This window comes from Glycine soja, chromosome 19, assembly GCF_004193775.1.
Source record: "Glycine soja cultivar W05 chromosome 19, ASM419377v2, whole genome shotgun sequence".
Classification (NCBI taxonomy): Eukaryota; Viridiplantae; Streptophyta; class Magnoliopsida; order Fabales; family Fabaceae; genus Glycine; species Glycine soja.
Genome location: NC_041020.1, coordinates 22,806,738 through 22,878,826, shown reverse-complemented (window position 1 = coordinate 22,878,826; position 72,089 = coordinate 22,806,738).

Below are 72,089 nucleotides of genomic sequence, written 5' to 3'. Positions count from 1 at the left end.
AAAAGGGAGGTATGACAGTGGTCAAGAATGATAGAGATGAGCTAATTCCGACAAGAACAGTCACTGGATGGAGAATGTGTATTGATTACAGGAAGCTCAATGAAGCCACAAGGAAAGACCATTACCCGCTTCCCTTCATGGATCAAATGCTTGAGAGACTTGCAGGGCAATCTTTCTACTATTTCTTGGACGGATACTCGGGCTACAATCAAATTGCATTAGATCCTCAGGACCAAGAAAAGACAGCTTTCACATGCCCCTTCGATGTATTTGCTTATCGCTGCATGCTATTCGGTTTATGTAATGCCCCAGCTACTTTCCAGAGATGTATGATGGCAATTTTTGCAGACATGGTAGAGAAATGTATTGAAGTCTTTATGGATGATTTTTCGGTCTTTGGTGCATCTTTTGGAAATTTTCTAGCAAATTTAGAGAAAGTGTTACAACGTTGTGAAGAATCTAATTTGGTGCTCAACTAGGAGAAATGTCACTTTATGGTTGAAGAAGGTATCGTGCTGGGACACAAGATTTCTAAAAGAGGAATTGAGGTGGATAAAGCAAAACTAGATGTTATTGATAAACTTCCACCTCTAGTTAATGTGAAAGGCATACAGAGTTTTTTAGGTCATGCTGGATTCTATCAACGATTCATTAAAGACTTTTCCAAAATTTCTATCGACAAGTCATTGTTGGCAATCATTTATGCACTTGAGAAATTTCGATCTTATTTGGTGAGATCAAAGATAGTGATTTACACTGACCACACAACAATTAAATATTTGTTGCACAAAGCTGATTCCAAGCCACGATTGATTAGATGGATATTGTTGCTTCAATAATTTGATTTAGTCATCAAGGACAAGAAACGTTCTGAAAATGTGGTAGCAGACCACCTATCCAGATTAGTGAATGAAGAGGTCACTTTAAAGGAGGCTGAAATAAAAGATAAATTTCCTAATGAATCTTTGTTTTTGATTGCAGAGAGACCCTGGTTTGCTGATATGGCAAATTTCAAGGCAGCAGGTGTCATTCCCAAAGACCTCAATTGGCAGCAGAGAAAGAAATTCTTCCATGATGTCCGACATTATATTTGGGATGATCCACACTTGTTCAAAGTAGGTACAGATAATCTTCTTAGAAGATGTGTGACAAATGAGGAGGCCAAGGGCATATTGTGGCGTTGTCACAATTCACCATGTGGCGGGCATTATGGCGGAGACAAAACAACGGTTAAGGTTTTATAGTCAGGATTTTTTTGGCCAGCACTCTTTAAAGACGCCCATCACCATGTCTTAAAGTGTGACCAATGTCAAAGAATGGGAGGAATTTCCCAAAGGAATGAGATGCCTCTGCAAAACATTATGGAAGTTGAAGTTTTTTATTGTTGGGGTATTGATTTCATTGGTCCATTTCCTTCATCTGCAGGAAATAAATACATTTTGGTAGCTATTGATTACGTGTCTAAATGGGTGGAAGCTATGGCCACTTCAAGAAATGATGCTAAGACTATGGTGAAGTTTATCAAGGAGAATATTTTTGCTCGATTTGGGGTACCTCGAATCTTAATCCGTGATGGTGGTTCACATTTTTGTAATACTCAACTTCAAAAGGTGTTAAGTCAATATCATTTGAATCATAGAGTGGCATCCCCCTATCACCCTCAAACTAATGGGAAAGCCGAAGTATCCAACAGAGAATTAAAGAAAATACTAGAGAAAACAGTGGCATCAACTAGAAAAGATTGGTCAGCCAAATTTGTTGAAAGATGCATTATGGGCTTACAAAACTACATACAAAACTCCAATTGGTTTGTCTCCTTTTCAACTGGTTTATGGCAAATCATGTCATTTACCAGTTGAAATGGAACACAAGGCATATTGGGCTTTGAAATTTCTGAATTTTGATGATAAGGCATCCAGGGAGCATAGAAAGATCCAATTGTTGGAACTGGAGGAAATGCGATTAACAACTTATGAATCCTCAAGACTTTACAAAGAAAAAGTCAAGACCTATCATGATAAAAAGCTATTGAAGAAAGACTTCAAACCAGGACAACAGGTACTACCTTTTAATTCAAGATTGAAATTATTTCCCGGTAAGCTGAAATTCAAATGGTCTGGACCCTTTGTTATCAAGAAAGTTCGATCTTATGGTGCAATAGAGCTATACGACCCATAATCTCATAATCCTGATAGAACATGGGTAGTAAATGGTCAGAGGTTGAAACTGTATCATCGTGAAGAATTTATATGGGCACACAGCACTGTACATTTGATCGCCCATTGAGGTAAAAGCATCAAGCTAATGACGTTAAAGAAGCGCTTCCTGGGAGGCAACCCAGTTCTAATTTCTGCTTTTCTTTTCTTTTATGTATGACATAATGTGGAACTTGCTTCATAATCATTACATTGGGGTATATCAGCTTATTTTGAAGGATAGATATAAGGGTTTCCATTTGTTGAGGAAGGGACTGAAAAATAACTCATAAATTTTTTTTCTGAAAAATAGTCCTTTTGCTAAGCGCAAGCCTCGTGCTAAGCGCATCTTTTGTCATGCGCTAAGCGGAGAGTCTCTAGCACTTAGTGCTCAACCCTTGCATGTCAGGCTGATTTGGTCCACTATGTTGGCCAAGGTTGAGCTAAGCCTATTTCAATTCGATTTGAATTCGGTTAAGCGATGGCCTGCTCGCTAAGCGCGTCGTATTCAATGGCTAAGCTCGACACGTCGCCGCTAAGCTCATTTCCTTGCGGCCAGAACTGGGGTTCATTGAGCTAAGCGTTACTCATGCCAGCTAAGCGCAATTCCTTGCGGCCATAGAAGCGCTAAGCGGACTGTAATTCGCTAAGCTCTTATCCCTCTATATTCAAGATGCATTATTTTAGCTAAGCTGGCCCAGAGCCCGACTCAGTGAGAGTTGCAGGTTTTATGACCTGCAGAATTTGCTAAGTGCCCCTTCTGTGCACTAAGCCCAACTTTATAAAAAAAAATCAGATTTTGAATTTCAAACTTGGGCTAAGTGCACAGTTCCGCTAAGCGAACTGCTTTGAGAAACCAAACGTCTCTCTGGCTCGCTTAGTGCTGCAGTTCGCTAAGCGAAAGGGTCGAAAATTGCATTAGTGTAACATCAATTACACTCAGATTTGCCTAAAATTCTCAGAGCATATCCTGCATTTTCTCTCTCGCCCAAATCTGTGCAACCTGCATTCTTGCTTTCTTTTTGCATCTTCTACGCATCTTCAACACACAACAATCCAAGTAAGTTCCTCATTCCTTTTTCTTTCTCTTTTATTTTGTTGAACCTTAGGTTAGAAAACCATAGATTTAGCTTTTAATTTTTAGGGTTTTAATGATATTAGATTAGTTAAAAATTAGGATTTTGTGAATGATTATGTTGTGTAGATAGTTTTGACTGGTTTGCATGTTTGATATGCCTTTTAGAGGCTCAAAAATGGAAGAAAACAAACTGCGTTTTGTGCGTTTTTTCTAGAAAACGCGATGAACTCGCTAAGCGAGCATGCTGCACTAAGCGAGTTCATCAATATTGCTTGAATATATGCATTTTCAGACGAACTCGCTAAGCGCTCTTAACCTACTAAGCGAGTTCATCTTGTGAGGATGAACACTCATCCTCTTGTTGAGATACCAGTGGCTAAGCAAGGCTGATTCGCTAAGCTTAGGTAACTTAGTCAAAAAATTTTTTGGAAAGTTGCACGCTAAGCCGAGCCTATCTGGGCTAAGCTTATTTCTTTGTGGTAGCCATTGGGCTAAGCGAGCCTGGCTCGCTAAGCTCCCATACTTAGTGAATTTTCTTAAATTATTGGTTCGCTAAGCACCACTATGCTGAGCTTAGCGCATATCTTTTGCAACGTTGATTAGGCTAAAGTGCATGCTATTTCGCTAAGCCGATGTGTTATATTTCTGAGGGCGCGCTGAGCAAGTTGTATCCTGCTAAGTGCCCATCGTTAATTTTAGCCTTTATTTTTGCTTTTAAATTTGAATAAATTTGGTCTAAGGAATTTTGAGTTCTTTTTAGTTACAGATGGCCTCGAGAAAAAGGGCCAGAGCATATGACATCCCTTCATCATCCACTCCAACTCCTTCATTAAGAACAATAGGACCGGATGTCCAGAGCTCCTAAACCTTAGTCCCTATGCTACAGAGCCTATTCCAAGGAAAGGTTATTATCATGCACAGCTTGCGAGAATTGGCTCACCAAAGGCCAATTATGACAATGGAGCAGTTCCTTGAGCAAGTAGCATGGCCTGGAGCTCTACCTTCAATGGTGAGACCCAACGAGGCTGCTCCTCCTGAGCCCACACTTGCACGAGTTGAACTAGTGTCAGCTGATACACAATCTCTAGTGGTGATTCCACCTTCTCCTGAGCTTGAAGTAGTTCCCCCATCTCCACCTTTTATTATCATCTCTGATTCCCCATCTGGAGAAGTTGCTGCTCCCCTTAATTCCCCAGGTGGAGAAGCTGCTGATCTTTTTTATTCCTTATCTGGAGAAGTTGTTGCTCTCTTTGAATCCCCAGTTGGAGAAGCTACTGATTTTGCTGATTCCTTATCTGGAGAAGTTGTTGATCTCTCTTATTCCCCTGTTTTTCCATCTGATAGATGAGGAGGAGGCTCAAACTAAGGATACCTAGGATCTATCTCAGGACTTTTAAATTCCTGATGATTTTGCTTTTTGGATAATGATTATAACTATATTAGTTTTAGTACATTGTTTTTAGTGATTTTGATTTACGTTTATAATTATATACTTATATTTTTTTTGGTGGATAGTTGGTATGCTTGTTTTGAAGCATACAGAACAGTTTTACTTGATCATGATGATTATGCAGTGAAACATTTTTATCTTTTTGTGAAAATTGGTGTAATGAATTGATTTTGGATTGAATGCATGATTGTGATGGAGTTTGTGTTTCTTTTCATAAGTTTGAGCAAGTATGTATGTTAGACAAAGAAAGAACAAGAATGTGAACTTCCAATTAGAATTGTTAGTCAGTAGACAGATTGATTGAGAAAGAAAAGCTTGAACCTTAAACGGTGAGAGTGTGATCTTAAACTGTGAATAACGACTAGCTTTGAGTAATAGTCATTGCATCAATCTCTAAAATTTAGAATGAAATGTATGAATAAGGACATGATGAAGGCCATGATTGTATATACAATCCAATTGACCAAAAAGCTTACCTTGAATTATAATTGTATCCTTTGCACCCTTTGTGAGCTAAATGATATTTTCAAAATTGAACCCTGAACTTAAATGACTATCTCCAGATACCTTGCTTAGATTCTGGGAGAGCAGTTGGTTCCAGACAATTTGCCCCAAATTTGGGGGAATTAACCGGGATGTAAAGTAAAAGGTAAAGCACATCAGCACACACAACAAATAAGTTGCGTTAAAAAAAAAAGAGCAATCAAAGAAAATGTGTGTTGTTGTAATAAGGTCAAATGCAAATTAAAATGAAAGGCTAGTGAGTGAGCTAATTGTATTGAAAAAAAATATTTGGATAAGTCTATGAATTGTGCTCTCTTAGAAACTAAGCCTTTGAATCCTAGAAAAACCAATTATTTTTGTAGCCAAACCTCACTACAAGCCTGTGAAAGTCCTTTTGATTCTGTTTATGCATTTCTGACTTTATGGCTTGAGATGAAGTTCAAAGATTGGACCTCTTGCTAGTTGTTATTGATGAATAGCTTAAACATTGTGCTTGAGTGAAATAGTAGCCGTGAGACTGTGGTTTAAGTTACTTTCCTTGATATCTGTCTTATGCCTAACTTCATGTAATTATACATGTTACATTTTATTCTTCTCTTTGAATAACTGCATGCTTTGTGAAAGACAAGTGATGAGGGCATTTTGCTTCATTTTTTATCATGCAATCAATATTTTTTTTTGAAACATACACTTTTGTAAATAGTCACTGCATATTCTTGTCACTTGGGGACCAGTGAGTTATTCTGTATTTGCTTGAGGACAAGCAAAACTGTAAATTTGGGGGAGTTGTTAGTCAATGAATACGACTAACTTTTGTGTAAGAAACCTGTGTAAATTGTATCAAACTCCTCCAATTTATGGTTATTTTGTAGTGTTGTAATTACTTTTTGTTAAAGATAGGTAATAAATAATTAGTACTCCCATTTTGTGTATTTAATAATCATTTCCTGTCAATTTCAGGTTAATTAGGCAATTTTGTGAAGCGTTGATTTTGATCTGCTCGCTAAGCCAATCTGCCGGCTCAACGAGCCATCCGTTGAGCGTAACAGTCCTTTGGCTGAGTGCGACAAAGAATCTGGAAGAAGGACGAGCTGTGCATGTTCGTTGAGCGAGGTGTCATCCCGCTAAGCGTGTCGCTTGAGTCCATCCGCTGAGCGAGAAGATGCGCGCTAAGCCGAAATTCACTAATGCGCGCTAAGCGGTCCAGATTCACGCTAAGCGCACAAGCACCAACAAGGCCACCTATTTATCCTGAAATCAGAAATGGAGAGGGAGTTTGGGCAATTCTCAAAGCTTTTGCATGTTCAGAGATTTCTAGAGAGAGAAAGGTCCAAAGTCCAGAGAGTTTTTAGAGCTTTTGTTGTGCGAAGACTGGCAGAGAACTGAGCATGAAGAGGTAGTCATCCTGAGAGCGTGAGATGAGTCTGTGAGTGATTGTGAGGTTCTAGAGGTGGAGGAGACATCCCCACTACTTGTATTTCTTCAATCCTTTATTTTTTTCTCTTCTCTTTGTTGTAAAGGAAGCTTCCCAGATATGGAGAGCTAAATCCTCTGTTGGTTCTTCCTTGTAGGTACTTGATGTAAATACCTGTATAGGAACTAAGTGGGTATTTAGAAATAAATTAGATGAAAATGGTATAGTAATTAGAAATAAAGCTAGACTAGTTGCAAAACGGTACAACCAAGAAGAAGGTATAGACTATGAAGAAACATTTGCACCTGTAGCTAGATTAGAAGCCATTAGAATGCTTTTAGCTTATTCATCTGTCGCAATGTGCCCTTTTACGGGCGAGCGAGGCGAGGCTCACGGGTGCGCTTTCAAAAGGAGGAAAGATGTGCGGAGTCGCCACCAACGTTTATTTGTGGAAAACGTCGGGAAAATCGAAGGAAACCGGTCAAAATGAAAATTCTAAGTTCGGGAGTTGTATTTACGTTTGAGGAAGGTATTAGCACCTTTCACATTTGTCTCAACGGACAACAGCCTATTTTTTAGAATTGTGGAAATTGTATTACCTTAACTTTTACTTCTTTTTATTTTTTGAGGTCGACAAAAGCGGGGCTTTTGCTCCTACGTACCCTCCTTTGGAAAGGAAATCAGACATATGTAGTTCTTTCTTAAGAGTGAATCAAGCGATTCTTTTTACTTGAATTGTGATCATTTTTAAGGCGTTGGACCTTAAAAATGATCCTTTTTACTTGGTAAGAAACTGAAATGATAAACTTTCAAACCCTATTTTTTGTGGACGAGTTTGACTAGGCGAGTTGATTTTAGCCTTAGTTTCACTTTAGTTATTAGTCAATCCAATTAAGAATGAGAAATCCCAAAGAGAAAACGTCCGATTGATTTTTTTTTCGCTTCATTTTACTAAAAGATATTTTATATTATTATATTATTATTTTACCTCTTTTTTTTATTTCCAACGTGGTTACGGCACGACCAAACGGTCGGAATTCATTTTAACCGAAATTAACGGATGATACAATTCAAATGATCGGTGGAAATTTATTTTATTTTTTGATTAGCCAAGAAATGACTTAAATAAATGACTGAAGCACGTCAACAGGGGGTATAGAAAGCGAATGAAAACGAGAATAAAAATACATGAAACAAAATGTGGACCACCACGGGTACATAGAATGAATTGAAAAGCTCGGTTTGGGGTACTTACCAGTTGAAGACTGAAGAAAACGAAGAACAAACGATGAATGTCGAAGAACTGTTGAAAATCTTCGCCTAATTACTCACAGAAACGTTACGGAAACGTTACGGAAGCGCCTCGGTTTGGATTTTCTTCACGGAAACAATTTTCCTCAACAATTTCGAGAGAATAAGAAGTGCCAAGAAGGCTGACCCCTTCCCTCTTCACTCCTCCCCCTATTTATAGCAAAATAGGGGATGAGCTTGCCAACCAGCTCGCCCAGGCGAGCAAGGTTGCTTCCTCCAGAAGCAACAGCCTTCTGGAGCCCAAGTGGGCCTGATTGCTATTTGTACCCCCCTTTTTACTAAATGCACCCCCTTTACCTTTTTTGGTAATTCTTTTTTCGTAACGTTATGAAACTTTACGAATTTCGTAACGATACTTATTTTCCTTCCGCAAGGTTATGAATCCTTACGGATTATGTATTTACTCTTTTTTTAGCTTTCGAAGAAGTTACGAAAACTCACGGATTGCGAAAAACACCTTTCGATTTTCGTCACATTACAGAATTTTCACGGATTGCGTAAGCCTGCTTCCTTTTGATTTTCGGCACGTCTCGGGACTTCACATATTGTGCAACAAAGGGTGTCAAGTATCTCGAAGCGGCCAATCAAAGGTAGTATATCATCAAATAATAATCCCCAGACGAAATTAGGGTATGACAGTTGCCCCTCTTTACTTACCTCTCATCGGAGATAAGAGGAAAGCAAAGATAAGACACTGATTTCGTCCGTCCTACCCTTTCCGTGATGACGACTCTCGTCTCTACTCCTTTTTTTTCAGCACAACACAAAACAAAATACAAACAACAACAAGAACAACGAATATAATATACATATACACATATACACAAGTTGGGCGAAGGAACCGATCCGGAAAATAACAGAAAAACATATTTCCCAGTCACCAGAGGCTCCGCGCTTGATAACGGAGGACAGATGAACAACGCTAGGCAATGAATTCATGGGTCTCTGAATAAGATTGGAGAATGGAGAATTGGCGAACAGCGCTAGGCAATCAATTCGCGGGGCTCCAGACTCGATGGTGGAGGACACATGAACAGCGCTAGGCAATGAATTCATGGGTCTCCGAATAAAAGTGGAGAATGGAGAATTGGCGAACATCGCTAGGCAATGAATTCGCGGGGCTCCAGACTCGTTGGTGGAGGATGCATGAATAGCGCTAGGCAATAAATTCATGGGGCTCCGAATAAAGTGGAGAATGGAGAATTGATGAACAGTGCTACGCAATAACTTCGCGGGGCTCCAGAATCGAAGGTGGAGGACACATGAACAGCGCTAGGCAATAAATTCATGGGTCTCCGAATAAAGTGGAGAATGGAGAATTGGCGAACAGCGCTACGCTATAACTTCGTGGGGCTCCAGACTCGATGGTGGAGGACACATGAACAGCGCTAGGCAATAAATTCATGGGGCTCCGAAAAAAGTGGAGAATCGAGAATTGGTGGATAGCGCTACGCAATAACTTCGCGGGGCTCCAGACTCGTTGGTGGAGGACACATGAACAGCGCTAGGCAATAAATTCATGGGTCTCCGAATAAAGTGGAGAATGGAGAATTGGCGAACAGCGCTAAGCAATAACTTCGCGGGGCTCCAGACTCGATGGTGGAGGATGCATGAACAATGCTAGGCAATGAATTCATGGGGCTTCGAAAAAAAAGTGGAGAATGGAGAATTGGCGAACAGCGCTACGCAATAACTTCGCAGGGCTCCAGACTTGAAGGTGCAGGACACATGAACAGCGCTAAGCAATAAATTCATGGGTCTCCGAATAAAGTGGAGAGTGGAGAATTGGCAAACAGCGCTTCGCAATAACTTCGCGGGGCTCCAGACTCGATGGTGGAGGACACATGAACAGCGCTAGGCAATCAATTCATGGGGATCCGAAAAAAGTGGAGAATGGAGAATTGGCGAACAGCGCTACGCAATAACTTCGCGGGGCTGCAGACTCGAAGGTGGAGGACACATGAACAGCGCTAGGCAATAAATTCATGGGTCTCCGAATAAAGTGGAGAATGGAGAATTGGCGAACAGCGCTACGCAATAACTTCGCGGGGCTCCAGACTCGATGGTGGAGGATGCATGAACAGTGCTAGGCAATGAATTCATGGGGCTTCAAAAAAAAAGTGGAGAATGGAGAATTGGCGAACAGCGCTACGCAATAACTTCGCAGGGCTCCAGACTCGAAGGTGGAGGACACATGAACAACGCTAGGCAATAAATTCATGGGTCTCCGAATAAAGTGGAGTATGGAGAATTGGCAAACAGCGCTTCACAATAACTTCGCGGGGCTCCAGACTCGATGGTGGAGGACACATGAACAGCGCTAGGCAATAAATTCATGGGCCTCCGAAAAAAGTGGAGAATGGAGAATTGGCAAACAGCGCTACGCAATAACTTCGCGGGGCTGAAGACTCGAAGGTGGAGGACACATGAACAGCGCTAGCCAATAAATTCATGGGTCTCCGAATAAAATGGAGAATGGAGAATTGGCGAACCGCGCTACGCAATAACTTCGCGGGGCTCCAGACTCGATGGTGGAGGATGCATGAACAGCGCTAGGCAATAAATTCATGGGGCTCCGAATAAAGTGGAGAATGGAGAATTGATGAACAGCGCTACGCAATAACTTCGCGGGGCTCCAGAATCGAAGGTGGAGGACACATGAACAGCGCTAGGCAATAAATTCATGGGTCTCCGAATAAAGTGGAGAATGGAGAATTGGCGAACAACGCTACGCTATAACTTCGTGGGGCTCCAGACTCGATGGTGGAGGACACATGAACAGCGCTAGGCAATAAATTCATGGGGCTCCGAAAAAAGTGGAGAATCGAGAATTGGTGGATAGCGCTATGCAATAACTTCGCGGGGCTCCAAACTCGATGGTGGAGGATGCATGAATAGTGCTAGGCAATGAATTCATGGGGCTCCGAAAAAAGTGGAGAATGGAGAATTGGCGAACAGCAAAACGCAATAACTTCCCGGGACTCCAGACTCGTTGGTGGAGGACACATGAACATCGCTAAGCAATAAATTCATGGGTCTCCGAATAAAGTGGATGTCGCAACCTACCCTTCGGCGGGAGGGCGACGCGTGACTCGCGAGATGCGTGTGCCACGAAAGGAATATGCGCGGAGTCGCCACCAACGTTTATTTGAGGAAAACGTCGGAAAAACCGGAAAAGACACGATCTACGAACTTTTAAGCGAAAGGTTCGGGAGTTGTATTTACGCACGGGGAAGGTATTAGCACCCCACACGTCCGTCCCAAGGGACGGCAGCCTTTAATCGAATGTGCAAACATGACTTTGATTTTTTATGTTCCCTTTTTATGTCTTTATATCTTTTATACCCTTTTTATATTTTTTCTCTTTTTGTGGTCGACAAGGGTGTTTCCCTTTGCTCCTACGTATTCCTCAATTGCGATGAGGAAATCAGACCTACGTAGTTCTTTCTTTATCAAGTGATTCTTTTTTACTTAAAAGGTGATTATTTTAAGGCGTTGGACCTTGAAAATGATCCATTTTACTTAGTAAGAAATTGAAATGGCAAACTTCAAAATCCTATTTTTATGGACGAGCTTGACTAGGCGAGTTGATTTTATCCTTAGTTTCACTTTAGTTATTAGTCAATTCGATTAAGAATGAGAAATCCCAAAGAGAAAACGTCCAATTGATTTTTCGCTTTATTTTATTAAAAGGTATTTTTTATTATTATATTATTATTTTACCTCTTTTTGATTTCCAACGTGGTTACGGCACGACCGAACGGTCGGAATTCATTTTAACCGAAGTTAACGGATAATACAATTCAAACGATCGGTGGAAATTTATTTTATTTTTAGTTTAAGCGATAAATGACTTAAATAAAATGGCTTAAGCACGTCGAAAGGGGGTATAAAAAGTGAATGAAACGAGAATAAAAATACACAAAACACAATGTGGACCACCACGGGTGCATAGAATGAATCGAAAAGCTTGGTTCGAGGTACTTACCTGTTGAAGATCGAAGAACGATGAAGAACGAATGAAGAACGTCGAAGAACGGTAGAAAACCTTCGCGAAATTCCTCGCGGAAAACGTTACGGAAACATTTCGGAAGCGCCTCGGCTTAGATTTTCTTCACGGAAACAATTTTTCCAAGCAAATTCGAAAGAGAAAGAAGTGCCTAAGGGGCTCAACCCTTTTCCTTCTCACTTCCTCCCCTATTTATAGCAAAATAGGGGAGATGGTTGCCGCCCAGCTCGCCCAGGCGAGCAGGGTTGCTTCCTCCAGAAGCAACAGCCTTCTGGAGGAATCTTTTGGAGGGCCCAAGTGGGCCTGGTTGCTATTTGCACCCCCATTTTTACTAAGTACACCCCCTGCCTTTTTTTTGGTGATTCTTTTTTCGTAAAGTTACGGAAACTTACGAATTTCGTAACGATACTTGTTTTCTTTCCGTAATGTTACGGAACCTTGTGGATTACATAATCATCCCCTTTTTGACTTACGGAATGTTACGGAACCTCACTTAATTGTGCAACGATGCTTCCATTTGATTTCCAGTGTGTCACGGAACCTTACGGATTGTGCATCAATATTTTCTTTTGTTTTCCGGCATGTCCCGGAATTTCACAAATTGCCTAATGATGGGTGCCAAGCACCTTACAAGGACCAAACAAAAGTCGCATCTCATCAAGCAAAGGTCCCCAGACGAAATTAGGGTATGACAGTTGCCCCTCTTTACTTGTTTTTTATTGGAGATAAAAGGGAAGTAAAGATAAGACACTAATTTCGTTCCTCTCGGTTGACGAGAGTCGCGGGTGACCATGAAATTTCCGCATGCAAATGACTCGTTGTTCCCGGGGGAACAAAAGGTGCAGAAGACGATGTCAGTCTCTGCCTGCTATCAAGCGTTCTGTCTTACAGATAGCAAAAGAATGTTTATACGGATAACCACTCGGGTATTTCCGCCCGTCAGCGTGACTTAAAAGTCAGTATGACAGATCTTGTGAGTGCGGAAGATGATGTAAATCTCCGTGTGTCAATAGGCTTGTCGGCCGCGATTGACGAAGGGTGCAGAATGACCATAATTTGTCTCTGCGTGCCATCGGACACAACTGTGTCTGAATGGCAAAGGGGTGCGGAATGACCAAATTTTGTCTCCGCATGTCATCGGGCCCGCCGCCTCTGGATGACAAAAGGGTGCAGAATGACCAAATTTTGTCTCTGCGTGCCATCGGACACGACTGTGTCTGAATGGCAAAGGGGTGCGGAATGACCAAATTTTGTCTCCGCATGTCACATGACCTCAGGGTCAGTATGACAGATCCTGTGGGGCGGCCGACAAAAGCAAGGCTTTTGCTCCTACGTATCCTCCGATGAGGAACTCAGACCTACGTAGTTCTAGATAACTTGTGAGACTTGAAAAAGTCTCCACTGGAAGATGCTGACATCTCCGGAAAGGGCACAGATGACCACATTGGCCTCTGCTCACCAATCACACTTGGGGTCACTGAATGACAAGGTGTGGATAACTGTAAGGTGTCTCCGTGGGTTACCAGCTCTTGGGTCATGGCAACAAAAGGTGGTGTGGTCGACAAAAGCGAGGCTTTTGCTCCTACGTATCCTCCAATGAGGAACTCAGACCTACGTAGTTCTGGATAACTTGTGAGACTTGAAAAAGTCTCAGTGTTTTCTCCACTAAAATGCAAACATGCTTTAGCAAAGAGACAAATATTCCAACTGATTAGAGCAGCATATGCTTTTTTGAGTGAAAAACAATGCGTCTACCGGGGAAGGAGAGTATGCTGATGAAATTTTCTCATAACCATAAATGAGATTTTGGATGTTTAGCATTTCATTTCTAAATGACCATTTAGAGGAAACACTGGGTTCGACAAAAATAGAAGAAATCCACTCAAAGTGTATCAATCTCGCACAGGTAAGTGTTTCATCTTAATTCCGAACCATAGATATGTCATGACTTGATTTTACAAATCATTTCCTATCAAATCAAAGATTACGTGCGTGATCATGGATCAATAGGACTTCCCTTGGAAACGGGTTCTTTTGGTGGGTTTTTCGGCTTTTGATGATGATTTTTTTTTTGGCTCTTTTCCTTTTCTGTTTTTGTTTAGTGCGGGGCGAAAAGTCGCTAGCACACAAGATTTTGGTTGTCAATTAAAGGGAGAAGACCATTTTAGGTCGTGGTTTCCTTTCCTTCTTTTTTGTTCATTTGGTGACAATCCTGTATTGCTCAGATATTGTCCAATCCAAAGACCTTTCTGCACATTTCTTCTGTTTTCTTTCGATCCTTGATCAGGAGCTTTCTTTCCTTCTTCTTCTTCTTTTTTTTTTCTACTTTCTCCCATTATTTGATTGGGGATTTCCTTTCTTTTCTTTTTGCTTTCTCCCACTCTTTGATTGGGAACTTCCTTTCTTTTCTTTTTGCTTTCTCTTTGATTGGAAATTTTCCTTCTTTCCCCTTTTTTTTTACTTCCGAGGGTAAGGATTGACATTCTCACCCTGGGTCAAGGTTTATGGTGAGTCAGGATTTCGGCTCAAGACTTGTAGAATGGCTAGACATGATACATGTCAGGGTTTGGTTTGGTTCAAGGATAAAAAGGGATGCCCCACATTATTTCCATGACACAAATGCAAAAATGATGATTTGGAAACTTTATGCAAAATTGGTCATGCATGCACCTATGCGGACACTCAAGTGTCAAATTTTTATGGTCATGTGATGCTAGGGCTCAGGATTCATTTCCTCTATTTTAAATCAACCCAACGTTTCCAAAACATGTTCTTTTATCAATTTGTGCATTCATCCTAGTCCATTTTGGGCGTCCGGGGAAATTTTCACAGCATTCACCCTTCGGGTGTACACACATTTTTTTCCAAAAACCAGCTATGATCAGCGAATTTTTCAAAGAAAAGTTGGAAGTCATCTCTTTTCAAAAGCATGTTGGTTTTTCAGCTAGACAACTTATTTTTCTTTTCCTTTTTCCTCTCTTTTTCCTTACTTGCTCTCCTTTTCCCTTACTTGCTCTTTTTTTTTTCTTACTTGCTCTTTTTTCCTTTTTTTGATTTTTATTTTTATCATGATTTTTGTTTGTTTTATTTTATTATTATTTTTTTGGACGATGTTCCTAAACGAAGAACTCTACACGGTTCCAGAATTTCAAACATCATTGATAGTAATGATATATAAACACTAACGCAACAATCCAAACAAAAATGTATGCGCTGTACAAATGACAATCGAAACAACAAAAACAAACATTAGTCCCTCAAGTCAAAACATAACATATAAATGATAAAAGAAGTACGAAAGAAAACATGAATCTGGGGATCTCCCAGTCATGAAGCTCCACTCCCTCCCAAGAAGTCAAGCAAATCGGCCATCTCCTCGTCCTCGTGGGCCTCTTCTCCATCGCCGGGAGCCTCTGGGGGTGCCTCTCCTGCTTGGGCCTCGGGCCAATCCCCGGGCCATGCGACCTCTGCCCTGAACTGGTCTGGAGTAGGGCATGAAAAAGAAGCAAAGCCCTGGCTCTGCATGCTGAGGCTCATCTGGTATAGACAATCATGGGTCTGCACATGTGCCCGGTGGTTGGCTGCCTGCTGGCGAACCAAATGTCGTAAATACTGCTCCATGTCAAATGACCCAGTCGGGCCAGCTTGATGAGGTGGTGGTGGCGCGCCCGCGGCCTGTGGAGCATCCCCCTGAGCCCATCTCTGGGTGCAGTACTTCTCAATAAAAGCCCGGGTGATGGGCGGCCGAATCACCTTGGTAGGTGCAACGGGGACTCCGAACGACTGGCAGAGTCCTGTGATCAGTGCGGGAAATCCGAGGGCCCTGTTGGACTTATCTGGGTCCAAAGGGTGCCTAGTAGGCGCCATACCTGCAAAAATATAGATGGCATCAGCGATTAACTGAGCCACATGGATGCTCATCCGCGTCAGGATGGCGTACACCAGCTAACACTTTGGCAGGGGGAGGTCGGAATTATGATCGCTGGGCAGGATGTTGCTGAGGAGCAACGTCATCCATATCTGGGTCAGGGTGGTCATGTTGGTGCGCATGATTCGCACTCGCCTCCCTGCAGCAGTCCGGGCAAAATCTTGCCCCGGTATACATAGCAGCTGGGCGATGGCCTCCTCATCGAACCCATCAGACCGGTTCCTCCTCTGGCCATACTCGCACTCCTGGCCCTCTTCCAGCACTAACGGATATCCCAGGAGCTGGCCGATAGCATCTGCATCGAACGGGATCCACTGACCCCTTACCCAGGACCTCATGTCACGCACGCCCTCCTCTGTTGGCCAAGCATTGGCATAAAATTCGAGGACTATTTCTGGATCAAACTTGGCCATGGGGGTAACCAGTGATGTCCACCGCCGGCGCCCTATCTCCTCCTGGAAATTCGTATACTCGTCATCCCTGAGCTGGACGTGTCGCTCCCGGAGAAACGACCATCCGTTGATGGCCTCGAAGCGCTGCTGGTGTATAGCGCTCCTAAAGCGGTGACTGTCATACTCAGGAGCAGAACTAGTTCCTTCGGCCGCCTTATCCTTCCTGGACCTCTTTGAGGCAAGCTTCCTCGGGGCCATTTCCTGCGAAGGCAAACATTCAGAAAGTTAGTTTTACCAAGAAATGCTACTCTTAAAACAAAAATGGCATACAACCTCCTCCAATAAACACAAACATCAATGTAAATTTAGAGCAAACTCATGCACATACTTCCTTATGAACATTCACTCGCACAAGATATTCTTCTACCTAAAACAAATGCACCCATGCACAATCAAGGCACCTTCGTTACCTAGATTATTTATATGTACTTCCAAGGTGTATTTGCTACCTACATCACATGCACTTCCTTGGCTAAATTTACATACATGCATACTCAAAGCATTTGGGGTACAAAAAATTGCACACGTGCACATTCTAATATTTCTAATACTTATGCATATACAAACTTTGCGATGAATTTTGACTATCTACACAATAAGGTGCTACATTTCATGCTTTATTCAAGTGTTTTTGCTACCTAAAGCCGCATGCAAATTCAAGTATATTTTCTTTTGCTGACTAAAATTGTATTTAAATTAAAAGGTATTTTTGTAAGGTATTTTCTTTACATAACATGCAACATATTTATATTTTTTTGTGAGACATTTTGACTACCAAAAATTACATGTACATACATCCAAGTATATCGCTACCACACCCAAAGTGTAAGTTGCCAAAGGTATTTTGCTACCTATCCTAAACCTATACATTTGTGATGAGCAAAATTCCTAAACATCTAGGGGTAGGGAAATTATCGTAGCGTGGCTCATAGCTGATTGCTGGCCAAAAAGGGTAACTTTACCTAATATGCACCCACTCTTGTGTTCTTTTGCATAAAACTTTGGTTCCTAGGCCTAGGATATATGTGGGGCAATTACTCTAGCCCTTTCGGACTGAATGCATGTCCCAAAAAATAGAAAATATGTGCAAACCAAAATGCCCCATTGGGTTGTTTCCCTACGAAAACCACGCGCTAATGCCATTGAGGCATTTCACCGAACACTTGGTGGGCGCGCGTTTAGGCATTAATAGCAAGAGAACGGGGACAATGTGGCATGTCCCATTGCTTCAAAATGCATTATAGGCCTAGGGCCATCTCATACAAACCCCCAATTCAACCCAATCAAGCAAGAAAACAAACCAAAATTGCCCCACATATTTGAGCACATTCCCACAATTTAGAGCACCAAAAGGAGATCAAAATACACCAATGAAAAGCTAGAAAGCTTAAGGATGGAACACTTACTTGTTGGTGATGAAAACAAGCGCAAAGCGGAATCGAAGAATGCGAAAAGTAGAGACCCTAGGGGTGCAAACTCGTAAATTCCGTGGCTATGGCTTTTGAAAGTGGGGAAAAGAAGTTTTTGAATGCAAAAACGTCCCCCCTTTCGTCACTTTTATATTTTGGTGCAGGGGTTGCTCGCCCAGGCGAGCTAACCTGCATTTTTTTTTTTTGAGGAACATTAACCATGTCCCCTCCTTCCTTATGGGTTAGCGTTTTTCCTAACTTGAACTTACTTAAGTTAGAATTAGGCGTTGATTACTTATTTTTAAAGCAAACAAATAGCAAAAGAAAACTGCGAATACAAAGGATACGGGGCTGCCTTGCAACGACGTTCTCTGTTTGTTTAGCGCAGAGAAAGGGGCGACGATCAGTCGGTCGTGACCCCATCCCCAATTGCATCCATTCCTAAGTACCTGCATGTAATAAACAACCAGGTATGGCCAATCCTGACCGCGTCGTTGTCTTACCTTGGGTTGGTTTCTGCTGTTCATGTTTTGTACCCACCCCAGAAGGTAGCTCAAGATGATCCTGCCCCTGTTTTACCACAACAATATGCATGCGTATGTGTATGCATGAATGTTTTCAAATGCAACAAAATTGAGCGAAAGTTGGTTTAGGTTCAGTTTTAATTAAGCGCTTGGGGCATCCCATGGACTGAGCGGAAGGGCTCAGGTGATCACAAATTAATGCAAGGTTTGAAACCAACGTGAGGACTAAAGCCTCGAATCTACGTTCATTTCTTTGAAAGATTGTAACGAGAGATACAGTAGACGGGGAATCCCTGGGGGAAATCCAGAAAACACGTAAAGATAAAGAACATGCAGCGACATCCTTAATTACCCCAGATTCTAAGCATGATATCGCTTGACGACATCAGAATTCACAAGCGAAGGTAGCTCTTCGCCATCCATGTTGGTAAGCATCAGGGCTCCTCCGGAAAAAGCCCTTTTCACAACAAAAGGCCCTTCGTAGTTTGGGGCCAATTTTCCTCTATTGTCCTTGACGGCATGGGACATTTTTTTTAGCACAAGGTCTCCCTCATGGAACTTGCGCAAGCGTACCTTCTTGTCGAATGCATTCTTCATTCTTTGCTGGTACAAGCGCCCATGACTCATGGCCGTTAAGTGCTTACCCTCAATGAGGTTGAGCTGGTCATAGCGCGTTTGGGCCCACTCTGATTCCTTTAATTCGGATTCTGCCAAGATCCTTAATGACGGGACTTCCACCTCAAACGGTAACACAGCCTCCATCCCATACACCAATGAGAACGGCGTTGCCCCAGTTGACGTTCGCACTGAAGTTCGGTAACCGTGTAACGCGAATGGGAGCATTTCGTGCCAATCTCTGTATGACACGGTCATCTTTTGGATAATCTTTTTGATATTCTTATTGGCCGCTTCCACGGCTCCATTCATCTTTGGCCGGTAGGGTGTGGAATTGTGATGCTGGATTTTAAACTCCTCGCACATTTCCTCCATCATCTTGTTATTCAGGTTGGTGCCGTTGTCCGTGATAATCTTCCTTGGCAAACCATATCGACAGATGATCTCTTTCTTAATGAACCTGACCACCACACCCCTCGTGACATTGGTATAGGAGGCCGCCTCGACCCACTTGGTAAAATAATCTATCGCCACAAGGATGAAGCGATGACCATTCGAGGCCTTGGGCTCAATGGCCCCGATGACATCTGTTCCCCACATGGAGAAAGGCCAAGGGGCGGACATGACATTCAGAGGATGTGGTGGGGCATTGACATTATCTGCGAACGCTTGACATTTGTGGCATTTCCTCACATGGACACAACAATCACTTTCCATGGTAAGCCAGTAATAACCTGCTCTTAGGATCTTCCTGGCCATAGCATGCCCGTTGGCGTGCGTTCCAAACGAGCCCTCATGGACTTCCTCGATCATGTGATTTGCCTCCCTGGCATCCACACACCGCAGGAGTGTCATGTCGTGATTTCTCTTATACAGTATGCTTCCGCTCATGAAGAAACCGGCCGCCAACCTTCTCAATGTCCTCTTATCATTGTCGGCAATCTCTGGCGGGTATTCTTTGCTTACGACATATCGCTTGATGTCGAAATACCAAGGCTTACCATCCCGTTCCTCTTCTACTTGGCAGCAATGTGCAGGTTTGCCACGACACCAAAATTCAATGTAGGGTAGATCCCCGTGCGGTGTTAGCTGGAACATAGACGCCAAAGTAGCAAGCGCATCCGCCATTTGATTTTCCTCGCGGGGAACATGATGGAAAGAGATCTCATCAAAGGTTTTAGCCAATTCCTTGATATAGGCTTTGTAGGGTATTAGCTTGGGATCTCTAGTTTCCCATTCCCCTCTCAGTTGATGGATTACCGACGCTGAGTCGCCATACACCTTGAGCAGTTTGACGTTGGAGTCAATCGCTGCCTGAACGGCTAGGGCACATGCTTCATATTCGGCCATGTTGTTGGTGCAGTCGAATCCTAGCCTGGCTGTGAAAGGTACACATTGATTGTCCGGAGAGACCAATACTGCCCCAACGCCATGGCCTAGAATGTTTGACGCTCCGTCAAACCATACGGTCCATTTGTCCCGATCTTCGTCCAATTTTTCCTCAAACAAGGCCATGATGTCCTCATCTGGGAATTCGGGATGCATGGGCTGATAGTCGTTAAGAGGCTGTTGAGCCAAATAATCTGCTAAGGCGCTTCCTTTTATCGCCTTTTGGGTGACGTAAACTATATCAAACTCGGATAGCAGGACTTGCCACCGGGCGATTCGTCCCGTGAGAGCTGGCTTCTCAAAGATGTACTTAACTGGGTCCGTCTTGGATATCAACCAGGTAGTATGGCTCAGCATGTACTGCCTTAGGCGATGAGATGTCCATACTAAAGCACAACACGTTCTTTCGAGCAAGGAGTAATTCATTTCACAGGTCGTGAACTTCTTACTTAGGTAATAGACAGCGCGCTCTTTCTTTCCGGATTCGTCATGTTGCCCCAGCATACACCCCATTGACTCGTCCAAGATTGTCATGTACAAAATGAGAGGCCTTCCAGGTACTGGTGGCATAAGCACGGGAGGATTCATAAGGCACTTCTTGATCCTTCCAAAAGCTTCTTGGCAATCCTCATTCCAGCGATCCGTTTGGTTTTTGCGTAAGAGCTTGAACAACGGCTCACAAATGGCGGTGAGCTGCGATATGAATCTGGTAATATAATTCAAGTGTCCCAGGAAACCTCGGACTTGCCTCTCTGTACGGGGTTCCGGCATCTCAAGGATAGCCTTCACCTTTTCGGGGTCTACCTCTATCCCTTTCTGGCTTACAACGAAACCAAGCAATTTCCCTGATTTGACCCCAAAGGTACACTTGGCGGGGTTCAACCTTAATTGATATTTCTTAAGCCTTTCGAACAACTTCTGCAGGTTGATAAGGTGTTCTTCCTCGGATTTAGATTTAGCAATTATGTCGTCCACGTAGACCTCGATCTCTTGATGCATCATATCATGGAACAAAGCTACCATGGCCCGTTGATAAGTTGCCCCGGCATTCTTGAGTCCAAAGGACATCACCTTGTAACAGAACGTCCCCCACAGGGTGACGAAGGTAGTCTTTTCCATATCCTCTGGCGCCATCTTTATCTGATTGTAGCCGGAGAAACCGTCCATGAAGGAAAATAAAGCGAAATTGGCTGTGTTATCTACGAGGATATCGATGTGTGGCAAAGGAAAATTGTCCTTGGGACTGGCCCGATTCAGGTCCCGATAATCCACACACATTCGTACTTTCCCATCTTTCTTAGGGACCGGTACAATGTTGGCAACCCATTCTGGATACCGAGCGACGGCCAGAAAACCAGCGTCAAATTGCTTCTTCACTTCTTCTTTTATCTTCAAGGATGTTTCGGGCTTTATCCTTCTCAGTTTCTGCTTTACCGGGGGACACTCGGGATTTAGAGGTAACCGGTGTTGTACAATGTCAGAACTCAAACCGGGCATATCTTGGTATGACCAAGCAAAGATGTCTTGGTAGTCTTTTAGCAGAATTATTAATTCTTCACGGATAGGCGCGGTAATACCTGTGCCTATCTTTACTTCCCTTTTTCCACTGCCAATTCCTAAGTCTACTAGCTCTGTTTCTTCTTGATGAAGCCCCATTTCTTGGTCCTCATGGGCGACCATTCTTTCTAATTCTGGGGGAAGTCCCATATCCTCGTTTCCTTCATCTTCCGTTTGATTCATTTCTTGCTCGAAGTCGATAGACGGGTCCCAGGTATTAGTACCTTCGGGGGACTCGTCATCGGATCTGCCGTTTCAGAAATAAAGAAGTAAACATGCAAATGGATGAGAATGGGTAGAGACATAGGAACAGATGAAGAAAGATCCTTGTATTATAAATTCAAAAACAAAAGACACAAAGCCTTAACAAAAGAAAAACTCTAAAGCCTAGGCCCAACTATAGAGCTTTTAAAACCGTAAAGGTTTACATTATGCTCGTTGCGTAAATGCCGGGGCGTTCCTCCACTCGCCAATTTCCCAGTTGGAAATCAGGAGGGCATGGTCGTACCAAATCCAATGTACTCAGAACATCATCTCCGTATATCGCGACCACTTGACCTTCGTCTCCCAGACCCGCGCTTATAAAGCTTCTACTTATGTGGCAGGGCGGGCTTCCTTCATTTTCTTGTCTCAACTGCGAGCTTTGACCACTGCTCTTCCTTCCCGCGATGCTTCTCTTCACATCTGCCTGAGTGGGCTTATAGCCTAAACCATACTTCCCACGATTTCCTGTGGCATTTATCAGGCTAGTTATGCCGCCATTGTCTTTGCCTAAACCCATTCCGGGTTCGTAACCGTTCCCCAACATAACTCGGGCCATCATTACTGCTGCATCGGACAGGCAGGGCTGCCCAGAAAATGAATCCATGGAGGAAATGCTTACCACCTCAAAAGACTGGAAAGCGGTTTCTAATGACTCCTCCGCGGCTTCCACATAAGGCATAAAGGATGGGCAGCTCACCAAGATGTCTTCCTCGCCTAATACGATGACCAGATGCCCTTCCACTACGAATTTCAACTTTTGGTGGAGTGTTGAGGGAACAACTCCTACTGAGTGGATCCACGGGCGCCCCAACAGACAGCTGTAGGGGGGGTTAATATCCATTATTTGGAAGGTAACTTGACAGGTGTGAGGGCCTATCTGTACTGGGAGATCGATCTCTCCCCTAACCTCTCGGCGGGTGCCGTCGAAGGCACGAACCACCATTGAACTTGGCTTTAAGTGGGAGGCATTGAATGGTAATTTCTCCAAAGTGCTCTTAGGCATCACGTTTAAACTGGAACCATTATCGATGAGCACTTTGGCTACGATATGGTCCATACACTTGACTGATACGTGCAAAGCCTTATTATGTCCTCTCCCCTCGGCGGGGATTTCTTCTTCGGCGAAGGTGAGATAGTTGTTGGCAGTGATATTATTGACCAGCCCTCCGAAACCTTCTACCGAGATATCTTGGGCCACGTGGGCCTCGTTCAAAACCTTCACTAGCAGAGCCCGATGAGGCTCGGAGCTCATGAGTAACTCCAACAGCGAGACCCTGGCCGGGGTTTTGTTGAGTTGTTCGATAACCTTGAATTTGCTCTGCTGAATAATATGGAGGAACTCGCTGGCTTCCTCTAGCGACACCTCTTTTTTACCATCCTTTTTCTCCGGAAGGCCTTTTGCCGAAATATCTTTATTCGAAGCGTGGGGTGCTTCGCCATCTTGTTCCTCCCCCACTTTTCCTTTTCCCTTGACGTCCGCGGGTTAGACTGGTAGATCCGGAGGCGCGAACACACGACCACTACGGGTCACACCACTCAGTCCCGTGATATTTTTTACTTTAGCCGACAACGAGCTGACGTCGGTGGCTTCTTCTTCCTTCTCCCTCGGAGGCGTATATCTCCATGGTACTGCGTGGCTATTTTGGTATGGGAAAGGAATAGGTCTAGCTACTAAGGGGTGTCCGGGCTTTTGCGAAGCTGTGCCCTTGGTGAAGTATATCACCAAGGGTTTGGGCCTCGCAACACCGCTCCCATCCGCGGACTGCATGTATATATGCTGCTCTTCTCTTCCTTCACTGCCAACTTCCAGTCGACCTTGATCTATCATTTGCTGTAGCAATTCCTCTACTCCCAAACATGTTTCCATGTCATGCAACTCGCCGGAATGCAGTAAAACAGGAATCCTCCTTACGCCCACTATGAGGAATCACACCTCCCTTTTGTAGGGCCTCAAAGATAAACCTCCTAGGGGTTGCCACATCCCTTAAAGGTTTAGACCTGCGCGGCCTATCGGACTCAACCGCGTTAACCGCTCCCCCTCCATGATTGGCGAGCGGGTTGGTTCTCACATTGGGCCGATCCTCTTGGAAAGTCAGCCATCCAGCATCTATTAAATGTTGGACCTTGTATTTAAGGGCCAAGCATTTTTCAACGGAATGCCCCGGGACACCCCCATGGTACTTGCAAGTTGCGTTAGGGTCATACCACTTTGGGAAAGGGGGTTGGAGGACCTTTCTGGGAGTTACCACGGCCAAATGGTTGGCGATGAGGGACGGCAAGAGGTCTTCGTACGTCATTGGGAGTGGGGTGAATTCTTGAAATGGCCTCGGAGGGAAGTTCCTTGTTGCGTTGGAATTACCGGCCGGGCGAGTTGTGTTCGGATTTGGAACTTGGGGAGCTTCCCTCTGGGTGGGTGCCTTAGGCTGCACAGGTGCCGAACTAGAGGCGTTCCCGGTATGAGCCGTGAAGCTCGGGTGATGTTGCGCGTACTGATGGGTACCATGAGGTGTCTGCGGGGGTTTGACCCACGCGGGTGTTGAAGAGTCGGCATGGGCATCTCCTTCCTTCCATTTTTCCCCCGTTGCCCCGATTCTTTTGGCATTCGCACTCGTGGAGGAAACGTAATCAAACTTTCCTCTTTTCAACCCTACCTCGATTCTTTCCCCAGCAAACACTAGGTCCGCGAAGCTGGACGGCATGTAACCTACTAGCTTCTCGTAGTAGAACACTGGCAAAGTGTCTACCATCATGGTGATCATCTCTCTCTCAACCATGGGAGGAGCCACTTATGTCGCCAGGTCTCTCCACCGTTGTGCGTATTCTTTAAAGGTCTCGCCCTCTTTCTTGATCATATTCTGCAGTTGAGTGCGATCGGGAGCCATATCGGAATTGTACTGATATTGCCTTAGGAAGGCAGTAATCAGATCCTTCCAAGTACGGATACGGGAAGCTTCCAAATTAGTGTACCACACTACCGCGGCTCCGGCCAAGCTATCTTGAAAAAAGTGTATTAATAGCTTTTCATCCTTAGAGTGTGCGCCCATCTTGCGACAGTACATCTTGAGATGGTTTTTGGGACAAGTCGTCCCTTTATATTTGTCGAAGTCCGGCACTTTGAACTTCGGGGGAATAACAACATCGGGTACTAAGCAAAGATCCGTCATGTCTGTGAACGAATAGTCCCCAAATCCTTCCACGGCTCTCAATCTTTCCTCAAGGAGATCAAGCTTCCTCTTTTCTTCAGTTGTCGGGGGCGGTCCTTCCGCGGACAAAACTATTGGTTGTGTCGCGATGTTGGGTTGAGGCAACGTGCTGGGTGCCGGCCCTTCCAGGATCGGGGGATAGAACTCGACATCCCTTCGAGCATAGTCTTGAGGGTCTTTGTGGACCTCGTCGGGCTGTTGAGGAGGCTCTCTTTCAAGGACGGGAGAAGCAATATGGCCCGCATCGTCTTGCAAGACGGGTGGTGAGTAGTTGGGCGGCAATCCATAAGGGTAAGCCGCTCGGTTGTATCCCAGGTGAGGGCTGCCATCGTGCCCCAGTGTGTCCCTTCCCCGTCCTACTATGTTTGAGGGAGGATGGTGCGCAGTTGCCAAGAGAGTTGAGTCTGCTTCGGCAGCCGAACTGACAGCGGCAGCAGTGGCCGCGTTCTTCTCCATGAGCTGCCTCATTCCTAACATGGCCTCCATCATGGAGGCCATCTGTTCTTTCAGAGCCGACATGTCGGCTTTCATCTGTTCCTGTGTCTCCTCTTGATCACCCATCGTTCTAGATTTGGATCTGGTGCGACAGGGATGCCTTGTGGCGCGTTTAGTTATGGTGTTTTTTCCTAAAAAACCAAACGTGAGGAGTGGGTAAAGAAAGAAAGAATGCATGGTAGAGATGAAATGCAGGAGTGATTTGACTTGCACAAGCTTTTTGGAGTAGAAACATGGGACCAAGTCATTTTATTTCAAAAAGAAAGTCGTATCTAGTCAAGGTCTGAGAGACCATACAAGTTTCCTAGCGATTTCTAATTATGTGGGCCATTAAGTCTATCATATGCTGACAATAGCCTAGAAGCCCATGAATTTCTTCGGGGGCGGAGTAGGTGTCCGCCATCGCCTTGGCCTTGGCTAACAATCGGGGAAGTTCTTGACTCCCGTTCAAGGTAAGAGCAAACCGATCCATCCACATGGTTGCCTCTTGGTGTAAAGAGTCGATCACCCTTCCTCTAGCCTCTTTTTCCGCGTATACTTGGGCATACTCGTCCGCGACCCTATGCTCGTGGGCCGTGGCTAGACTTAATTCTTCTTGGTACTTGGCGATGATAGCTAGCATGTTGGTCTCCGTCTCGCATAAACGCTGAGACAAGCTCCTTTTGGACCTTGAACAGACAACTAACTCCTCTTTCAAGACCATGCTATGTGCTCGCGACTGGTCCCTCTCTTCCCTTCGCAGCTTGAGTTCATTGTTGCTACCCCACAGAGCTCCGCGAAATTTGTTACGGCCATACTCTTCCTTGCGAGCCCTCTTGGTCTCTTGCTCAAGGGCTCTTGCGGTAGTTGCATTCTCCTCCCGTAATCCGGCACACTCCTTCCGGATGTGTGTAGCGGCCAACTTGAACTTCTCCTTGGCAAGTTTCGCCTTTCCTAACTCGCTTTTGAGAGCTTGGACTTCTTCGTCCTCTTCCGGTGCTTCAAAACTCTCTTCGCTAACGACTTTTAACTTGGCGAGCCAATCTAAACCTCGTATATGAACTTTCAGCCATTCATGGTAACCACCGATGATGCCATTATGAATGCCCCTAAGTTCTTGATATTTTCTTAACGGGGTTTCCCACGCCTTATGGATTCTTTGTATAGCCTTGAAATTTTGCGCGCCGAAATTCCTCACAAGGAAAGGAGACATGCTTTCTTCCGTCGGTGCTCCCCTCATGGGGTACCCTAGTTGTCTTATAGCGAGCGCGGGATTGTAATTAATACAACCCCTCGTTCCTATCAGCGGAATGTTTGGGTACCCTCCCCATGAGAAAAGGACTCCCTCCTTTCCTTCCTTCCATCGGGGGAACCAATTGATTGTTCTACCTCCTACCTCAGCCAAAAGCTGGTCCCAATCTATTCTTCTCTTTTCAGTACACGAGCGATGGCTCTGGAGCGGACATGGATGCCTCGTGTCTTGCTGGAACAGGTGTGAAACCAACCAAACACAGAGAGCGGGTAAGCAACAGATGATCCGTGCGCTACTCTTTTCGCACCTTCGGTCAAATGTGTCAAATAAATCTGCCAAGACAGCTACCACCGGACTTTCCTTGCTGTGGTGGTATGCAAGGAAAGCGTCGATTGCTGCTAGGTCCACCAAACCATCTATGTTTGGAAAGAGGACGACCCCAAAAATTAGTAAAGCTAACACATCCATAAACGGGACCCAATCACCTTGATTGGCCATACCCCTCGCCTTGTCTTCTAGGTACCTCCGTGGTAGGCCTGCTATGCCGTTCCGAGTCTATTTTATGCGGTCCAAACCTCTTGCTGAATCCTTGACCACAATTGCAATTCTGCTCAAAGAGGGGAGACACCCGAAGGAAAGATATGGTTTTCTTCCCCCGAGAGGACATCCTAGAATTTCCTCAAATTCTTCAATGGTTGGTACTAATTGGAAATCTCCGAACGTGAAGCATCTCAAAGGCTGGTCATAGTATTGGGTGAGTGATGCAATGGCTTCTATGGATATCTCTGCTATGGTCAACTCTAAGATCTTTCCGTAAATCTTGCGGAAAGCTTGCATTTGGAGAGGTTCCATCAACCGCCCTAATTCCTTGATGCTAGTGGTATCTAGGCCTTTAACCTTGACTTGGTAAAACCTCTTGCCGGTTTGATTTGTCCCCATGCTTACCAAAGTGAGACAAAAAGCTGGCGCAAATCAAAACTCCGATATCTCATGGGTGGGATGGATGAATGCATGAAGGAATGCATATGACACAGCTGTATTTTAAGAATGCGGGTGCCCAGGACATTGTCTCCTTTTTAGAGACAACGTCTAGGGGTAGCAAAGTGCCCCAACGTATGTATTTAAAACGGTGACCCGGACCCTCCATTGATTTGTCTATAGAGGGGATCAAGACAGAACCCCTATGCATATGCAAAAGGCGCAATGACAATATCCACTGAACATAAGCAAAAGGGTATATGATATTTATGCATGGCAGTGTGAAAAATGGCACGCAGCGTGTTTGCTCCGTGCCCCTATTTAAGGGACCTATAAGGGAGAGAACTAACTAGGCATTTAGTGATAACCCCCAAGGTAGTCATATCTCTTTTGATGGTTTCTAGAGGTATCATTCTCTTCGAAAAACATATTGCAGCAGTAGGGACTACTAGCAACAATAAGTTTTCAAAGAGAAAAGCTCTAGATGAGGGTTCACTGTAATCAAGCAAGTCGGAGACCTAGCATGATCACAGATTCACCTCCACTCCTTATGTTCCCATGAACCCGGGTATAGGGCCCTTTTTCACTCACAGTGTGTGCAAATAGTGTTGGTGTTTGTGTGCATCAACTGAATAAATATTTACTTCATGCATACATTTTAAAACGCACTAAAAGCAACAAAGAGTTTATATACACAATAACATAATGAAGGGAAACCAACAAAGGGGTAAGTCATGGTAAAGCATTTGCACAAGATTAAACGGCCTAACTCTCTAAAAATGTCCCCAGTGGAGTCGCCAACTGTCGCAACCTACCCTTCGGCGGGAGGGCGACGCGTGACTCGCGGGATGCGTGTTCCACGAAAGGAATACGCGCGGAGTCGCCACCAACGTTTATTTGAGGAAAACGTCGGAAAAACTGGAAAAGACGCGATCTACGAACTTTTAAGCGAAAGGTTCGGGAGTTGTATTTACGCACGGGGAAGGTATTAGCACCCCACACGTCCGTCCCAAGGGACGGCAGCCTTTAATCGAATGTGCAAACATGACTTTGATTTTTTATGTTCCCTTTTTATGTCTTTATATCTTTTATACCCTTTTTATATTTTTTCTCTTTTTGTGGTCGACAAGGGTGTTTCCCTTTGCTCCTACGTATTCCTCAATTGTGATGAGTAAATCAGACCTACGTAGTTCTTTCTTTATCAAGTGATTCTTTTTTACCTAAAAGGTGATCATTTTAAGGCGTTGGACCTTGAAAATGATCCATTTTACTTAGTAAGAAATCGAAATGGCAAACTTCAAAAACCTATTTTTATGGACGAGCTTGACTAGGCGAGTTGATTTTAGCCTTAGTTTCACTTTAGTTATTAGTCAATTCGATTAAGAATGAGAAATCCCAAAGAGAAAACGTCCAATTGATTTTTCGCTTTATTTTATTAAAAGGTATTTTTTTATTATTATATTATTATTTTACCTCTTTTTGATTTCCAACGTGGTTACGGAACGACCGAACGGTCGGATTTCATTTTAACCGAAGTTAACGGATAATACAATTCAAACGATCGGTGGAAATTTATTTTATTTTTAGTTTAAGCGAGAAATGACTTAAATAAAATGGCTTAAGCACGTCGAAAGGGGGTATAAAAAGTGAATGAAACGAGAATAAAAATACACAAAACACAATGTGGACCACCACGGGTGCATAGAATGAATCGAAAAGCTTGGTTCGAGGTACTTACCCGTTGAAGATCGAAGAACGATGAAGAACGAATGAAGAACGTCGAAGAACGGTCGAAAACCTTCGCGAAATTCCTCGCGGAAAACGTTACGGAAACGTTTTGGAAGCGCCTCGGCTTAGATTTTCTTCATGGAAACAATTTTTCCAAGCAAATTCGAATGAGAGAGAAGTGCCTAAGGGGCTGAACCCTTTTCCTTCTCACTTCCTCCCCTATTTATAGCAAAATAGGGGAGATGGTTGCTGCCCAGCTCGCCCAGGCGAGCAGGGTTGCTTCCTACAGAAGCAACAGCCTTCTGGAGGAATCTTCTGGAGGGCCCAAGTGGGTCTGGTTGCTATTTGCACCCCCATTTTTACTAAGTACACCCCCTGCCTTTTTTTGGTGATTCTTTTTTCGTAAAGTTACGGAAACTTACGAATTTCGTAACGATACTTGTTTTCTTTCCGTAATGTTACGGAACCTTGTGGATTACATAATCATCCCCTTTTTGACTTACGGAATGTTACGGAACCTCACTTAATTGTGCAACGATGCTTCCATTTGATTTCCAGTGTGTCACGGAACCTTACAGATTGTGCATCAATATTTTCTTTTGTTTTCCGGCATGTCCCGAAATTTCACAAATTGCCTAATGATGGGTGCCAAGCACCTTAATGGGACCAAACAAAAGTCGCAAGTCATCAAGCAAAGGTCCCCGGACGAAATTAGGGTATGACAGTGGAGAATGGAGAATTGGCGAACAGCGCTACGCAATAACTTCGCGGGGCTCCTAACTCGATGGTGGAGGACACATGAACAGCGCTAGGCAATCAATTCATGGGGATCCGAAAAAAGTGGACAATGGAGAATTGGCAAACAGCGCTACGCAATAACTTCGCGGGACTCCAGACTCGATGGTGGAGGACACATGAACAGCGCTAGGCAATAAATTCATGGGTCTCCGAATAAAGTGGAGAATGGAGAATTGGCGAACAGCGCTACGCTATAACTTCGTGGGGCTCCAGACTCGATGGTGGAGGACACATGAACAGCTCTAGGAAATAAATTCATGGGGCTCCGAAAAAAGTGGAGAATGGAGAATTGGCGAATAGCGCTACGCAATAACTTCGCAGGGCTCCAGACTCGTTGGTGGAGGACACATGAACAACGCTAGGCAATAAATTCATGGGTCTCCGAATAAAGTGGAGAATGGAGAATTGGCGAACAGCGCTACGCAATAACTTCGCGGGGCTCCAGACTCGATGGTGGAGGATGCATGAACAGTGCTAGGCAATGAATTCATGGGGCTTTGAAAAAAAGTGGAGAATGGAGAATTGGCGAACAGCGCTACGCAATAACTTCGCGGGGCTCCAGACTCGAAGGTGGAGGAAACATGAACAGCGCTAGGCAATAAATTCATGGGTCTCCGAATAAATGGGAGAATGGAGAATTGGCGAACAACGCTACTCAATTACTTCGCGGGGCTCCAAACTCGATCGTAAAGTATGCATGTACAGTGCTAGGCAATAAATTCATGGGGCTCGGAAAATAGTGGAGAATGGAGAATTGGCGAACAGCGCTACGCAATAACTTCGCGGGACTCCAGACTCGTTGGTGGAGGATACATGAATATCGCTAGGCAATAAATTCATGGGTCTCCGAATAATGTGGAGAATGGAGAATTGGCGAACAGCGCTACGCAATAACTTTGCGGGGCTCCAGACTCGATGGTGTAGGATGCATGAACAGTTCTAGGCAATGAATTCATGGGGCTGCAAAAAAAAGTGGAGAATGGAGAATTGGCGAACAGCGCTACGCAATAACTTCGTGGGGCTCCAGACTCGAAGGTGGAGGACACATGAAAACTGCTAGGCAATAAATTCATGGGTCTCCGAAGAAATGGGAGAATGGAGAATTGGCGAACAACGCTACGCAATAACTTCGCGGGGCTCCAGACTCGATCGTAAAGTATGCATGTACAGTGCTAGGCAATAAATTCATAGGGCTCGGAAAATAGTGGAGAATGGAGAATTGGCGAACAGTGCTACGCAATAACTTCGCGGGGCTCCAGACTCGATGGTGGAGGACACATGAACAGTGCTAGGCAATAAATTCATGGGGCTCCGGAAAAAGTGGAAAATGGAGACTTGGCGAACAGCGCTACGCAATAACTTCGCGGGGCTCCAGACTCGAAGGTGGAGGACACATGAACAGCGCTAGGCAATAAATTCATGGGTATCCGAATAAAGTGGAGAATGGAGAATTGGCGAACAGCGCTATGCTATAACTTCGTGGGGCTCCAGACTCAATGGTGGAGGAAACATGAATAGCGCTAGGCAACAAATTCATGGGGCTCCGAAAAAAGTGGAGAATGAAGAATTGGCGAACAGCGCTACACAATAACTTCGCGGGGCTCCAGACTCATTGGTGGAGGATACATGAACATCGCTAGGCAATAAATTCATGGGTCTCCGAATAATGTGGAGAATGGAGAATTGGCGAACAACGTTACGCAATAACTTTGCGGGGCTCCAGACTCGATGGTGGAGGATGCATGAACAGTTCTAGGCAATGAATTCATGGGGCTCCAAAAAAAAGTGGAGAATGGAGAATTGGCGAACAGCGCTACGCAATAACTTCGTGGGGCTCCAGACTCGAAGGTGGAGGACACATGAACAGCGCTAGGCAATAAATTCATGGGTCTCCGAATAAATGGGAGAATGGAGAATTGGCGAACAACGCTACGCAATAACTTCGCGGGGCTCCAGACTCGATCGTAAAGTATGCATGTACAGTGCTAGGCAATAAATTCATGGGGCTCGGAAAAATGTGGAGAATGGAGAATTGGCGAACAGCGCTACGCAATAACTTCGCGGGACTCCAGACTTGTTGGTGGAGGACACATGAACATCGCTAGGCAATAAATTCATGGGGCTCCGGAAAAAGTGGAAAATGGAGACTTGGCGAACAGCGCTACGCAATAACTTCGCGGGGCTCCAGACTCGAAGGTGGAGGACACATGAACAGCGCTAGGCAATAAATTCATGGGTATCCGAATAAAGTGGAGAATGGAGAATTGGCGAACAGCGCTATGCTATAACTTCGTGGGGCTCCAGACTCAATGGTGGAGGAAACATGAATAGCGCTAGGCAATAAATTCATGGGGCTCCGAAAAAAGTGGAGAATGAAGAATTGGCGAACAGCGCTACACAATAACTTCGCGGGACTCCAGACTCGTTGGTGGAGGACACATGAACAGTACTAGGCAATAAATTCATGGGTCTCCGAATAAATTGGATAATGGAGAATTGGCGAACAACGCTACGCAATAACTTCGCGGGGCTCCAGACTCGATCGTAAAGTATGCATGTACAGCGCTAAGCAATAAATTCATGGGGCTCGGAAAATAGTGGAGAATGGAGAATTGGCGAACAGCGCTACGCAATAACTTCGCGGGACTCCAGACTCATTGGTGGAGGATACATGAACATCGCTAGGCAATAAATTCATGGGTCTCCGAATAATGTGGAGAATGGAGAATTGGCGAACAACGCTACGCAATAACTTTGCGGGGCTCCAGACTCGATGGTGGAGGATGCATGAACAGTTCTAGGCAATGAATTCATGGTGCTCCAAAAAAAAGTGGAGAATGGAGAATTGGCGAACAGCGCTACGCAATAACTTCGTGGGGCTCCAGACTCGAAGGTGGAGGACACATGAACAGCGCTAGGCAATAAATTCATGGGTCTCCGAATAAATGGGAGAATGGAGAATTGGCGAACAACGCTACGCAATAACTTCGCGGGGCTCCAGACTCGATCGTAAAGTATGCATGTACAGTGCTAGGCAATAAATTCATGGGGCTCGGAAAAATGTGGAGAATGGAGAATTGGCGAACAGCGCTACGCAATAACTTCGCGGGACTGCAGACTCGTTGGTGGAGGACACATGAACATCGCTAGGCAATAAATTCATGGGTCTCCGAATAATGTGGAGAATGGAGAATTGGCGAACAGCGCTACACAATAACTTCGCGGTGCTTCAGACTCGATGGTGGAGGATGCATGAACAGTGCTAGGCAATGAATTCATGGGGCTCCAAAAAAAAGTGGAGAATGGAGAATTGGCGAACAGCGCTACGCAATAACTTCGCGGGGCTCTAGACTCGAAGGTGGAGGACACATGAACAGCGCTAGGCAATAAATTCATGGGTCTCCGAATAAAGTGGAGAATGGAGTATTGGCGAACAGCGCTACGCAATAACTTCGCGGGGCTCCAGACTCGATGGTGGAGGACACATGAACAGCGCTAGGCAATAAATTCATGGGGCTCCGAAAAAAGTGGAGAATGGAGAATTAGCAAATAGCGCTACGCAATAACTTCGCGGGCTCCAGACTCGAAGGTGGGGGACACATGAACAGCGCTAGGCAATAAATTCATGGGTCTCCGAATAAAATGGAGAATGGAGAATTGGCAAACAGCGCTACACAATAACTTCGCAGGGCTCCAGACTCGATGGTGGAGGATGCATGAACAGCGCTAGGTGATAAATTCATGGGGCTCCAAAAAGAGTGGAGAATGGAGAATTGGCGAACAGCGCTACGCAATAACTTCACGGGGCTCCTGACTCGAAGGTGGAGGACACATGAACAGCGCTAAGCAATAAATTCATGGGTCTTCGAATAAAGTGGAGAATTTAGAATTGGCGAACAGCGCTACGCAATAACTTCGCGGGGCTCCAGACTCGATGGTGGAGGACACATGAACAGCGCTAGGTAATAAATTCATAGGGCTCCAAAAAAAGTTTGTTGGCAGGACCAAACGGTCCACCTATTTTTTCTACCTAAAAGGCAAACATGCCTTTTGCAAAGAAAAATAAATCATTCGCTAGAGCACCATATCTTAGAGAAACAATATACTTGTGCCAAGGGTAATCTTCCTTGTAACCGAGAATGAAGGGTAGGATGTCAACATTTAGCTTTTAAATGAACATGCAGGGGAAACATCGGGCTAAGCTGAAAATAAATCACTCATAGTCTATAAAGCTCACACAGGCAAGTGTTTCACCCTATTCCCAAACCATAACTGCACCATGACTTTTTTGCACACGATTTCCTATCGAATCAAAGATCACACGTACGATCACGGATCAATAGGATTTTCTCGAGGGTAGTGTTTTTGGAGAGGACGCTGGGTGTTTCGGTCTTTTCCTCTTTGTTCATGTGGGGTGGGATATTGCCAGTCGAGAACGACCTTGAATGGCAATCTAAAGGGAAGAGACACCAAAAATGGGTTTTCCTTTGCCGGCAGTCACTTACCTTGCTGAAAATTTATCTGGTCTGAAGATCTTCCGTTCTCTTTCTTTCATTGTTCGAGAATTGCCTCTTTTCCCTTTTTACTTCCTTTCGATCTTTGATCGGGAATCCTTCCTTTTCTTTCTTTTGTTCTTTTCTTTATTTTCATCTTTTTCTTTTTCTTTCTTTCCATTTCTTCCTTTTCTTTCTTTTCACTTCTCCTTCCCCATCCCTTTCTTTGGGAAATCGGGTTTTAGCATTCTATTCGCTCTCCCTTGAGGAGATTCCGCTGTCCTTTGCTTCGGGGAAGGAATGAGGATTCTTTTTTATAGGCCAAGGTTCAAAAAGGTCTAAGGTTGTGTTTCAATGGGGTCTTTTATTGTGGGAACCCAATCTTGATATCTGGGGCGAAACAAATTTGGATGTCAAGGTGTCGATTTTGGGCCGAACTTCCATATTATTCCATAAGGCACGCGTGACAATGATGATTTGAAAACAACGTGCAAAATTAGTCATGGCTACAACCAGGTGGGCACTCAAGCATCCCGTTTATGGCATTGTGATACTACGGTTGGAAATTTACACAAACAGACCCAATGTTTCCAAATTATGTTCTCCCATCAGTTCAATGAATTCATCCATTCTTATCTCGGTTTATTCCGGAAAATAAACTCTTAGCATCAGTCCCTTGTTTCCAGAAGATACGTTTGCTCTTTACGAATGATTTATACTTCTTAACTATAACATGTCGACCTTCGCGGTTTTTCGTTCTTTTTCCTTTTTGTTTCATTTTTATATATTCACAAAATTATACACTTATGGTCCTCTATGAAGAAATTCTATTTGTATATCTACACTCTTATGCATGACAAACTCTTTATGTATATGCATTGGAACTCTCTCTCTTCACGTCACACGGTCAAACCCTATTTACATTCAAATATCTTTTTCGTTTTTCTCCAACGCACACTTATGGTTCATACAAAAGTTTCTTTATATATACTCGTTCACACACACAAGAATCCCTCTACACGTATTTTTTATAAAAACCCTTCTATGCACATTTTCCTTTTTCTTTATATACGTAGACATTTTATTCACTACATTTCTCTCTTTTTTTATCATGATTTTGGTTCATTTTATTTTTAGGACGACGTTCCTAAATGAAAAAATTCTACGCGATTTCAGAATTTCTACAAACACTATTGACAACAACGAAACAAGTACTGACGTAACAACTCAAACGATATGTATGTACAAAACAAAAGTCAATCAAAACGAAACAAACGTTAGTCCCTCAGTTAAACAAAAAATAAGATGATAGGTAATAGGAAAAAATGGAAACAAAAAAGAAATACGGATCTAGGGATCTCCCAATCATGTGGCTCTGCTCCCTCCTAAGAAATCAATTAAATCGGTCATCTCCTCGTCCTCGCGGGCCTCATCTGCCTCGTCGGGAGCCTCTGCTGGTGCCTCTCCTGCCCGGGCCTCAGGCCAATCTCCGGGCCATGCGACCTCTGCCCTGAACTGATCCGGAGTAGGGCACGGAAAAGAAGTAAAACCCTGGCTCTGCAGGCTGAGGCTCAACTGGTAAAGACAATCATGGGTCTGTACATGCGCCCGGTGGTTGGCCGCCTGCTGGCGAACCAAATGCCGTAAATACTGCTCCGTATCAAATGATCCAGCTAGGCCAGCCTGATGAGGTGGCGGCGCGTCTGCGGCCTGCGGAGCATCCCCCTGGGCCTGTCTCTGCGTGCAATACTTCTCAATAAAAGCTCGGGTGATGGGAGGCCGAATCACCTTGTTAGGTGCGATGGGGACTCCAAATGACTAGCAGAGTCCTATGATCAAAGCGGGAAATCCCAGGGCCCTGTTGGACTTATCCGGGTCTAGAGGGTGCCTGGTAGGCGCCATACCTGCAAATAGATAGATGGCATCAGCGATTAAGTGAGCCACGTGAATGCTCATCCGTGTCAGGATGGCGTACACTAGCTGACACTTCGGCAGGGGGAGGTCAGAATTATGATCGCTGGGCTGGATGTTGCTGAGCAGCAAAGTCATCCAGATCTGAGTCAGGGTGGTCATGTTGGTGCGCATGATCCGCACCCGCCTTCCAGCAGCAGTCCGGGCAAAATCCTGCCCCGGTATACATAGCAACTGGGCGATGGCCTCCTCATCAAACCCGTCGGACCGGTTCCTCCTCTGGCCATACTCGCATTCCTGGCCCTCCTCCAACACTAAAGGGTATCCCAGGAACTGGCTGAGAGCATCGGCATCGAACGGGATCCACTGACCCCTCACCCAGGATCGCATATCTCGCACGCCCTCCTCTGTAGGCCAAGCATTGGCATAAAATTCGAGGACTATGTCTGGGTCGAACTTGGCCATGGGGGTAACCAGTGACGCCCATCGCCGGCGAACTATCTCCTCTTGGAAGTCGGTATACTCGTTGTCCTTGAGCTGAACGCGTCGCTCCCGGAGAAATGACCATCCCTTGATGGCCTCGAAGCGCTGCTGGTGCTCAGCGCTCCTAAAATGGTGGCTGTCATATTCGGGAGCGGAACTAGTTCCTTCATCCGCTTTATCCTTCTTGGATCTCTTTGAGGCAAGCTTCCTTGGGGCCATTTCCTGCGAAAGCCAACATTTGGAAGTTAGTTTTACAAGATAATGCTTATCTTAACGCAAAAAATGTCATGCTAATCCCTCTGATTTTAGAACGAACTCATGTAATCTATTTATGCACACGCGTACGTGTGGAATATCCTACCATTTATATCAACATAGAGGCCATCCAACACATTCTAATTGTCACACACATATATGCATTTGAAAAGAACATACATTCTTACGCTCAAGGCATTGCGTCAAAATTCACACCTAATTTATATCCTAAACATTTGCTATTACAAACCACCTACATATATTTGAAATATATATCATACAAATTTTTATTGTTTCACTCACATTTATTTATATTGGCAAGCTATTTACATTATGCACACACTTGCATTCAAAAGGGAATTCCGTGCTATCATACATTCATTTAGGAAGCGACCTCAATATTCATTCACCATTTGCAAAGAATTTCATGCCCCTTTTATTTACCTATATACTATTGCAAGGTGTTTTTCATATTACTTAGGTGCAAAGTATCAAACATGGGGCAGCCCAAATTCGAGCAAAAACTCTCACAAGCAAGTCCTAATTTTCATGCTTTTCTAATTCTAAAACCAAAATTTGGATTCCTAGCCATGAGTATGTCTTCTTGCATTGAAGCTAAAAAGTTTGGGTTCCTAAGCTTGAAATTGCATTCGGGCACCTATTTTGAATCTCCTATGTTGTCTCTACATATATAAAACAGTCCCACCATCCCAATTTCACAAAATCATATTCATATATCATTGGGGCATTTCACCGAGCACTTGGGGGGCGCACGTTTGGACACAAATTGCAAGAGAATGGGGACAATGTGGCATGCCCCATTGCTTCAGAATACAACATAGGCCTAATGCCTTCTCACACAAACCCTCAACTCAACAAAACAAGCATGGATTCAGATTTGAATTGCTTCACGAATTTTGCAAAAAAATGAGCAACTAAAGCACCAAAACACATCAATGGAGAGCCAAATAACCAAGGGAAATTGCACTTACTTGTGGGGAGTGAATTAAAGCGTGAAAAGGGAAGCAAAAACTCAACAATGGAAGCTTGGGGGCTGCTGTTCTCGTAGTTCCCGTGAGCTTGGGGGTTTTTGAAGTGAGGGGGAAGAGTTTTGGGTGAAGAAAACGTTCCCCCTCCACCCCTTTATATTTTCGTACAGGGGTTGCTCGCCCACGCGAGCTAACCTGTAATTTTTTTTTTTTAAGAAACATTAACCATGCCTCCCCCCCTTACGGGTTAGCGTTTGCTTACTCGAACCTACTTAAGTTAGAATCAGGCGTCGATTACTTTATTTAAAACAAATAATAGTAATAAAATATTGTGAATTCAAAGGATACTGGGCTGCCATGTAGCGACATTCTCTACTTGTCTAGCGCCGGGAAGGGACAACGGTCAGCCGTGACCCTATCCTCCATTTGCCTCCATCCCTAAGTACCTACAAGTAGGAGACAAACAATACGCGGCCAATCATGACCGGCCATCGTCTTACCTTGGTTGATTTCTGCCATTGACTTGTCTTGACTTCTGACCGTGGCCTGAGACGATTCTGCTCCATGCTACCACAAGATATGCATGTGCATGTGCATGTATGAATGTTTCTAATGCGATGATTTTCTTAGTGAAGTCTGGTTAAATTCAATTTTAAATAAGCGTTTGGGGCACCCCATGAACCGAGCGAAGAGGGCTCAGGTTATAACAAACTAAAACACAAGGTTTGAAACCAAAGGGAGGACTGAAACCTTGCCCATCTTTTCTTTTCAAAGAAACGAGACAAATACAGTGAATGGGAATCCCTTGAGGAACCCAAGAAGAACGAGAAAAACTCAGAAATAAAAACATGCAACGGTCCTCTCGATTGCCCCAGACTTCAAGCGTAATATCGTTTAACTACATCGGAGTTCACGGGCGAGGGCAGCTCCTCGCCATCCATGTTGGTGAGTATCAGAGCACCCCCAGAAAAAAGCTCTTTTCACCACGAAAGGTCCTTCATAATTCGGGGCCCACTTGCCTCGATTATCCTTAACAGCGTGGGACATCTTCTTCAGCACGAGGTCCCCCTCGTTGAACTTGCGCGGGCGTACCTTCTTGTCGAATGCGTTCTTTATCCTTCGTTGATACAGATGCCCATGGCTCATGGCTGCCAAACACTTACCTTCAATAAGGATAAGTTGGTCGTAGCGTGCTTGAGCCCATTCTGACTCTTCTAGGCCTGATTCCGCTATTATCCTCTGGGAAGGAACCTCCACCTCAAATGGGAGTACTGCTTCCATCCCATAAACCAAAGAATACGGCGTTGCCCCAGTAGAAGTTCGTACCGAGGTTCTATATCCATGCAGGTTGAAAGGCAACATCTCATGCCAATCTTTGTATGACACTGTCATCTTCTGAACAATCTTCTTAATATTTTTATTCGCAGCCTCTATAGCCCCATTCATCTTCGGCTGATAAGGGGTGGAGTTATGATGCTGGATCTTGAAATCCTCGCACATTTCCTGCATCATCTTGTTGTTCAGATTGGTGCCATTGTCAGTAATGATTTTCCTAGGGAGTCCGTATCGACAAATCAGCTCCTTCTTGATGAATCTGACTACCACACTCCTCGTGACATTAGTATAAGAAGCCGCTTTGACCCATTTGGTGAAGTAATCTATCGCCACAAGAATGAAGCGGTGACCATTCGACGCTTTGGGTTTGATGGCCCTAATGACATCTATTCCCCACATGGAAAAAGGCCAAGGAGCGGACATAACATTCAGAGGATGTGGCGGAACATTGACATTGTCCGCGTATGCCTGACATTTATGACACTTCCTTACATGAGCGGAGCAATCGCTTTCCATAGTGAGCCAGTAATATCCGGCCCTAAGGATTTTTCTGGCCATAGCATGCCCATTGGCATGTGTCCCAAAGGAACCCTTGTGGATCTCCTCAATCATGAAGTTCGCCTCTTTGGCATCTACGCATCGTAGGAGGGTCATGTCGTGGTTCCATTTGTACAGGATGGTACCACTTACAAAGAAACCAGTAGCCCATCCCGCTCTTCCTCTATTGCATAACAATATGCCGGCCTGCCCTGAGATTTGAATTCGATGTACGGCAGATCCCCGTGTGGGGAAAGTTGAAACATGGATGCCAGGGTGGCTAATGCATCAGCCATTTGATTCTCTTCCCGAGGTATGTGGTGGAAAGAAATGTCGTCAAAGTACTTGGCTAACCTCAAGATGTGAGTTTGATAGGGTATCAACTTCGGATCCCTAGTTTCCCATTCTCTTTTCAACTGGCGTATCACCAAAGTTGAGTCTCCATACACCTTGAGTAGTTTTACATCAAAATCAATGGCCGCTTGAACCCCGAGGGCGCATGCTTCGTACTCGGCCATATTGTTGGTACAATCAAAACCTAGCCTAGCCGTGAAAGGAATACACTGATCATCCGGGGATACCAGGATTGCCCTTACTCCGTGGCCCAAAGCATTAGATGCCCCATCGAAGCAAACAATCCATTTGTCTATGTCCTCATGCGTCCGCTTCTCTTCGAACAGGGCCATGATATCTTCATCTGGGAACTCGGGGTGCATCGGCCGATAATCCTGGAGGGGTTCCTGGGCCAAATAATTCGCCAAGGCGCTTCCCTTTACCGCCTTTTGGGTGATGTAAACGATATCGAATTCAAATAATAGTACCTGCCACCTAGCGATTCGTCCTATGAGGGCCGGTTTCTCAAAGATGTATTTCACGGGATCCATTTTGGAGATAAGCCACATGGTATGGCTGAGCATGTACTGCCTAAGCCGATCTGATGCCCATACTAGAGCATAACACGTCCTTTCCAGCATTGAGTAATTCATCTCACATGCGGTAAACTTCTTGCTTAGATAGTAGATGGCTTGCTCCTTTTTCCCAGAATCATCGTGCTGACCCAACACGCACCCCATAGACTCGTCCAACACGGTCATGTACAGGAAAAGAGGTCTTCCTGTTACAGGTGGCATGAGCACCGGGCGGTTCGCGAGACTCTGTTTGATCTTCTCGAAGGCCTCTTGGCAGTCACTGTTCCACAGGACCGCCTGGTTCTTACGTAATAGCTTGAAAATGGGCTCACAGGTAGGGGTGAGTTGCGAGATAAATCTCGCGATATAATTCAACCTGCCCAAGAACCCCCGAACCTGCTTCTCCGTGTGTGGTTCCAGCATTTCAAGGATGGCCTTTACTTTCTCGGGATCTATCTCTATCCCATTCTGACTTACGATAAATCCTAGCAACTTCCCCGACTTTACCCCAAAGGTGCATTTGGTTGGGTTTAGTTTTAGTTGGTATTTCCACAACCTTCCAAACAGCTTATGCAGATTGACAAGGTGTTCGTCCTCAGTCCGAGACTTGGCAATCATGTCATCTACGTAGACCTCTATTTCCTTATGCATCATGTCATGGAACAACGCCACCATGGCACGCTGATAGGTTGCCCCAGCATTTTTCAGCCCGAAGGCCATCACTTTATAGCAGAACATCCCCCATATAGTGACTAAAGTGGTCTTCTCTACATCTTCGGGTGCCATCTTTATTTGATTATACCCCGAGAAACCATCCGTAAATGAGAAAATGGCGAACTTGGCTGTATTATCTACCAATATATCAATGTGTGGCAGGGGAAAATTGTCTTTAGGACTGGCTCGGTTCAAGTCCCGGTAGTCTACACACATTCGAACCTTGCTGTCCTTTTTCGGGACTGGGACAATGTTGGCCACCTGTAACATCCTGGAAATTTCTACCCGGAATTTTTGGAAACGATGTATTTTGAATGATTATATATATATATATATATATAAGTATTATTCAGTGTATATGCCTATATGTTCTTGGTAGAAGTAGGAATAGTGGGGGCAAGATACGCGGGTTAGGCTAATTAAGGAAGAGAAGTCCATAACTGGGAGGTTATGGGTTAATTCTTAATTAATTAGTCTAAAAATCATCGTTTTGCGTGCGACTTAGAATTTAACGAAACCAACCTCTGAACCACGCTCGGGGTTTTATTCTGAGCGTTTTGATATATATATTGGTTACTTTCGAAAACTGGCCCCGACGGACGCAGAGAAACGCGAGGAACTGAAACCTGAGAAACAGCACGCAAACCGAGGCAGGATTTTAGCGTTTCAAAGGTCAGATTTTTCTCACTTTTGTGGCTGAGTATGGGTCACAGTCAAAAGGGGAAAGTGGGCCCTTTTTGCTCCACTCAAATGGAGACATGTGGCATAGTTTATAATAAAATAATAGAAAAAGAGAAAACCCTTATTATTTAAAACCAAAAAGCTGTTCTCTCTCCTCACTCAGCCAAAAGAAAGAAATTCAGAAGCCTTTTCTCTCCCTCTCTCACGTAGCTTTCTTCTTCTTCATTCACCATTGAAGCTCCACACAAAGCTTCAACCTTTGGCCATCATTTCTGCCCCAAATCGTGAAAGGAGAGCATTTTCAGGGTCGTGAAGTGCGTGTCTACGAGTGGGACTTCGAAATTTCAGGTTTGGGTGGACTTCTTTCTCCTTTGATTTTCGTGGGTATGGGGTTTTGGGAGATATGATGGGTAGTCTTGCTAGTTTTCTGCTTCATGATAGTTATTTGTGAAGAAACTTGTTGAAAGCTTGTTGAAATTGCCATGTTTGGATGAGTTAAACATACCCATTCTGTTTTAGGGTTTTTATGAGGATGCTTGTGATGTTCATGTACTGAAATTGCTTATGGAAAACTGTTAGAGATGAAAGGTAGAGTTAACCTAGGGTCAGAAAGTGAGAATGTGGTGTTATGAGTGGAAAAAGAGTGAGGCTTTGAGAGTTGAAAGGCTAAATCTGGATTCTGTGGTAAATGGAGGTTAAAATGAGTTAATCCTAGCTTGAAATGTCATTTAGGACATGTGAGAAAGGTTAGGCTGAGCTAGAGAGAAAAACAAATGACCAAAGTGAACCAAGAGCCATTGCTAGGGCAAAATTGGGTGTTGAGGAGTCAAATTTTGATTCGGTGGAGTTTTAGGTGTAAATTCAGTTTGAGCAAGTTTAGATTGATGTTATGGACTTGTGTGAGGTGAGAGTTTGCTTCAAATTTACCTCATTCTCAATTTCACTTCTAAAGCCTAGAAAATCTATTAAATTGAGGGGTTTTGGACACCTAGATTTTGTGTTGCTGTGGTTTGAAGCTTGGCTTTGGTTTAGACATGATTGATACATGATTTGGGACTTGTAGGATTTGATTTGGGCAAGATTTGATGAGGGGAAGTGTGGTTTTCGAAATCTGCACTTTGTGCAGATTTTTGCTGTGAAATTGTGCAGCAGAATTTTGCACAAGTGCAGAAAAATTTTGCTGTGATAGCTTGTGCTGTTTAAATGTTGTATTACTTGGATGTTGTGGAAGCTTGGGAGGATTGATGGGGACCCGGTGTTGAGAGAAACAAGGATATGGGCTACGTGGGAGTACGTGAGCTCAGTTGGAGGTGGGCAACAGGGGATGGTGGGTTTATGCACGCTTTGTGGATGTGGAAAAACTTGTTGTGCACCATCACCCGACCGCCACCTAGTACCACATGTGATGGGTACCCCATAATCCTACAAGCTTGAGATGAGGAAGTGTAGAAGGATGAACTTCCTGCTTTTATTGTTGACCACAGAGTGGTACCTGGAGATATGTCGCGGGGGTCAGGAGACCTTGGGGACGTCAGGTGGGGTGCTATTGCCCAAAACCAAGCTTGACCAATCCCGACCCAACCCGGGCATAGTCGGTCAGTGAGAACCTGTGATGTACCTAAACAGGCGAGCTCCTGGCAGTCAACAGATAAAAGGAACAAAGACCACAAAGCAAGGAGGCTTGTGGTGGCTGGCCAACTGTGAACTTTGATTGATATGTGGGTTATGGCCTCTGGTAATCGATTACCAAGGGTGGGTAATCGATTACAAGGCTTACAAATGAAGACAGGAGGCTAAGATGGTCTCTAGTAATCGATTACCACGGGGTGTAATCGATTACCAGGCTTGAAAACGAGGTCAGGAAGCTAAGGAAGCCTCTGGTAATCGATTACCAAGGGGTGTAATCGATTACCAGGCTTAAAAAGGGAACTGGGAGATGGTAGAGGCCTCTGGTAATCGATTACCAGCCTGTGTAATCGATTACACAGAGGAATGGGTCACTGGTAATCGATTACTAGGTATGTGTAATCGATTACACAGTGCATTTTTGCATATTTCATGTCCTGAGGCTGTGTAATTCAAGTTTAGCCTCTGGTAATCGATTACCAAGGCTGTGTAATCGATTACCAGAGATGAAAAGCCTTAAGATACTCCTTTTAATTGCATGTAGTGGTTATGAAACGTATTGTGCGGCGGCATAGTTAGATTCTTGTGAAAGAGTCTACCCCTTTCTTTTCTTCCTTGTAGATCGTGATGGCGGCGCAGCTAATCCATGATCGAGTAGAGATGGAGTGCCTAGAGGGAGCCTGGGAGACCCTCGAAGGCAACACGAGGTGCCGATTTTGGGGCACCATTCGATTCACGGCTACATCTTTGGTGCATCCAGATGAACCTGCACGGACGCTTCAGCGCACGGTGGAGTGGATACTACCCACGCCTACACCATATCGTCTAGTGGAGCCCGTCCAAGTGATCGAGGTAACGTCATCCGAGGAAGACCCTGAGGAGGATCTTGCGGAGCTACCTCCTGAGCCTGCTGTGGATGCTCTTGACTTTCTAGAGGTTGATGAGGATCCACTTCTTGAGGTGGATTCTCCCGAGGAAGTCATGTCGGCATCTGAGGCAGATTCTACGGAGGATAGTGGCCCGGGGGAGATGGCGATCAACGGAGGCTCTTCATCATAGTGGACAGCTCTTCGGACTAGTTTTATATACTTTTTGAGGGTGGGTGTATCTAGGACTGACTGTTAGGTTTACTCTTTTGTTTTTGTATGGGTAGACCTGATGTATAGGAATCTGATGATTGTATACATATGGCTGAAGCCACCACTATGGACACCTTTGCTCTGGATGACACTGTATTTTGTAAAACTCCCATATTTTGGACAGCTTTAAATGATGAATGTAGTTATGATCGATCTTGTTATTTGAAAAGAAAGCATTAGCAAATTTATTTGTAAAAGAGTTTATCAACCGTATTTTATTCTTTTATTTTCACGTGACGACCTAAAGTAATGGCTGGTACATTCTTCCTTTTGAAACAGCAAAATAGTTTAGAGATTATAAGCGGTAAGAAAGAAATCACTCCGAATAGAGTTGTGAACTGGCCATTCAGGACTCTATAGTGAGGATTTTCCTTCTAAACCTAGTTATGGTGAAAAGAGAAAGAAATGAAAAAGAAAAAGAAGAAAAAAAAATTTACCATGGTTTTTGTTAATTAAATCATTATTATTAAACCAGTCATTATTTTGGGGACGCCACACCACCCACTCTGGGTACCGAGCTACAGCTAAGAACCCTGCATCAAATTGCTTCCTTACTTCTTCTTTAATTTTTAAAGACATCTCGGGTCTCATTCTTCGTAACTTTTGCTTAACCGGGGAAGACCCAGGATTCAAAGGCAACTTATGCTGCACAATGTCAGAATCCAGACCGGGCATGTCTTGATATGACCACGCAAAGACATCTTGATACTCTTCAAGAAGAGTTATCAAGCCTTGGCGGATAGGCGCGGTCATACCAGTTCCTACCTTTACTTCTTTCTTTTCCTCCGTGGTCCCCAAGTTTACCAATTCGGTTTCTTCTTCGTGAGGCTTCATTTCACGTTCATCCTGAGCGACCAACCTCTCCAACTCTGGTGAAAGGACGTCCTCATCCTCTTCCTCGTTTATCGTTTGGCTTATATCTTGATCAAAATCGATTGTCAAACCCTCGTTGTTAGGATCCTCAAAGAATCGACCCTCATATCTATACCAAACAAGACAAAACATGCAAAATGATATGAGAAAAGGTGGAATTGCAAGAACAGATGAAACAAGATCTCTTTGTTTTATTTAATAAGGTAGGTTTCACAAAACAAAAGAGAAAGGAAATCTATAGGCTCTAATTACATTGAATCAGCGGTATAGACTTTCAACTGGCTTATCACGCGCCAGTTCCCCACTTGAGAATCGGGATGGCATGGTTGCACAAAACTTGGCGGGTCTTGAGGGAACTCCTCTTCTACTGCGGCCACCTCTTCCTCAGACACCATTTTGGCACTGGTGAAACACTGGCTAATACGGCCGGGCCATACCCTATCCGCCCGAAGTCTTGACGGCACATTCCTCCTCCCCGGCATCCCGGGTTCATACCCTAATCCATATTTGTATGCATTTCCCTTGATATCGACCACGTCGGCATTTCCGAGGCCGTCCTTGCCTAGACCCATTCCGGGCTCAAATCCGATCCTGAGCATAACACGCGCCACCATTATGGCCGCGTTGGAGAGAGAAGGTAGCAACGGACTTGGTTCCACAGAGGCGCAGCTCACCACCTCGAAGGATTGGAAAGCCGTTTCCAATGATTCTTCCACCGCTTCTACGTATGGGGCGGAGGAGGGGCAGCTCACTAACATATCCTCTTCACCCGACACTATCACTAAAAGTCCACCCACTGCGAACTTCAATTTCTGGTGAAGCGTTGAAGGGACCACTCCTAGGGCATGAATCCAAGGTCTTCCCAAGAGGCAGCTATAGGCGGGATTTATATCCATTACTTGAAACACCACATTGCAAGTGTGGGGGCCTATCTGAATGGGAATGTCGATTTCCCCCATCACTTCCCACCAAGTACCATCAAAGGCTCGCACCACCATCGAGCTCGGTTTTAAACGTGACGCACTAAAAGGAAGCTTTTCCAAAGTGGTCTTCGGCATTACATTTAAACTCGATCCATTGTCGATAAGCACCTTTGCGACAACATGGTCCATACACTTTACCGACACATGAAGAGCCTTGTTGTGTCCTCTCCCCTCTACGGGAATCTCTTCTTCCGCAAACGCGATATAATTGTTGGTGGTTATATGATTAACGATGCCTTCAAAACCCTCCACTGAGATATCGTGGGCTACATGGGCATCATTGAGGACTTTTATCAACAGCCTACGATGAGGCTCGGAGTTTATGAGCAGTTCAAGCAACGAGATCCTTGCTGGAGTTTTATTCAGTTGCTCGACTACCTTAAACTCGCTTTGTTGGATGAGGCGAAGGAACTCATGGGCCTCTTCCAAAGTCACCGTCTTTCCTTGAAGACCTTCTTTCTTTTCAGCCCCTCTTACCACTGGAGGATCTACTTCTTTCAAAGGGGTGGCTACGTCTGTGGGCTCTTGGACCATGGGCGCTTTCCCCTTGGAGGGCAACTCCGTCGGGTGAGGGGAAGCGAACACCCGACCACTGCGGGTTACGCCACTGAGGCCGGTGATGTTGGTCACCTTAGCTGACAGGGAGTCAACTTCGGTTGCAACTCTTTCACTGAACGCGGGAGGGGTATACTTCCATGGAATGACCTTATTACTTTGATATGCAAATGGTGTTGGCTTGGGCGCTGTCCGGGGGTATATGGGTGTGGAGCCGGTCCCTTTCCTGGTAAAACATATCACTAGGGCCTTGGGGGTTAGAGGAACCTTCTTCTCTTCCGACTGCATGCAAATTTGTGGTTCTTCCCTCCCTCCTATGGACACTTCAAGCTGCCCGCAATCCATGAGCCTCTGAAGCAATTCTTCTACTGCGGGACAGGTTTCCATGTCATGCGATTCCCCGAGGGGAAACAAACATTCGTCCCTTTCGCCTCCGCCACGGGAGACCATACATGCCACTTGCAACGATTGGTAGATAAAACGTCTGGAAGTAGCCACCTCTCCTAATCTCCTTGCCCGCGATGTCCCACCCTCTTGGATGGCGTTTACGCTAGCCTTTCCATGACTAGCTAGCGGGTTAGTTTTAACATTTGGGCCTTCCTCTTGAAACGATAGCCAGCTGGCACTGATTAGGTGCTGCACTTTATACTTGAACGGGCGGCAGGAGTCAATGTTGTGTCCGGGAGCTCCACTATGGTACGCACACTTGGCACCCGGGTCATACCACTTGGGGTAGGGTGGCAGGAAGACCCTCCCGGGTATGGCTACTGTCGCAACGTGCCCTTCGTGGGCGAGCGAGGGCGAGGCTCACGGGTGCGCTTCCCAAAGGAGGAAAGATGCGCGGAGTCGCCACCAACGTTTATTTGTGGAAAACGTCGGGAAAACCGAAGGAAACCGGTCCAAATGAAAATTCTAAGTCCGGGAGTTGTATTTACGCTTGAGGAAGGTATTAGCACCTCTCACGTTTGTCTCAAAAGACAACAACCTATTTTTTAGAATTGTGAAATTGTGTTATGTTACTTTTTATTTCTTTTTATTTTTTGAGGTCGACAAAAGCGGGGCTTTTGCTCCTACGTACCCTCCTTTGGAGAGGAAATCAGACCTACGTAGTTCTTACTTATGCGTGAATCAAGTGATTCTTTTTACTTGAAGAGTGATCATTTAAAGGCGTTGGACCTTAAAAATGATCCACTTTTACTTAGTAAGAAACTGAAATGATAAACTTTCAAGAAAAACCTATTTTTGTGGACGAGCTTGACTAGGCGAGTTGATTTTAGCCTTAGTTTCACTTTAGTTATTAGTCAATTCAATTAAGAATGAGAAATCCCAAAGAGAAAACGTCTGATTGATCTTACGCTTTTATTTTACTAAAAGGTATTTTTTGATTATTATATTATTATTTCACCTCTTTTTTGATTTCCAACGTGGTTACGGCACGACCGAAGGGTCGGAATTCATTTTAACCAAAATTAACGGATGATACAATTCAAACGATCGGTGGAAATTTATTTTATTTTTACATTAAGCAAGAAATGACTTAAATAAATGGCTTAAGCACGTCAAAAAAGGGTATAAAAAGTAAATGGAAACGAGAATAAAAATACATGAAACGAAATGTGGACCACCACGGGTACATAGAGTGAATTGAAAAGCTTGGTTCGAGGTACTTACCCGTTGAAGATCGAAGAACGATGAAGAACGAATGAAGAACGTTGAAGAACAGTCGAAACCTTCGCGAAATTCCTTACGGAAACGTTTCGGAAGCGCCTCGGCTTAGATTTTCTTCACGGAAACAATTTTTCCAAGCAAATTCGAAAGAGAGAGAAGTGCCTAAGGGGTTGAACCCTTTTCTTCTTCACTTCTTCCCCTATTTATAGCAAAATAGGGGAGAAGCTTGCCGCCCAGCTTGCCCAGGCGAGCAGGGTTGCTTCCTCCAGAAGCAACAGCCTTCTGGAGGAATCTTCTGGAGGGCCCAAGTGTGCCAGATTGCTATTTGCACCCCCATTTTTACTAAATGCACCCCCTTTCTATTTTTTTGTAATTCTTTTTTCGTAACGTTACGAAACCTTACGAATTTCGTAACGATACCTATTTTCCTTCCGCAAGGTTACGAATCCTTACGGATTTATGTATTTACTCTTTTTTAGCTTTCGAAGAAGTTACGGAAACTTACGGATTGCGCAAAAACACCTCTTTTCGATTTCCGCCACATTACGGAATTTCACGAATCACGCAAGCCTGCTTCCTTTCGAATTCTGAGACATCTCGGGTTTTCATTCATTGCCTTGAGGGTCCGCACTTAGGCAATCATGAAACTCAGCTCCAAACTCGAAAGTGGAGGACACATGAACAGCCCTAAGCAAGAACATTCATGTGGCTCCGAAAAAGGGTGAGAATGGAGGATTGCCTTGAGGGTCCTCTCTAGGGCAATCATGGAACACAGCTCCAGACTCAAAGGTGGAGAACACATGAACAGCCCTAAGCAATAACATTCATGTGGCTCAGGAAAAGGATGAGAATGGAGGATTGCCTTGAGGGTCCTCTCTTAGGCAATCATGGAACACAGCTCTAGACTCAAAAGTGGAGAACACATGAACAGCCCTAAGCAATAACATTCATGTGGCTCCGGAAAAGGATGAGAATGGAGGATTGCCTTGAGGGTCCTCTCTTAGGCAATCATGGAACACAGCTCCAGACTCAAAAGTGGAGAACACATGAACAGCCCTAAGCAATAACATTCATGTGGCTCCGGAAAAGGATGAGAATGGAGGATTGCCTTGAGGGTCCTCTCTTAGGCAATCATGGAACACAGCTCCAGACTCAAAAGTGGAGAACACATGAACAGCCCTAAGCAATAACATTCATGTGGCTCTGGAAAAGGATGAGAATGGAGGATTGCCTTGAGGGTCCTTTCTTAGGCAATCATGGAACACAGCTCCAGACTCAAAAGTGGAGAACACATGAACAGCCCTAAGCAATAACATTCATGTGGCTCTGGAAAAGGATGAGAATGGAGGATTGCCTTGAGGGTCCTCTCTTAGGCAATCATGGAACACAGCTCCAGACTCAAAAGTGGAGAACACATGATCAGCCCTAAGCAATAACATTCATGTGGCTTCGGAAAAGGATAAGAATGGAGGATTGCCTTGAGGGTCCTCTCTTAGGCAATCATGGAACACAGCTCCAGACTCAAAAGTGGAGAACACATGATCAGCCCTAAGCAATAACTTTCATGTGGCTTCGGAAAAGGATGAGAATGGAGGATTGCCTTGAGGGTCCTCTCTTAGGCAATCATGGAACACAGCTCCAGACTCAAAAGTGGAGAACACATGAACAGCCCTAAGCAATAACATTCATGTGGCTCCAGAAAAGGATAAGAATGGAGGATTGCCTTGAGGGTCCTCTCTTAGGCAATCATGGAACACAGCTCCAAACTCGAAAATGGAGAACACATGAACAGCCCTAAGCAATAACATTCATGTGGCTCCGAAAAAGGGTGAGAATGGAGGATTGCCTTGAGGGTCCTCACTTAGGCAATCATGAAACTCAGCTCCAAACTCGAAAATGGAGAACACATGAACAACCCTAAGCAATAACATTCATGTGGCTCCGAAAAAGGAGGATTTCCTTGAGGGTCCTCACTTAGGCAATCATGAAACTCAGCTCCAAACTCGAAAATGGAGAACACATGAACAGCCCTAAGCAATAACATTCATGTGGCTCCGAAAAAGGATGAGAATGGAGGATTGCCTTGAGGGTCCTCTCTTAGGCAATCATGGAACACAGCTCTAGACTCAAAAGTGGAGAACACATGAACAGCCCTAAGCAATAACATTCATGTGGCTCCGGAAAAGGATGAGAATGGAGGATTGCCTTGAGGGTCCTCTCTTAGGCAATCATGGAACACAGCTCCAGACTCAAAAGTGGAGAACACATGAACAGCCCTAAGCAATAACATTCATGTGGCTCCGGAAAAGGATGAGAATGGAGGATTGCCTTGAGGGTCCTCTCTTAGGCAATCATGGAACACAGCTCCAGACTCAAAAGTGGAGAACACATGAACAGCCCTAAGCAATAACATTCATGTGGCTCTGGAAAAGGATGAGAATGGAGGATTGCCTTGAGGGTCCTTTCTTAGGCAATCATGGAACACAGCTCCAGACTCAAAAGTGGAGAACACATGAACAGCCCTAAGCAATAAAATTCATGTGGCTCCGGAAAAGGATGAGAATGGAGGATTGCCTTGAGGGTCCTCTCTTAGGCAATCATGGAACACAGCTCCAGACTCAAATGTGGAGAACACATGAACAGCCCTAAGCAATAACATTCATGTGGCTCTGGAAAAGGATGAGAATGGAGGATTGCCTTGAGGGTCCTTTCTTAGGCAATCATGGAACACAGCTCCAGACTCGAAAATGGAGAACACATGAACAGCCCTAAGCAATAACATTCATGTGGCTCCGAAAAAGGATGAGAATGGAGGATTGCCTTGAGGGTCCTCTCTTAGGCAATCATGGAACACAGCTCTAGACTCAAAAGTGGAGAACACATGAACAGCCCTAAGCAATAACATTCATGTGGCTCCGGAAAAGGATGAGAATGGAGGATTGCCTTGAGGGTCCTCTCTTAGGCAATCATGGAACACAGCTCCAGACTCAAAAGTGGAGAACACATGAACAGCCCTAAGCAATAACATTCATGTGGCTCCGGAAAAGGATGAGAATGGAGGATTGCCTTGAGGGTCCTCTCTTAGGCAATCATGGAACACAGCTCCAGACTCAAAAGTGGAGAACACATGAACAGCCCTAAGCAATAACATTCATGTGGCTCTGGAAAAGGATGAGAATGGAGGATTGCCTTGAGGGTCCTTTCTTAGGCAATCATGGAACACAGCTCCAGACTCAAAAGTGGAGAACACATGAACAGCCCTAAGCAATAACATTCATGTGGCTCTGGAAAAGGATGAGAATGGAGGATTGCCTTGAGGGTCCTCTCTTAGGCAATCATGGAACACAGCTCCAGACTCAAAAGTGGAGAACACATGATCAGCCCTAAGCAATAACATTCATGTGGCTTCGGAAAAGGATAAGAATGGAGGATTGCCTTGAGGGTCCTCTCTTAGGCAATCATGGAACACAGCTCCAGACTCAAAAGTGGAGAACACATGATCAGCCCTAAGCAATAACATTCATGTGGCTTCGGAAAAGGATGAGAATGGAGGATTGCCTTGAGGGTCCTCTCTTAGGCAATCATGGAACACAGCTCCAGACTCAAAAGTGGAGAACACATGAACAGCCCTAAGCAATAACATTCATGTGGCTCCGGAAAAGGATAAGAATGGAGGATTGCCTTGAGGGTCCTCTCTTAGGCAATCATGGAACACAGCTCCAAACTCGAAAATGGAGAACACATAAACAGCCCTAAGCAATAACATTCATGTGGCTCCGAAAAAGGGTGAGAATGGAGGATTGCCTTGAGGGTCCTCACTTACGCAATCATGAAACTCAGCTCCAAACTCGAAAATGGAGAACACATGAACAACCCTAAGCAATAACATTCATGTGGCTCCGAAAAAGGGTGAGAATGGAGGATTTCCTTGACGGTCCTCACTTAGGCAATCATGAAACTCAGCTCCAAACTCGAAAATGGAGAACACATGAACAGCCCTAAGCAATAACATTCATGTGGCTCCGAAAAAGGGTGAGAATGGAGGATTTCCTTGAGGGTCCTCACTTAGGCAATCATGAAACTCAGCTCCACACTCGAAAATGGAGAACACATGAACAGCCCTAAGCAATAACATTCATGTGGCTCAGGAAAAGGATGAGAATGGAGGATTGCCTTGAGGGTCCTCTCTTAGGCAATCATGGAACACAGCTCTAGACTCAAAAGTGGAGAACACATGAACAGCCCTAAGCAATAACATTCATGTGGCTCCGGAAAAGGATGAGAATGGAGGATTGCCTTGAGGGTCCTCTCTTAGGCAATCATGGAACACAGCTCCAGACTCAAAAGTGGAGAACACATGAACAGCCCTAAGCAATAACATTCATGTGGCTCCGGAAAAGGATGAGAATGGAGGATTGCCTTGAGGGTCCTCTCTTAGGCAATCATGGAACAAAGCTCCAGACTCAAAAGTGGAGAACACATGAACAGCCCTAAGCAATAAAATTCATGTGGCTCCGGAAAAGGATGAGAATGGAGGATTGCCTTGAGGGTCCTCTCTTAGGCAATCATGGAACACAGCTCCAGACTCAAAAGTGGAGAACACATGATCAGCCCTAAGCAATAACTTTCATGTGGCTTCGGAAAAGGATGAGAATGGAGGATTGCCTTGAGGGTCCTCTCTTAGGCAATCATGGAACACAGCTCCAGACTCAAAAGTGGAGAACACATGAACAGCCCTAAGCAATAACATTCATGTGGCTCCAGAAAAGGATAAGAATGGAGGATTGCCTTGAGGGTCCTCTCTTAGGCAATCATGGAACACAGCTCCAAACTCGAAAATGGAGAACACATGAACAGCCCTAAGCAATAACATTCATGTGGCTCCGAAAAAGGGTGAGAATGGAGGATTGCCTTGAGGGTCCTCACTTAGGCAATCATGAAACTCAGCTCCAAACTCGAAAATGGAGAACACATGAACAACCCTAAGCAATAACATTCATGTGGCTCCGAAAAAGGGTGAGAATGGAGGATTTCCTTGAGGGTCCTCACTTAGGCAATCATGAAACTCAGCTCCAAACTCGAAAATGGAGAACACATGAACAGCCCTAAGCAATAACATTCATGTGGCTCCGAAAAAGGATGAGAATGGAGGATTGCCTTGAGGGTCCTCTCTTAGGCAATCATGGAACACAGCTCTAGACTCAAAAGTGGAGAACACATGAACAGCCCTAAGCAATAACATTCATGTGGCTCCGGAAAAGGATGAGAATGGAGGATTGCCTTGAGGGTCCTCTCTTAGGCAATCATGGAACACAGCTCCAGACTCAAAAGTGGAGAACACATGAACAGCCCTAAGCAATAAAATTCATGTGGCTCCGGAAAAGGATGAGAATGGAGGATTGCCTTGAGGGTCCTCTCTTAGGCAATCATGGAACACAGCTCCAGACTCAAATGTGGAGAACACATGAACAGCCCTAAGCAATAACATTCATGTGGCTCTGGAAAAGGATGAGAATGGAGGATTGCCTTGAGGGTCCTTTCTTAGGCAATCATGGAACACAGCTCCAGACTCGAAAATGGAGAACACATGAACAGCCCTAAGCAATAACATTCATGTGGCTCCGAAAAAGGATGAGAATGGAGGATTGCCTTGAGGGTCCTCTCTTAGGCAATCATGGAACACAGCTCTAGACTCAAAAGTGGAGAACACATGAACAGCCCTAAGCAATAACATTCATGTGGCTCCGGAAAAGGATGAGAATGGAGGATTGCCTTGAGGGTCCTCTCTTAGGCAATCATGGAACACAGCTCCAGACTCAAAAGTGGAGAACACATGAACAGCCCTAAGCAATAACATTCATGTGGCTCCGGAAAAGGATGAGAATGGAGGATTGCCTTGAGGGTCCTCTCTTAGGCAATCATGGAACACAGCTCCAGACTCAAAAGTGGAGAACACATGAACAGCCCTAAGCAATAACATTCATGTGGCTCTGGAAAAGGATGAGAATGGAGGATTGCCTTGAGGGTCCTTTCTTAGGCAATCATGGAACACAGCTCCAGACTCAAAAGTGGAGAACACATGAACAGCCCTAAGCAATAACATTCATGTGGCTCTGGAAAAGGATGAGAATGGAGGATTGCCTTGAGGGTCCTCTCTTAGGCAATCATGGAACACAGCTCCAGACTCAAAAGTGGAGAACACATGATCAGCCCTAAGCAATAACATTCATGTGGCTTCGGAAAAGGATAAGAATGGAGGATTGCCTTGAGGGTCCTCTCTTAGGCAATCATGGAACACAGCTCCAGACTCAAAAGTGGAGAACACATGATCAGCCCTAAGCAATAACATTCATGTGGCTTCGGAAAAGGATGAGAATGGAGGATTGCCTTGAGGGTCCTCTCTTAGGCAATCATGGAACACAGCTCCAGACTCAAAAGTGGAGAACACATGAACAGCCCTAAGCAATAACATTCATGTGGCTCCGGAAAAGGATAAGAATGGAGGATTGCCTTGAGGGTCCTCTCTTAGGCAATCATGGAACACAGCTCCAAACTCGAAAATGGAGAACACATAAACAGCCCTAAGCAATAACATTCATGTGGCTCCGAAAAAGGGTGAGAATGGAGGATTGCCTTGAGGGTCCTCACTTACGCAATCATGAAACTCAGCTCCAAACTCGAAAATGGAGAACACATGAACAACCCTAAGCAATAACATTCATGTGGCTCCGAAAAAGGGTGAGAATGGAGGATTTCCTTGACGGTCCTCACTTAGGCAATCATGAAACTCAGCTCCAAACTCGAAAATGGAGAACACATGAACAGCCCTAAGCAATAACATTCATGTGGCTCCGAAAAAGGGTGAGAATGGAGGATTTCCTTGAGGGTCCTCACTTAGGCAATCATGAAACTCAGCTCCACACTCGAAAATGGAGAACACATGAACAGCCCTAAGCAATAACATTCATGTGGCTCAGGAAAAGGATGAGAATGGAGGATTGCCTTGAGGGTCCTCTCTTAGGCAATCATGGAACACAGCTCTAGACTCAAAAGTGGAGAACACATGAACAGCCCTAAGCAATAACATTCATGTGGCTCCGGAAAAGGATGAGAATGGAGGATTGCCTTGAGGGTCCTCTCTTAGGCAATCATGGAACACAGCTCCAGACTCAAAAGTGGAGAACACATGAACAGCCCTAAGCAATAACATTCATGTGGCTCCGGAAAAGGATGAGAATGGAGGATTGCCTTGAGGGTCCTCTCTTAGGCAATCATGGAACACAGCTCCAGACTCAAAAGTGGAGAACACATGAACAGCCCTAAGCAATAACATTCATGTGGCTCTGGAAAAGGATGAGAATGGAGGATTGCCTTGAGGGTCCTTTCTTAGGCAATCATGGAACACAGCTCCAGACTCAAAAGTGGAGAACACATGAACAGCCCTAAGCAATAACATTCATGTGGCTCTGGAAAAGGATGAGAATGGAGGATTGCCTTGAGGGTCCTCTCTTAGGCAATCATGGAACACAGCTCCAGACTCAAAAGTGGAGAACACATGATCAGCCCTAAGCAATAACATTCATGTGGCTTCGGAAAAGGATAAGAATGGAGGATTGCCTTGAGGGTCCTCTCTTAGGCAATCATGGAACACAGCTCCAGACTCAAAAGTGGAGAACACATGAACAGCCCTAAGCAATAACATTCATGTGGCTCCGGAAAAGGATAAGAATGGAGGATTGCCTTGAGGGTCCTCTCTTAGGCAATCATGGAACACAGCTCCAAACTCGAAAATGGAGAACACATGAACAGCCCTAAGCAATAACATTCATGTGGCTCCGAAAAAGGATGAGAATGGAGGATTGCCTTGAGGGTCCTCTCTTAGGCAATCATGGAACACAGCTCCAGACTCAAAAGTGGAGAACACATGAACAGCCCTAAGCAATAACATTCATGTGGCTCTGGAAAAGGATGAGAATGGAGGATTGCCTTGAGGGTCCTTTCTTAGGCAATCATGGAACACAGCTCCAGACTCAAAAGTGGAGAACACATGAACAGCCCTAAGCAATAACATTCAGTGGCTCCGAAAAAGGGTGAGAATGGAGGATTTCCTTGACGGTCCTCACTTAGGCAATCATGAAACTCAGCTCCAAACTCGAAAATGGAGAACACATGAACAGCCCTAAGCAATAACATTCATGTGGCTCCGAAAAAGGGTGAGAATGGAGGATTTCCTTGAGGGTCCTCACTTAGGCAATCATGAAACTCAGCTCCAAACTCGAAAATGGAGAACACATGAACAGCCCTAAGCAATAACATTCATGTGGCTCAGGAAAAGGATGAGAATGGAGGATTGCCTTGAGGGTCCTCTCTTAGGCAATCATGGAACACAGCTCTAGACTCAAAAGTGGAGAACACATGAACAGCCCTAAGCAATAACATTCATGTGGCTCCGGAAAAGGATGAGAATGGAGGATTGCCTTGAGGGTCCTCTCTTAGGCAATCATGGAACACAGCTCCAGACTCAAAAGTGGAGAACACATGATCAGCCCTAAGCAATAACATTCATGTGGCTTCGGAAAAGGATAAGAATGGAGGATTGCCTTGAGGGTCCTTTCTTAGGCAATCATGGAACACAACTCCAGACTCAAAAGTGGAGAACACATGAACAGCCCTAAGCAATAACATTCATGTGGCTCCGGAAAAGGATGAGAATGGAGGATTGCCTTGAGGGTCCTCTCTTAGGCAATCATGGAACACAGCTCCAGACTCAAAAGTGGAGAACACATGATCAGCCCTAAGCAGTAACATTCATGTGGCTTCGGAAAAGGATAAGAATGGAGGATTGCCTTGAGGGTCCTCTCTTAGGCAATCATGGAACACAGCTCCAGACTCAAAAGTGGAGAACACATGATCAGCCCTAAGCAATAACATTCATGTGGCTTCGGAAAAGGATGAGAATGGAGGATTGCCTTGAGGGTCCTCTCGTAGGCAATCATGGAACACAGCTCCAGACTCAAAAGTGGAGAACACATGAACAGCCCTAAGCAATAACATTCATGTGGCTCCGGAAAAGGATAAGAATGGAGGATTGCCTTGAGGGTCCTCTCTTAGGCAATCATGGAACACAGCTCCAAACTCGAAAATGGAGAACACATGAACAGCCCTAAGCAATAACATTCATGTGGCTCCGAAAAAGGGTGAGAATGGAGGATTGCCTTGAGGGTCCTCACTTAGGCAATCATGAAACTCAGCTCCAAACTCGAAAATGGAGAACACATGAACAACCCTAAGCAATAACATTCATGTGGCTCCGAAAAAGGGTGAGAATGGAGGATTTCCTTGAGGGTCCTCACTTAGGCAATCATGAAACTCAGCTCCAAACTCGAAAATGGAGAACACATGAACAGCCCTAAGCAATAACATTCATGTGGCTCCGAAAAAGGATGAGAATTGAGGATTGCCTTGAGGGTCCTCTCTTAGGCAATCATGGAACACAGCTCCAGACTCAAAAGTGGAGAACACATGAACAGCCCTAAGCAATAACATTCATGTGGCTCAGGAAAAGGATGAGAATGGAGGATTGCCTTGAGGGTCCTCTCTTAGGCAATCATGGAACACAGCTCTAGACTCAAAAGTGGAGAACACATGAACAGCCCTAAGCAATAACATTCATGTGGCTCCGGAAAAGGATGAGAATGGAGGATTGCCTTGAGGGTCCTCTCTTAGGCAATCATGGAACACTGCTCCAGACTCAAAAGTGGAGAACACATGAACAGCCCTAAGCAATAACATTCATGTGGCTCCAGAAAAGGATGAGAATGGAGGATTGCCTTGAGGGTCCTCTCTTAGGCAATCATGGAACACAGCTCCAGACTCAAAAGTGGAGAACACATGAACAGCCCTAAGCAATAACATTCATGTGGCTCTGGAAAAGGATGAGAATGGAGGATTGCCTTGAGGGTCCTTTCTTAGGCAATCGTGGAACACAGCTCCAGACTCAAAAGTGGAGAACACATGAACAGCCCTAAGCAATAACATTCATGTGGCTCTGGAAAAGGATGAGAATGGAGGATTGCCTTGAGGGTCCTCTCTTAGGCAATCATGGAACACAGCTCCAGACTCAAAAGTGGAGAACACATGATCAGCCCTAAGCAATAACATTCATGTGGCTTCGGAAAAGGATAAGAATGGAGGATTGCCTTGAGGGTCCTCTCTTAGGCAATCATGGAACACAGCTCCAGACTCAAAAGTGGAGAACACATGATCAGCCCTAAGCAATAACATTCATGTGGCTTCGGAAAAGGATGAGAATGGAGGATTGCCTTGAGGGTCCTCTCTTAGGCAATCATGGAACACAGCTCCAGACTCAAAAGTGGAGAACACATGAACAGCCCTAAGCAATAACATTCATGTGGCTCCGGAAAAGGATAAGAATGGAGGATTGCCTTGAGGGTCCTCTCTTAGGCAATTATGGAACACAGCTCCAAACTCAAAAATGGAGAACACATGAACAGCCCTAAGCAATAACATTCATGTGGCTCCGAAAAAGGGTGAGAATGGAGGATTGCCTTGAGGGTCCTCACTTAGGCAATCATGAAACTCAGCTCCAAACTCGAAAATGGAGAACACATGAACAACCCTAAGCAATAACATTCATGTGGCTCCGAAAAAGGGTGAGAATGGAGGATTTCCTTGAGGGTCCTCACTTAGGCAATCATGAAACTCAGCTCCAAACTCGAAAATGGAGAACACATGAACAGCCCTAAGCAATAACATTCATGTGGCTCCGAAAAAGGGTGAGAATTGAGGATTGCCTTGAGGGTCCTCACTTAGGCAATCATGAAACTCAACTCCAAACTCGAAAATGGAGAACACATGAACAGCCCTAAGCAATAACATGCATGTGGCTCCGAAAAAGGGTGAGAATGGAGGATTTCCTTGAGAGTCCTCACTTAGGCAATCATGAAACTCAGCTCCAAACTCGAAAATGGAGAACACATGAACAGCCCTAAGCAATAACATTCATGTGGCTCCGAAAAAGGGTGAGAATGGAGGATTGCCTTGAGGGTCCTCACTTAGGCAATCATGAAACTCAGCTCCAAACTCGAAAATGGAGAACACATGAATGACAACGCAATTCATTCATGTGGCTCCGGAAAAGGGTGACAGGACCGACCGGTCCACCGGATTTTTCCACCTAAAAGGAAAACATGCTTTTTGCAAAGAAAAATAAATCATTCGCGAGAGCACCACATCTTAGAGAAACAATATACTTGTGCCAAGGGTAATCTTCTTTGTTACCGAGAATGAAGGGTAGGGTGTCAACTTCTAGCTTTCAAATGAACACGCAGGGGAAACATGGGGCTAAGCTGAAAATAAATCACTCATGGTGTATAAAGCTCACAAGGCAAGTGTCTTAACCTATTCTCAAACCAATAACTGCACCATGACTCTATTTTGCACGCGACTTCCTATGGAATCATAGATCAAACGTACAATTACGGACCAATAGGATTTTCTCGAGGTCAGCGTTTTTGGAGAGGAAGCTGGGTGTTTCGGTCTTTTCCTCTTTGTTCATGTGGGGTGGGATATTGCCAGTCAAAAATGATTCTGAATAGCAATCTGGCGTTGGAGACTTTCTATCCTCTTTCTTTCGTTGATCGAGAATTGCTTCTTTTCCCCTTTCACTTCCTTTCCCCTTTCACTTCCTTTTGATCTTTGATCGGGAATCCTTCCTTTTCTTTCTTTTGTTCTTTTCTTTATTTTCATTTTTTCTTTTCTTTCTCTTCACTTTTCCTTCCCCATCCCTTTCTTTGGGAAATCGGGTTTTATCATTCTATTCGCTTTCCCTTGAGGAGATTCCGCGGTCTTTTGCTTCCGAGGAAAAAATGAGGATTTCCTCTTTTATAGGCCAAGGTTCAAAAAGGTCCGAGGTTGTGTTTCAATGAGGTCTTTTATCGTGGGAAACCAATCTTAATATCTGGGGCGAAACAAATCTGGGTGACAAGGTGTCGGTCTCGGGCCGAACTTCCACATTATTTCATAAGGTACGCGTGACAATGATGATTTGAAAACAACGTGCAAAATTAGTCATGGCTACAGCCAGGTGGGCACACAAGCATCCCGTTTATGGCATTGTGACACTACGGTTAGGAATTTTCACAGACAAACCCAACGTTTCCAAATTATGTTCTTTCATCAGTTCAATGCATTCATCCATCCTTATCTCGGTTCATTCCGGAAAATAAACTCTTAGCATCGGTCCCTTGTTTCCAGAAGATGTGTTTGCTCTTTACGAACGATTTATACTTCTCCACTATGACATGTCGATCTTTGCGGTCTTTCTTTCTTTTTTACTTTTTGTTTTATTTTTAAATATGTTCACTGAAACTATACACTTGTGGTTCTTTATAAGGAAAATCTTTCTTTATACATCTATGACAAACTTCTTCTGTACACACATTAGAACTCTTCTTTTTACGTCACACGGTCTACATACAAACCCTATTTATATTCAAAGATTTTCATTTTTCCCAACACATCCTTATGGTTCACACAAAGGTTCCTTCATATACACTCGTTGCTCACCCACACAAGAATTCCTTTCCACGTATCATTTGCACACAAAAATCCTTTTATACACATCTCCTTTTACATACATGTAAAACTAAAAACCTTATTTCTTTTCTTTATGAACATGACTTTATTCACAACGCTTCTTTCTTTCTTTTTATTAGGATTTTTTTGGTTCATTTTATTTTTAGGACGACGTTCCTAAATGAAAAACTCTACACGATTCCGGAATTTCAACAAACACTATTGACAACAATGAAACAAGTGCCAACGTAATAAAACTCAACGATATGTATGTACAAAAACAAGAGTCAAATCATGAAACAAACGTTAGTCCCTTAGTCAAACAAAAATAAGATGATATGTACCAAGAAAAAACGGAAACAAAAAGAAATATGGATCAAGGAAATCTCCCAATCATGTGGCTCCGCTCCCTCCTAAGAAATCAAGTAAATCGGTCATCTCTTCATCCTCGCGGGCCTCCTCTGCCTCATCGGGAGCCTCTGCTGGTGCCCCTGCTGGTGCCTCTCCTGCCTGGGCCTCAGGCCAATCCCCAGGCCACGCGACCTCTGCCCTGAACTGGTCCGGAGTAGGGCACGGAAAAGAAGTAAAGCCCTGACTCTACAGGCTGAGACTCATCTGATACAGACAATCATGAGTCTGTACATGTGCCCGATGGTTGGCCGCCTGCTGGCGAACCAAATGCCGCAAATACTGCTCCGTGTCAAATGATCCGGCTGGAGCAGCTTGATGAGGTGGCAGCGCGTCCGCGGCCTGTGGTGCATCACCCTGGACCTGTCTCTGCGTGCAGTACTTCTCGATAAAAGCTTGGGTGATGGGCGGCCGAATCACCTTGCTAGGTGTGACGGGGACGCCGAACGACTGGCAGAGTCCTGTGATCAAGGCGGGAAATCCCAGGGCCCTGTTGGACTTATCTGGGTCCAGAGGGTGCCTGGTAGGCGCCATACCTGCAAAAATATAGATGGCATCAGCGATTAACTGAGCCACATGGATGCTCATCCGCGTCAGGATGGCGTACACCAGCTGACACTTTGGTAGGGGGAGGTCGGAATTATGATCGGTGGGCAGGATGTTGCTGAGCAGCAAAGTCATCCATATCTGAGTCAGGGTGGTCATGTTGGTGCGCATGATCCGCACCCGTCTCCCGGCAGCGGTCCGGGCAAAATCCTGCCCCGGTATACACAGCAGCTGGGCGATGGCCTCCTCATCGAACCCATCGGACCGGTTCCTCCTCTGGCCATACTCGCACTCCTGGCCCTCTTCCAACACTAAAGGATATCCCAAGAGCTGGCCGATAGCATCTGCATCGAACGGGATCCACTGACCCCTCACCCAGGACCTCATATCACGCACGCCCTCCTCTGTTGGCCAAGCATTGGCATAAAATTCGAGGACTATTTCTGGATCGAACTTGGCCATGGGGGTAACCAACGATGCCCACCGCCGGCGACCTATTTCCTCCTGGAAATCGGTATACTCATCGTCCCTGAGCTGGACGCGTCGCTCCCAGAGAAATGACCATCCCTTGATGGCCTCGAAGCGCTGCTGGTGTACAACACTCCTAAAGCGGTGACTATCATACTCAGGAGCGGAACTAGTTCCTTCGGCCGCCTTATCCTTCCTGGATCTCTTTGAGGCAAGTTTCCTCGGGGCCATTTCCTGCGAGAACAAACATTCAGAAGTTAGTTTTACAAGATAATGTTTATCTTAATGCAAAAAATGTCATGCCAATCCCTTTAATTTTAGACTAAACTCATATGATCCATTCATGCACACACGCATGTGTAGAAAATACCCTATTATTTATATCAACATAGAAGGATATTCAAAACATTCTAGTTACCACACATATAATTTTTTTGGAAAGAATACTTACACGCATGCTCAAGGTATTGTGCCCAAAATTACATATGTTCATATCCTAACTATTTTGCTACCACAAACTACCTATACATGTTTGAAATGTATATCATACAAATTTTCATTGTTTCTCTCATATTCATTTACATGCATGTCGGAAAGCTAATTACATTATGCACACACTTTTGCATTCAAAAGGGACTTTCATGCCATCTAATCTACACTTGAGGGGCAATTCCACATCATATATTCATTTGGGAAGCATTCTTGTGCCATCTTTGGCATGGGTACACATTTTTTTTTTGAAAGGCTTCTTATGCCACCTATCCACAACTATACATATTTGAAAAGCATTATTTACTATTCACTCATTTTGCAAGGTATTTTCATGCCATATATTCACACATATATATATATATATATATATATATATATATATATATATATATATCGTTGGAAGGTATTTTCCATGCTACCTAGGTGCAAGGTATTCCTCATGGGGCAGCCAAATTTAAATTTTAATAAAAGACCCTCAAACATGTCCTAATATTCATGCCTTTTTTACATTCAAAATCAAACATTTAGATTCCTAGGCATAAGTCATGCTTCCTTGTATTGAAATTAAAAACTTGGGTTCCTAGGCCTAGAATTGCATTCGGACTCTCATTGTAAATCCTTCATGCTGTCCCTATGTATATAAAACAGTCTCACAATCCTAAGCCTACAAAACCATGCTCATATGTCATTGAGACATTTCACCGAGCACTTGGTGGGCACATGTTTGGACACAAATTGCAAGATAATGGGAGCAATGTGGCATGCCCCATTGCTTAGAATACAACCTAGGCCTAAGGCCTTTTCACTCAAATCCTTAATTCAAGAAAACAAGCACCAAAGCAAACCAAAACTGCCTCACAATTATAAGCATCTTCTCACAATTTAAGGCACCAAAAGATGAAGAAAACACATCAATGGGAAGGAAAAAACCTCAAGGATGGAATGCTTACTTGTTGGAGTGAATTGAAACACCAAAAACGAAAGCAAAACGCGATCAAAAGGCTTAGGGGAGCAAGAACCCGCAAGCCTTCGTGTTCTCTCTTTTCTTGAATGAGGGGGGAAGTTTTTGGATGCCCAAAACTTTTCCCTCCCTCGTTTTTTATAATTTGGGTGCAGGGGTTGCTCGCCCAGGCGAGCTAACCTGCCATTTTTTTTTTTGAGGGGAACATTAACCATGTCCCCTCCTCCCTTATGGGCCAGCGTTTACCTAACTTGAACCTACTTAAGTTAGAATTAGGCGTTGATTACTTATCTTAAACAAATAAATAGTAAAAGAAACTACGAACACAAAGGATACTGGGCTGCCTTGCAGCGACGTTCTCTACTTGTTTAGCGCCGGGAAGGGGCAACGATCAGTCGGTCGTGACCCTAGGCCTACTGGCATCCGTCCCTATGTACCTGCAAGTAGGAAACAAAATACGCGGCCAATCGTGACCGGTCATCGTCTCACCTTGGTTGATTTCTGCCATTTGATTTGTCTTGGCTTCCGACCGCTGCCTGAGACGATTCTACTCTCTGCTATCACAAGATTATGTATGTGCATGTATGAATGTATGAATGCTTCTAATGCGACGATTTTATTTTAGTGAAGGCTAGTTGGGTTCAATTTTAAATAAGCGTTTGGGGCACCCCATACACCGAGCGAAGAGGGCTCAAGTTATAACAAATCTAAAACACAAAGTTTGAAACACCAAAGGGAGGACTAAAACCCCGCCCATCTTTTCTTTTCAAGGAAATGAGACAAATACAGTGAATGGGAATCCCTAGAGGACCAAAAGGAACGAGAAAAACTCAGAAATAAAAACGTGCGACGGTCCTCTCGATTGCCCCAGACTTTAAGCATAATATCGTTTAACTATATCGGAGTTCACGGGCGAAGGCAATTCCTCGCCATCCATGTGGGTGAGTATCAGAGCACCCCCAGAAAAAGCTCTTTTCACAATGAACGGTCCTTCATAATTCGGGGCCCACTTGCCTCGACTATCTTTAACAGCGTGGGACATCTTCTTCAGCACGAGGTCCCCCTCGTTGAACTTGCGCGGGTGTACCTTCTTGTCGAATGCGTTCTTTATCCTTCGTTGATACAAACGCCCATGGCTCATGGCGGCCAAACGCTTACCTTCAACAAGGTTAAGTTGGTCGTAGCGTGCTTGAGCCCATTCTGACTCTTCTAGGCCCGACTTTGCCATTATCCTCTGAGAAGGAACCTCTACCTCAAATGGGAGTACTGCCTCCATCCCATAAACCAAAGAATACGGCGTTGCCCCAGTAGAAGTTTGTACCGAGGTTCTGTATCCGTGTAGGGCGAAAGGCAACATCTCATGCCAATCCTTGTATGACACCGTCATCTTTTGAACAATCTTCTTGATATTCTTATTCGCAGCCTCTACAGCCCCATTCATCTTTGGCCGATAAGGGGTAGAGTTATGATGCTGGATCTTGAAGTCTTCGCACATCTCCTGCATCATCTGATTGTTCAGATTGGTGCCATTGTCAGTAATGATCTTCCTGGGGAGTCCGTATCGACAAATCAACTCCTTCTTTATGAATCTAACTACCACATTCCTTGTGACATTAGTATAGGAGGCTGCTTCGACCCATTTGGTGAAGTAATCTATCGCCACAAGAATGAAGCGGTGACCATTCGACGCTTTGGGTTCTATGGCCCCGATGACATCTATTCCCCACATAGAAAAAGGCCAAGGGGCGGACATAACATTCAGAGGATGTGGCGGAACATCGACGTTGTCCGCGTATGCCTGACATTTATGACATTTCCTGACATGAGCGCAGCAATCGCTTTCCATGGTGAGCCAATAATAACCGGCCCTAAGGATTTTTCTGGCCATAGCATGCCCATTGGCATGTGTCCCAAAGGAACCCTCGTGGATCTCTTCAATCATGAAGTTCGCCTCTTTGGCATCTACGCATCGTAGGAGGGTCATGTCGTGGTTTCGTTTGTACAGGATGGTACCACTTACAAAGAAACCAGTAGCCAATCTCCTCAACGTCCTTTTGTCATTGTCAGAAATCCCTGGTGGGTATTCCTTGTTCTCGACATACTGCTTGATGTCGAAATACCACGGTTTCCCATCCCGCTCTTCCTCTATTGCATAACAATATGCCGGCTTGCCCTGAGATTTGAATTCGATGTATGGCAGATCCCCGTGTGGGGCAAGTTGAAACATGGATGCCACGGTGGCTAGTGCATCAGCCATCTGATTCTCTTCCCGAGGTATGTGGTGGAAGGAAATGTCGTCAAAGTACTTGGCTAACCTCAAGATATGAGTTTGATAGGGTATCAAATTCGAATCCCTAGTTTCCCATTCTACTTTCAACTGGCGTATTACCAAAGCTGAGTCTCCATACACCTTGAGTATCAAAATCAATAGCCGCCTGAACCCCGAGGGCGCATGCTTCATACTCGGCCATATTGTTGGTACAATCAAAACCTAGCCTAGCCGTGAAAGGAATACACTGATCATCTGGGGATACAAGGACTGCCCCTACTCTGTGGCCCAAAGCATTAGATGCCCCATCGACGCAAACAATCCATTTATCTAGGTCTTCATGCGTCCGCTTCTCTTCAAACAGGGCCATGATATCTTCATCTGGGAACTCGGGGTGCATCGGCCGATAATCCGGGAGGGGTTGTTGGGCCAAATAATCTGCTAAGGCACTTCCCTTTACCGCCTTTTGGGTGACGTAAATGATATCAAATTCAGACAATAGTACTTGCCACCTGGCGATTCGTCCCGTGAGGGCCGATTTTTCAAAGATGTATTTTACGGGATCCATTTTGGAAATAAGCCATGTGGTATGGCTGAGCATGTACTGCCTAAGCCGATGTGATGCCCATACCAGAGCACAACACGTCCTTTCCAGCATTGAGTAGTTCATCTCACATGCGGTAAACTTCTTGCTTAGATAGTAGATGGCTTGCTCCTTTTTTCCAGAATCATCATGCTGATCCAACACGCATCCCATAGACTCGTCCAACACGGTCATGTACAGGAAAAGGGGTCTTCCTGTTACAGGTGGCATAAGCACCGGGGGATTTGCGAGACTTTTTTTGATCTTCTCGAAGGCCTCTTGGCAGTCACTGTTCCATAGGACCGCCTGGTTCTTACGTAACAGCTTAAAAATGGGCTCACAGGTAGGGGTGAGTTGCGAGATAAATCTCGCGATATAATTCAACCTGCCTAAAAATCCCCGAACCTGCTTCTCTGTGCATGGTTCCGGCATTTCAAGGATGGCCTTCACTTTCTCGGGATCTATCTCTATCCCTTTCTGACTTACGATAAATCCTAGCAGCTTGCCCGACTTCACTCCAAAGGTGCACTTGGTTGGGTTCAGTTTTAATTGGTATTTCCGCAACCTTCCAAACAGCTTACACAGATTGACAAGGTGTTCGTCCTCAGTCCGAGACTTAGCAATCATGTCATCTACGTAGACCTCTATTTCCTTATGCATCATGTCATGGAACAACGCCACCATGGCACGTTGATAGGTTGCCCCAGCATTTTTCAAACCGAAGGCCATCACTTTATAGCAGAATGTCCCCCATAGGGTGACAAAAGTGGTTTTCTCTACATCTTCGGGTGCCATCTTTATTTGATTATACCCCGAGAAACCATCCATAAACGAGAAAAGGGCGAACTTGGCTGTATTATCTACCAATATGTCAATGTGTGGCAGGGGAAAATTGTCCTTTGGACTGGCCCGGTTCAAGTCCCGGTAGTCTACACACATTCGAACCTTGCCGTACTTTTTCGGGACTGGGACAATGTTGGCCACCCACTCCGGGTACCGTGCCACAGCTAAGAAACCTGCATCAAACTGCTTCCTTACTTCTTCTTTAATTTTTAAGGACATCTCGGGTCTCATTCTTCGTAATTTTTGCTTAACCGGAGAAGACCCAGGATTCAAAGGCAACTTATGTTGCACAATGTCGGAATCGAGACCGGGCATGTCTTGATATGACCACGCAAAGACATCTTGATACTCTTCAAGAAGGGTTATCAAGCCTTGGCAGATAAGCGCGGTCACGCCGGTTCCTACCTTTACTTCCTTCTTTTCCTCCAAAGTCACTGTTTTTCCTTGAAGTCCCTCCATGACTAGCTAGCGGGTTGGTTTTAACATTCGGGCCTTCCTCCTGAAACGCTAGCCAGTCGGCACTAATCAGGTGCTGCACCTTATACCTGAACGGGATGCAGGAGTCAATATTGTGTCCGGGAACTCCACTATGATACACACACTTGGCACCCGGATCATACCACTTGGGGTAGGGTGGCTGGAGAACCTTCCCGGGTATGGACACCACCAAATGATTCTCTAATAGTGAAGGCCATAACTCGGAGTATGTCATAGGAATAGGAGGGAAGTTGTCTTTCGGGTGCTGTGCATATTTATAGGTCGCGCCGGCGGCTGTATTATTAACTGGCCGGGGTGCAGCTGGAGCTGTGCGTTGGGCCGGCGCTCTTTCTGCCGCGGGTGGTCCTTTTACTTGAGTCGGGAGGGAATTCCCGGCTCGGATAAAAAAATTTGGGGGATTGGGCTGGTATGAGCTTTGGATATTTTGGGGTGCTTTCATCCATGTTGGGGCGGTGGTAACAGCGTGGGCGTCTCCTTCCTTTTTCCTTGCGCCCACTACTGGGGCTCTTCTGTTGTTGTTGGGGGCCGTATTGGCAGCATATTCGAACTTGCCTTTTCGTAGCCCGGATTCAATCCTTTCTCCGGCGAAGACGAGGTCCGCAAAGTTAGCCAGCTTTTATAGTAAAACGTGGGTAATGTATCCACCATAATTGTGATCATCTCCCTTTCCGTCATGGGCGGCACGACTTGGGCTGTGAGATCTCTCCATCTTTGGGCATACTCCTTAATGGACTCATGCTCTCGTTTAGTCATACCCTGAATGAAGGCAGTTGCCAAGTCCTTCCATGAGCGGATCTGGGAAGCCTCCAGATTGGTATACCATGCTACGGCTACCCCGGCCAAGCTGTCTTGAAAGAAATGGACTAACAACTTTTCGTCCGCAGAATACGCCCCCATCTTCTGGCAATACATCCGGAGATGCCCTTTTGGACATGTCGTCCCTTTGTACTTATCAAAGTCCGGTACTTTGAACTTGGGAGGGATGACGATGTTGGGCACAAGACACAAATCTGCCAAATCCGAGAAAGGGTAATTACCGAGGCCCTCGACTGCTCTTAACCTCTCCTCAAGCGCCTCAATCTTTCCCTTATCTTCTGCAAAGGGAACAGATTCTTTTACAGGTGTGGGTGAGGCCGAGATATGACGGGCTATGTTCGGCTGGGGTAGTTCATGCAGGGATGGATCTTTGAGGTGGAGCAGGGGGCCACGATGGGTATCTCCTTCTCCATTGTCTTGCCCGGGATAGTCTTCATAAGGTGGGAGTTGCCCCTCAAAAGTAGGGGCTTGGCTTAAATCTTCCGGGGTGGCACGGGGGGTGAAGTCCGAAGGGAGGCCATAAGGATAAGCTTGCGGACTATACCTTCGACCGAACACAACTGTGTTTCTGTCTAGGCCCGGATTCAAGGCAGGCTGCAGCACCGGTTCCGCTTCCCTAACTGTACTGGAGGCGGTTGCGGTGGCTTTATCCTCTATGGTTTTCTGGAGTTTTAACATGACCTCTGAGATGGAAGCCATTTGATCTTTTAAGGCCGATAGATCGGCCTTCATCTGTTCCTGCACGCCCTCTTCATTATCCATTTTTCTGGATCGAGTGTTATAGGGGTGCCTTGGTGTTTTCTTAGTTATGATGAAATTCCTAAAGAAATAAACAACGGTGAGTATGCCACCAAAACATGAGTATGCAAATGGATGATCGGAGCACTTGGATCCACCCCAAAATTTTTAGATAACGTAATGAGTCCAGAACTTCTCTTTTTATAAAAAGAACAAAGCTTTCATCTAGCCAAGATTATACAAAGGTGTTTACAAAAGAAACTAACGATTCCTAATTATATGGGCCATCAAATCTATCATGTGCTGACAGTAATTGATTAGCCCATGAATCTCCTCGGGGGCAGTACACACTTCGGCCATGGCTTTTGCTTTGGCCAACAGACGCGGGAGGTCTTGACTCCCATTCAAGGTCAAGGCGAATCTATCCATCCACATAGTCGCTTCTTGATGCAGCGCATCAATCACCCTCCCTCTTGCTTCTTTTTCAGCATACACTTGCGCAAAATCCTCCACTAGCTTTTGTTCATGGGCCATGGACTGGTTCAATTCTTCCTTGTATTGCCCTATGATAGCCAGCATGCTTTGCTCTGTGGCTTCCAAGTGTTGAGCCAAACTCCTTTTGGACCTTGCGCAAGCAACTAACTCTTCTTTTAAGATCATGCCATGCACCCGTGACCGATCTCTCTCCTCTCTTCGGAGCTTGAGCTCATTGTTGCTACCCCACAATGCTCCTCGGAATTTCTCTCGGCCATATTCCTCCTTGCGGGCCCTTTTGGTTTCTTGTTCAAGGGCTTTTGCAGTGGCTGCGTTTTCCTCTTGTAACTCGGTGCACTCTTTCCGGATGTGTGTAGCAGCTGATTTGAACTTCTCTTTGGCGAGTCTCGCCTTTCCTAACTCTAATTTTAGAGCTCGGACTTCTTCATCTTCCTCCGGAGCTTCGAAGTTCTCCTCATTGATAACTTTCAATTTGGAGAGCCAATCTAAGCCCCGCGTGTGAATCCTTAGCCACCCATGATAACCTCCAATGACGCCGTTTCGGATGCCCCTAAGCTCCTTGTCTTTCCTCAACGGACTCCTCCACGCCTTGTGGATTCTTTGTATAACCTTGAGACCTTGCACTCCTAGATCCCTCACAAGGAAAGGCGAGAGACTTTCTTCGGTTGGCGCTCCCCTCATGGGATACCCTAG